The sequence below is a fragment of the Nicotiana sylvestris genome, chromosome 3 (assembly GCF_000393655.2).
Source record: "Nicotiana sylvestris chromosome 3, ASM39365v2, whole genome shotgun sequence".
NCBI classification, from domain to species: domain Eukaryota; kingdom Viridiplantae; phylum Streptophyta; class Magnoliopsida; order Solanales; family Solanaceae; genus Nicotiana; species Nicotiana sylvestris.
The window spans coordinates 182896374-182968462 of NC_091059.1; the positions used below are offsets into that span (position 1 = coordinate 182896374).

At 38.4% G+C, this 72089-nt stretch overlaps 1 protein-coding gene and 1 long non-coding RNA gene across 4 annotated transcripts; one reads left to right on the forward strand and one right to left on the reverse strand.

The window, feature by feature from the left end:
* The first annotated feature begins 28932 nt into the window (after positions 1 to 28932).
* On the forward strand, positions 28933 to 43900 carry LOC104230229 (transcription termination factor MTERF2, chloroplastic). Of its 3 annotated transcripts, XR_011406274.1 has the most exons (9): positions 28933 to 29814; positions 30444 to 30581; positions 30999 to 31244; positions 31796 to 31909; positions 32334 to 32516; positions 40795 to 41012; positions 41625 to 41958; positions 42685 to 42754; positions 43600 to 43805. XR_011406274.1 is itself a non-coding variant. In XM_070171251.1 (8 exons), exons 1-7 carry the CDS (start codon positions 29212 to 29214, stop codon positions 41947 to 41949), a joined length of 1827 nt encoding a protein of 608 aa, XP_070027352.1. In that variant the 5' UTR covers positions 28933 to 29211; the 3' UTR covers positions 41950 to 41958; positions 43600 to 43817. The 3 variants fall into 3 exon arrangements, 2 of the variants coding, with proteins under 2 accessions (XP_070027352.1, XP_009781280.1); XM_070171251.1 differs by lacking the exon at positions 42685 to 42754 and having other exon boundaries at positions 43600 to 43817; XM_009782978.2 differs by lacking the exons at positions 41625 to 41958; positions 42685 to 42754 and having other exon boundaries at positions 28935 to 29814; positions 43600 to 43900.
* Positions 43901 to 52409: 8509 nt separating this feature from the next.
* On the reverse strand, positions 52410 to 53004 carry LOC138886953 (uncharacterized). Its single transcript, XR_011405914.1, has 2 exons — positions 52756 to 53004; positions 52410 to 52613 (listed from the first exon to the last, which is right to left on the reverse strand). It is a non-coding gene; the product is annotated as an uncharacterized lncRNA (long non-coding RNA).
* Between the last annotated feature and the right edge of the window lie 19085 nt (positions 53005 to 72089).

Below are 72089 nucleotides of genomic sequence, written 5' to 3' on the forward strand. Positions count from 1 at the left end.
CAGAAAATTTATGGTTCTCAATAACCATCAGTCTCTCATAATACTGTGGATCCTGAGCTCTGACAAAGAACTTATTCATCTGTTCTTCTTCTAGTGTTGGCCTTACTTTCACAGCTTCAGACCTCCGTTGAGTAGCATACTCACGGAAAGTTTCTATTGGCTTCTTCTTAAGATTCTAATTGTAGAAGACATCTGGCGCATTTTCTGTATTAAAACCTGAACCGATCTATAAAATCTGATGTCATGCTTACCCAATTAACCCATTTCTTTGGGTTTTGACTGATGTACTAGGACAGGGCGTCTCCAGTGAGACTCCTCATGAACAACTTCATGCAGATTCTTTCATCTTTACCAACCCCTACGAGCTTATCACAATATGTCCTCAAATATACCTTCGAATCACCTGTCTCGTCGAACATTTTGAACTTAGGAGGTTTGTAACCCTGTGGCAGTTCTACGTCTGGCTGAATACACAAATCCTCATAATTCAAACCCTCGACACCTTTACCACCTTCGACACCTTAGATTCAACTAGTAAGTTTCTTAAGTTCCTCTGCTATGTTCTTGATGAGCAGGTCCTTCTCGGCAGACTCCGTTGTGTACAAGTTCTGTTGTGGAGTATGGGGTAAGGTTTCCATGTATATGGGGCTGCTCTGATGGACTCCAGGAATTTGGGCATAGTGGTGGTCGTTGGTTGAGTTTTGGGTATCAAGTGTAGGTTGAGGTGCATTTTAAGGAGTGTGGTAGGTGGTGGTTTACGGATACTGGGTTGGGTGGTGATGGTGTCGTAGAGGAGTTGGCACTGGTAAAGGATTAGGATTTTGAGGAGGCGTGGCATATTGATGAGGCGCGGGAGGATTTTGCGGGTGCTGGTTTTGTGTAATCTAAGGAGGTGCCGGGTTTTGGGCATTTTGTTTATTGATGTCGGGAACATTCAAGGTAAAGGAAAGGTTTTCCAAGTTCTGGACCAGCTCAAGTTCCCCTTGTAACTCAAGTATCTTCTATTCTAACTGCAAGGCCAAGTCATTCTGTGCTGGAGTACTCCGACCATCCAAAGTCTCAACATTCTCTACATGCATAGCGTTGTCTTTCCTGATACAACTCATATCGTCCATTTTAGTTTTTCCCTTGCTTTTAGGATCACTTGGAGGAGGAGGTGGTGGAGGACCTCTAGATCTGGTATGATATGCTAATAATGCTAGTATGCACGAACCAACCTTAGGGGATGGGAATAAACAAAGAAAAGAAGAAAACAAAAAGGTAAACAAGTCAGTAAGGAGTATTAAAGGGATATTTGTGGTATTTAAACACATATTGCAGAATTATAAATTCGCGTCCTAATTTGGGGACCTCATTGTGCCCGAGGTAGGCCTAAGCGACATATAGATTTGAAGAAAATCGATGCCAATAATTGTGTCATTTCATTAATATGATAAATGGACCACATCTTTACTAAACCGACAATAATTATAAAAAGTTACTAATAGCATTTGCCTTATTACAACTAGAGTCTAAAACGAGTCTAGAAAGCAAGTAAAATATCATTCCTAATCTTTTTGGTCCCAGAGAGACCTTCTTAATGCTTGGCCTTCTTTTCTCCATTGATCAGATTCCCCAGGTTGCACGTGTCCAACAATAAATATGCCCTTGCTAGATACCCTCCTTCGTTGCCATCTACATTCTGACAGTCCTAGATCTTTTTCCTCATATTTCCTTCAAGATCCATTAACCCTTGCTCCAAATATTCCAACCTCTCTGTTGATTTAGTAGCGATACTTTTCCACTCGTTGATTGCTTCCATATCCACTTTATGTTGCTCCAAATGCCTGGCCTTAGACTCGAAAACCCTTTTGCGCAACATCCTGTATTTGACTTGTGCTTCAGCAGCATCGTCTATGACCCTATTCCTCAAATTAATCCCCGACTGGACATCCCCCGCTATATTATCTACCAACCATGATGGGTAGAAGTACACATAGTCGGCGTGATACCGATCTGGCTTGATGGTATCTTTCTCTACAATGATCTTTTAATGCCACAAATGTTGTGCCTCGAACTTGAATGGAATGGTGTTCCCTTTGAAGTCTGCTTTGTACTAAATATGTTGGAAACTCGATGTATAACCTGCTTCCTCCCAGCTTGCCTCATAACTCTTATAGGAGCATAAGGATAGATCCCCCTCAATCCTATTAGCACTAAATGAGAAGCCTCTCTCGCCCTGATGATGAACTTGCTACTAGGGAACTGTTCGACCATCCAATGCACTTTTTCATCAGTCAGATTACTGAAGAAATGTACCCAGCTCACACCATTTTTCAGTAGCTCAAATCTGTTTGGGATGAAAGTCATTCTCTTGGGATGGTGATAGGCTATATGGTCATTCCATGGTCGTCGTGGAAGTTCTTGACGGTATTCGCCTCTCTGAAAGTGTTCTAACAACCATATTTGCAGCAACAGATTGCAACCTTCGAATTGCCCATACCCCTTTTTGCAACGGTCTAAGGCCTGGTGCATCTTAGCCAAAATCATAGGGATAATAGTGTAGGTTTTCCCCTAAATTCCCTCCATTAAAGTCTTATCTAGGCGGGTGTGGATCCTTTCTCCATTTATTGGAAATATCAGCATCCCTAGAAAACAGACAATGAAAACAAAAATACGGTGGTGTCCAACCCAGAGAAGTGATGGCAAGCTCATCATGGTAAAGGCTAACGCTCATAAAGGAACTCAAATGGTATGTATGATTTCTTCAGACAGACTAACCCATCATTTTTCTTGAAATGCATCATTTTCAGGAAACCTCGAGAAGTGCGATTTTCCGGTACCAACAAACCAGGGCTATCCTATGGGAATCCAGTGAAGCCTCTTATTTCTTCTAAAAGGAGAGTCATTTCTATGTCACCAAAATGGAAGACGGCTCTCTCCTCATCCCAGAACATGGTAGCGGCCTCAATTAATGCATTGTTTGGCTGAATGTCTAATAAAGAGGGGAAATTCCTGAGGACTCTTTTCACGTGGTTTTTGTCACTTGGTGAGAGATTTTTCCACCAATCCAGTAGTAAAGGTGGGATATTTTGAATCATGCCGAACCTGGGGACTTCGTACCTCATTTCTGCAAAACAAATAAAGTTAGCTCTTTCCCCTCCGGATTTGGCTATTTACACACTAATGATCAACATATTGGCGTGTTTTCTCCAAATAATGCACAGATCGTGATTGTGTCCATTGGGATTATGGAAATCCCGGAGGACTTTGGACAAGGCACGGAACCATCGAATGTACCACCGATCGACTAGTTTACCGCAAATAAGCCTTTCCAAATTTAAAGGGTGATTTAGGAAGAGCGCGGACACTCATTAAGTGTCGATGTGGTATTAATTAGGCATGAGTGAAATATGATGTGGAGCATGTTTTATGCAAAGATAAAACAACACGTTGTCAAATATTTTGCATGATGAAATAGTAAATGCAGTATTAAATGAAACGTAAAGACATAAAAAGAAAGAAAAAAAAGAAAAAGTTAGTCCGTGCCATGTGGAAGTTGTAATAAAGTAAGCGAGGGAGTTAGGGTGGGGAGAGACATGATGTAGCAATTCTTAAAAAAAGTGACTTGGAGCAAGCAAGCATGACTAGAAATAAAAGGAAAACGTATGTTATAACCAAGTTGAGCAGGGATTTGCATATTAATGCGAATTCAAATAAAGGGAAAATAGGGGAAAGGGTGTGCATGCAGCAATAAAAGGGAAACGGGAGTGGGATATTCATGTAACAGCAAAAAAATAAAAGACACGTTTGTCAGATAAGACTAATTCATACAAATTAAATTTGCTATGGTAAGAGCCTAAAAATATTCCCAGCAGAGTAGTCATGCTGTCGCGCCCCTTTTTCTCGTGAAATCGGGTTTCGACATGTGACAACTCTTTTAAGGAGGTGTTAAAGAGAAGAGTCACCACCTAACGGGTTTAAGGTGCGTTAGGACACCTATTTGCATATGACTCGGGTTTAACTAGTTTGCATCACCAAAGATCGGGTGATGGCTCTAATTACCTCGAAGAGAAGGTGTTAGGCACTCTTCGAGGTCCACAATGGTGGGTCCCGACCGAACTTGAATTATATGAATTAGTCAGATAAACATAGATAAAAATAAAAAGTTGAGGCAGTTTATTATACAAACACTTGATTCAATGATAAAATGGGGGTCCTAAGTTTTTTAGCCTAAAGGATCACCCGTGTAACATAAATAATACTTCGTAACTCCCTCGAGATGGGGTATTACTCATATTATTCAGCGGGCACAGACTATCATCTCTTGCTACCTGATTACTATCTTTAAGTTTTTTACCTAAAGCGCACTAGTTGATTCTAAATCGTGCCTTATGCATGCACTATCCGCCCCATGCCTATGGTCCAGGAGGCTTTGGACCTACTATTTGGATGGTTCTAGATTTTACTCAGGATGCTCAAAATGATAAATCTAAGCGACATTCAAAACATGTAGGACTACACATAAAGACAATAAATGGCTCAAGTTGGCCTACACATGTAAGCAACAAATACACGCAAACAGGTGAGGCTGTAGACAAATTTCAGAATTAAGACGAACTGGAGTCCCTAAATCCTATAGCCATGGCTTCTATGTGATTCTGAGTTTTAAGTGTACATGCAGTGTTGCTTTCTTAGGACAACGAATTCGCAGATCGTAGGTATTACAATCCTATAGGCATGCTTTCTAAATTGTTTGTGCAATAAGACAGTGAAATAGTTGATAGTTCAAAATTGCTAGCATTAACTTTATCAGCATACTTTCTGGGCGAGCAACAGGATCCTATAGGCAGGATTTCTAGGAATTGGCCATTGAGACTGATTCTCTATTCTTTTATCCTTATAGGCACACTTTCTAGGGGAGCAATATGATGGGAATAACAGTAATAGTAGCTAATTTGGTTATATTTCTATAGGCATGATATCTACGTGAATATTGTAAAGAGCATGTATTTATTACTTAACATAGTCCTATATGCATGACATCTAATATAGAGCAAATTAAACATACAATCACTGTGTTGCAGTATAGTAGGAAGATAATAACGTGTGAACAGGTGAGATTATTCATGTCCTATAGGTATGTTATCTAACAAACACATAGAAACAGAGCATGTTGAACAAAATTAAACACACAGGTCCTATAAGCAGGATTTCTATCCTTTCATGCAAATATTAGAATAGACCCATTTTTCCAATTTTCACTAATACCCCAATTGTTATTACAGAATTATTACAAGCCCAATAATGAAAAAAAAATACAAAGTGGTACAAATAACTATAGTAGGCCTAAGACAGGTCCAAAATGTACCCAGCTCAGATAGGCCTTCAACTTTGTCTCCACACAGACTTCAACATAGCCAAGGAACCATAAGAGAACTTGGACCAAACCCAATAGCCATAGTTTGATCATAGGATCCAAGAAAAAAAATCAATTTGCACATTCAGTAGGTAGAAAGAGGGGCAGAATTGAGTAATCAGGAAAAATGGCCAAAGAGCCTCAGACCCTAGTGTGTCAGAGTTTACGAGGGTCTCAAAGTGGATCCTGAGCAGTGCTCATATTAGGGAGGTTAATAGAGAAATTTTTAGGGGCCTTGGCTTTCAGTCGGCCAGGAATTATAGGCTCAGAATTAGGGAAGCAACCAATGAAAATAGTAGTAAAGTAACAGGGTTTGGAAGAGTGCATTTGCATTTTTTAGAAACAAACATTACAAAGTGATCACATGATGAACATATCAACACAAAGGCTGCATGAACTCAAGAAACAAGTTAATGCTATAAGTTTTCACTTAACACATTGGGGCAGGGTATATTTGTAAGAAGCAAGGAGTCTTAAACCTCTGGGATTACAAAGTTAATAGGCAAAGGAGCATTAGGCTAGTAAGACAAACAGTTATCACTAAATCAACAAGTTCAAATCTAAAGGATCAAATTATGCTAAACACAGAGATTAAACAGTACAACTTGTATCAGCAAGGCAAATAAAATTACATATTATAGGGGAAACAAGTCAAGAAAGACTAGTCTAAGATGATTGACTTTTAGGGGTGCAGAATTGGTAGGGTAAGAACATACTATGCGACAAACATAGTCATAGGAGCAAATTACAGCTAGAGTGAAGGTTTTAACAGATTAGGGCATACTAATGATATAAATTAATCACTATAGAAATTCAGAATGAGGCAGGAAACAGGATGACGCCATATAGCCAATGCAAACACTCAAATTACCAATACATTAAGCTAAACATGCTTCAAACTGTCCAAATTGCCTAAGTCAAATACAAATACATTTGTAGGACTAATGGTTTAGGCGTGAGTCAATGCTAGAGAGGTTTATATCATAACAGAATCACACATAAAGTGAGCCTAGAAATTACATCAAGTCATGCAATTTCATAAATATGGATATGCTAATTAGAACATAAGGGAATGAATATTGCGAAGGTTAAGAACTAACTAGTTATTGCTCAATAGGTAGACGAACAAGAAAAGAGCAGCAATATGACCCAGAATATTAGATGCGTCAAGTTCCCAAGGGCTTCAAAGAACCCAGTGCAGTGCTCACACCCAAGGAAGGTTAGAAAATAAGAAATTTGGTGGTCTTGGCTTTCAGCTGGCCAAGAGGCAAAATAGAATAAGAGAATAAACGAACATAGAGGGAAAAGCCTTAGTTTTTTCAGTGGAAAATTTAGCGATTCGACTGTCTAAAAGGGAATTGGGGAGGGGTTCATATAATAGTAAAAATCGAGCAATAATCAAGGAAAACAGAGTAATTTAAGCAACAAATAAGGTAACTAAACATGCAAAATGATGTGAAAATTAATTTAAGAGAGATATTTGTAAACCCTAGCTTTTAAGGAAAGTGTAAATCAACAGAATCTAAACAAAAATTGAACTCACACAGTAATATGAACTTATATAGACATAATAGCATTCAAAATCACAGATTTGAACCATTTTGGTTCGATTTCGGAAGAGATTCAATTGTCATATTTAGGCAAGCACCTAAGTAACAACATAAGAGAACAACCAGTACCAAAAGGGGGTCGGATATGGCAAAAAAGGGCAATCGAATCCCATATTCAGTGGAATTAGGAGAAGGTTTTAAGGGGGAGGGGCGATTAGAGTTTAGTTGAAGAAGAAGAAGAAGAAGAAGAAGAAGAAGAAGAAAGGGGAGTGGAGAGTTTTTAGGGGTGGCGGGTTAGAGGGAATGGTTAGGGTTTGGGGGTGATGGGTTAATTAAAGAGGCGAATCAGATGTGGGTCGTTGATCTTAGAGATCAACAGCCAGGATTTAAAAGTGGTTGGGTCGGGTCGTTTAAATGGGTTACTTGTGGGGTTTAGTGGGTTGGGCTAATCTGGTTTGGACTGTGGTATTTGGGCTAGGTTTTTGAGGGTTTTGGGCCATTTATTTGGTATGAGATTGGTTTAAAAGTGGGGATGCTATTTAAATACCCAATATTTAACAAAAATAATTTATAAAAGTAATTAATAAATAACAAAAATATTATTTATGCATTAAAATGATTAAAAAAATAACTTAACATTACAAAAATATAAAAGGTTATTTGGCACAAATAATGTAATTAAACATGATATAGGCTATCATTGCAAAAATATGCAAAATGCAAATGTAACTATGAAAAATAAAGTAAAATATTTAAAAGCATACATGTTGGTGTAAATAATAAGTTTAGATGATTAAATCATCATAAAAAATAATTTGAAGGATAATTATTGGATATTTATATAATAAAATGCAGAAAGAAATTAATTAGGGCTTCTAAAAATTATGAAAAATGCTTGTATAGGTTTGTAACCTAAATGATGATACAAATATGCTATTTTGAAAGTATATATATATACTTTTAAAATATGAGGGAAAATTGGGTATCAACACTAAGACATGTATTCATGAACTGATTTTGAGAACTGAAGCTTCAACTGTTTATGACATGTTGAGTAATCTAGACTGAAACTCATGGGCATCAAATACAAGTCTATATTGATTACACAATGAGATCACAACGTTCGGAATGAAAGTGGTGAATGAATTACGAAGCTAGAGAATAGAAGTTCTGCAATTATTCAAGGAACTAAGCTTAACTATATTTCTTAAGCAATTAGTAACGTTGTAAAAGAAACGTAGTGTAGGGAGAATCATTAACATTCCCAAACATAGAGATTTAGTCTCACATACCTTGACTTTGGCCTTTTTAAACTTATCACAATGTTCGTCGCCTCTTTCAATGATAATCTATGGCAATACATATCAAGAGGAACTAATATTAGCACTACTGCTCATGTTTTGGTCATATAGGGCATTTTATCAAAATGCTCATGTTTTGGTTACTTAGGATATTTTATCAAACACTTGATGGCATAAAGCTTCATAGCCCTTAGTAATGGTATTTCTACACCAAACAACCCATTATCTTGCTCCTAGATAATTCTAAAATCTCAAATTGTTATAATCACTATCATTCTTTATCACCCATAAGATAAACAATACCTTTAATTAATAATCAACAATCAACAACCCAAACCTATAACCGTTCATACTTTTCTATCAAACCCATCAACTCATATCTCATGAACCTAGAGTCTATAGTCATTAATCCAATGCTATAATCAATTAGAGGGTGCAAATATTACCCTTTTGGCGTTCAATCCTCTTGAATTCGAGTTCTAGGGTTTCTTTTCTCAACAATGATGTCTCAATCGAATATCTAATGATTTAAAGGGTTTACTCATATTAATAAAGTATTGAAGAATTGAAATTAACTTAGAATCATCATTAAAACTTACCTTGGATGATGGAGGGACCTTGGAGGAAGTTGGGCTCTTAAGAGCTTCCCTTTCTAGAGCAATTTTTCGTATTTTGGGGTGTAGGGAATGAGGTAGGGCTTTTAAAACGACCCTATAGGTGTGCATCCATGCAGCTGAAGGCCCAACCGTGCACCTGAATGCGCAGCAGGGCAATGGCATTGCCACAACTGTGCTTCCGCGCACGTTATATCTGGGCGCACAGACTGCACATTATTCAGTAAAATATGCATCACCTTTTGCAAAGAGATCTATTTGAGCTGCATAATATATCATTAAAAAGGTATTTCAAAGGGATACAACTTTTATGTTTTAAGTTTTCTCAAATTCCTAACATATTTTCATGAAATTAGGTTTAACGACAGACCTTCCATAAACTTAGTCGATTTTATCGAATCTTATGCACCTCACTCTTCATCTTGATTTCAAAACAATTATTTTCACCCATAGTCATCCTGATAGGACTTCGCATGTCTAAGATATTACATTAATACTCATTTAACACATTTATACCTAATCCGAATTTACGAAGTGTTGCAAATTCAATTGCATTTAATCACAGCCACGCTCACATCATTAGCGGTTTTCTTTTACTTTTCATATGTACACTCGATTCTCGATCCCGAACTTGATCTCGACTTTAATTCTCAAACTTTTAATCAGACTTCAAAGTTCTCTTTTAAACTTTTTAGCTCCAAAAATATGTTTTAGCTTGAAATCACAACCTACACAACATAACATATATAATGATTATAAACTACTCACAATTTAGCAAATAATAGGCGCAATGTAGCCAAAAATTGGTACTTCTAGACTACCATCAGAACAATAATAGCATTCTCTCGAAGTACTACTCGCCTATTCAAGCTAATATAATGCATATATCCCCATGGAATTAGAACTGACAAGAACATATTAATAATTTCTGTATAGAAACCACACGCGATTAGGTATATTCATATCCTAGCAGCGAATCTGTTCCCCGATGTCCATGTTCAAGAACTTGTTCTACTTAATTATATGTGCAATCTAGAATTCTCACTTGCAAGTTCAATCCTAGATTCGTAGATACTATTCAATTGGGGATCAAACAATCAAATAATTAAGCGCATGATTGAATAAAAAAACTAATATGATAAAATTATAAGAAAAATTCAAGCTGGTCTATTCATCCCGAATAACGTATAGCCAGAAATTACTAGAACAGTATTTAAATGCAATTCATGTGGAGACTATACATAAACTATGTTATATTTGGCTAGCGAGCTTTAGATTTTATACGCCGATTTTGCCCTCCTCAAAACTGAATTCGTATGGGATAATTATCATCTAATTGTTGACTAACACGAGCTCTTGTTTTATACACTGTTAAAATACTTGTCAATTATTGGTGTCGGTGCTGCAATGAGGCAAAACCTATATGCTATTTGTAGTTTTTTTCTTCTTTTTTTTCTCGTGGTTATTACTAACTTGATCTATCTTCTCCTTTTTCTTTTGTTGTGTGCTAAAACTTTTGGTTAGTGATGGCCCAAATTTATTTTTATCGAAGAACATTACACTAGTTATGGAGAGAAGTGGAGAAACGAGTTAGAAGGTAAATGCTCAACCATCAACATTTTGGGCCAATTATGATGCTATGTCATTAGTTAGAAGTTCCAATATTATTTTGTAAAGTCGGTTAGTTTAGGAACAATCTCAAGAAAAAATAGGAAAGATGCTCATTTGACTAAAAAGTTGACTCAGAGGGCTGTCTGAAGAAACTCCTTACTTTAGTTGGCATATTTTTACGAAAAAGAGGATAAAAAGAGAATGGTATTAATTTACAAAATCATAAAATAAATTCAAATGGGTTAAAGGTTGATTTGGCTCTTTTTTGTTAAACAATTGAAAACTACTTATAAGTTCTTAAGGGAAAAGGTCCAAACTTACATCTGAACTATGCAAAATGGTTGAACTTTACCCACCGTTAATAGTTGAGATAATATATCCATGCCATTACAAACCAATGTTTTAAAAGGCGGGGTGTAAAACGAGGCGTTTTGCCTCTAACAGGCGAGGCGTAAGAACTGAGATATGAGGCGTAAGTCCCACAGATTCTTAAATTTTATTAATTTCAAGAATTTTAAGATAGTATAAATAAAAAATAATTATAAAAATTACATTAAAATCACAAAATTATAACAAATAATCTATTTAAAATATTTTTAAATTATAATTCAACTATGAATAATACGAAAAGTATGATTAGCTGCAACGTCGTTACAACTCAAACATCAAAAGTAATGTATTCGATACGAAATCTAATACGTATCTCTTAAGGAGTAATGAATCTTGAAAAAAAATTGATATTACAATTTGATATTATTCTTAAAATACTCTTTTTATTTAATATGCTTTCTATTTGAAAGAGAATTTATATAAAAATATAATTTACAATTTGTCACACCTCCTTTTTGCGCGCCCGCCCCGAAGGATAAATGCGCGAGGGGAGTTTGTCCAATTTAAGTGACAATATTCGAAATGGGATTATTTATTTAATTCAGAGTCGCCACTTGGGAAAGGTTTGGCTTTTGGTGTCCCAAGTCACCGATTTATCTTGAATCCCAAATCGAGGAAATTTTCGACTTTTCCAAATGAAGTCTGCGAACCAGAAATTCTAAGTAAGGAATTCTGTTGACCCGAGGGAAGGTGTTAGGCACCCTCGAATCCCGTGGTTCTAGCACGGTCGCTTAAATTGTTATAATGGCTAAATATCGGATTTAAATACATGTTGTGACTTATGTGCTTTTATTAAGTTTAAAACCGCTTTTATTATTATCATTTATTTTTATAGAATTGCAACGTCATGAAAATGCATCTCGAACCACGTCACAATCAATGCACCCGTAGTTGTTAACACATTTCGACTCCGTTGAGATTTGGATTCGGGTCACATCAATGTGCACCCGAGTTTAAGAAGGTTAAATTATTAAAGGTACGCCTAAAGCAACTAGCGTATTGTTATTTTAGGAAGAGGCCGTGAAGGTTCATTAAACGACCAAATCCAAAGTCTAGTCAATGGTTATGTATTTTATTGAGGGCCCCGGCGGTTTGTGATTTATTTGGCGAGGCTCGTCTCATTTTTATTTTAAAGGATAAACCTATAGTGACTATATTTTCTATTAAGTTTGTCTCTAAAAATAAAAGAAAATCTCTTAATTATTTACATGCTGAAAACGTAACCTATTAGTTATTAGTTTACGGCTAATGCGATTGGAAAATTGCGATCGAGTTTGTACAAAGAAAAACTGCTTTCATTTTTATACTCTATTATTTACTAATGCTGGAACATGAGAGGGATACACAATAATATCAAAGCCGATTAACTATTCTTCAAGTAATTTAAACTAGCATTATTAGATGAAGAAATCATACATATGCAGCCTCATTACTCATTAATTAATCGACTACATTTTTATACAAAGAGAGGAAAATTAATATTCAAACACAGATCCAAACAAAAGAATTCAACAGGAACAGGAGCCTGATTAATATTTCATTTTTTCGCTTCAAGCCAAGAGTGTACAAATGTGTACCTGGAAACAGCAGTACAAGAACAAAAGAAGTAGGAGTCAGCAACAGTAATAACGCGGCAACAGCAGGTTCAGCAACACCGCAAAACCAGTAACAACCAGTAGAATAACCCAGTAACAGATTGAAAACTCAGCAGTGCAAAAGTACAATCGCAGTCAAAGCAGAAGAGAGAAAAGATACGAGATGCAGTAGTTTCTGACTTTTGAATAACACTCGAAGAAAAGCAAACAGAATTGTTCGAGTGAAAGTTCAAATTGTCTTTCTCTTTTACTATCACAAACTCTCTCAAGTATAAAAGTATGTCAACTCTCAAGTGTAAAAGAATCTGTCAACTCTCTCTAAAAATCCTCTCAATAATATTCAACTCTTTTTCTCTCCCCCAAAAATCCTTCTTAAAACTCTCTAGTCTTCTCCTCAATGTCAAGAAATGACTCTATATTTATAGCAAGACTTTGCCTTGAATTCCTAAACCCAAATTATTCCCCCAATGGCATGCTTTGTCCCACTATCAAATGTCTTCTTTATTTTAAAACTTTGTCCCCCATGCCTACATTAAATAAATGTCACATTACCAACCCATTACAATATGTCCCCCATGCCTACATTAAACAAGTGCAAGATTCCTCCCCATTATGTTTTGTCTTGTCCCCCATTATATTAAACAAGTACATCAAAAACCCCACCCCATTATATTTGTCCCCCATGCTTAACATAAAGAATCAAAATAATGTTCAATTACCAAACTACCCCTCCGACCTTATTGCAATTACAAATCTACCCCCGAATGCACTGCAATTTACCAAATTACCCCTCTGCTCTAAACAATCAATTAAATCATAACTTGACCAAAATATAGTCAAGATGACCAATTTCTCAACAAATCATATGAACATGATGAACAACACAAACTCCAAATTAATGGAAATAAATCAACCATATCGGGAACCAATCCTGGTTAATTTAGATCATTAATGGATGAACAAAGATACAACAATACCAACAACAATATGCATGATTCAAATTAAATCAACAAATCACAAACAAACATAAACTCACATTAAATCACTGGATTTAAACATGAACTTCAAACAAAGATGAACATGAATTAAATCTGTTTTTTAAGCAACAAACATGACGGATTCTAACGATTCAAACAACATTAACATTTTCTGGAAAATTCATAACAACATGAAACAAATTGAAGAAATAATTAATTAAATTTCAATTTGAATCTAACAAACATTAAACTAACAAATATTCACTTAAACAACAACAAATATTCACTTGAACAACAGTACGAACATGAAATAAACATGAAAAACAATTAATTAATCTTTCATTTGGAATCTGAAAAATTAATTTAACAAACAACACATGAACATGAACTAAAAATTAATTCAAACGATAAACAAAACAAACATTTGCCGATTTTAGATTCGAAAATATCAAAACAAAGTACGGACAAAATAAAACTCAAAAATCTACTAACCGAATCGAACAATCATACATACGGACTGTTTCGGCGACCCTCGACCAAAGCTCAACCAAACGACGACGAACAAATCTAAGAAGTCGACTGAAGCTGCGCCGGAGCAGCAGCAGCAGCTGTCGCGGCAGAAGTGAAGGAACGAGACAGCTGGGGTTCCATTTGGTTACGTGACTGAGTTTGGACGACTGGCTCGAGCTTGGAACGTGAAGAAACAGCAGCGGGGGGACTGGACGACGAAAGCTAAAAGCAGAAGGAGCAGCTACGGCAGCCATGGATGACGCGAAACAGGAGCAGCTGGGTGCGTTCGCTCGTGAAGAAACCATGGACGACGAGCTGGAACAGATGCAACTCGCGTCCAAGTAAACACATGCAACTCAGCCATGAACGATGAAGCTGGAACGAGGTCGGGGTCAAAGACTGCCATGGACGTCGAGCTTCACACCCGAGCTTGACGTCGACGCAGCAGTCGCGGGGTTTTCTTGGACTCGAGGGAGGTGGAGCTTGTGTGGTGCGGGTGTTGTTGATAGGGAGGCAGCCATGGGAGCTGCTCGTGCGGAAGGGGAGGTAGCCATGGATGGCTTGGGGTGTTTGGTGTTTTGGAGAAGAAGAAACCCAAAAATGGGAGCAGATGGTTTAGGTCCCTTTTTTAGGGTTTTTTGTTCTTTCTTTTTTTTTCTTTTGTTTTGTGTCTTTGAAATGTAAGATAGGAGTATTGGGTTATGGATTTGGTTAATGGGGCGGACCGGATCGACCCATGTTGAGATGGACTGGGTCATGGAGAAGGTTGGACAAATGTTTGGGCCTGGGGTTGAATTTTGAAGAAGTGGCTCAATCCGATTTTTCTTTGTATTTTTGTTCTCTTTTCTTCTTTTATTTTCTAAAACTAAATTATAATAATACTTAAATTATTATTAAGAACTAAATTAAGTTATAAAAGCGCAAATTAACTCCCAATAACAATTAACGCACAATTAAGTAATAATTAAGCATAAAATTGTTCATTTGGACATTAAATGCTAAAAATGCAAAAGATGCCTATTTTTGTAATTTTTAATTTTTGTAAAACTAATTTAATTACTAACAATTGTAGAATGAAATCCTACATGCAAAATGCGACATATTTTTATATTTTTATTAATTTAACAAATAAGCAAACACAGACAAATACAAATAATTATCCAAAAATATCACAAAAATACTCAAAATTGCACACCAAGGAAAATTATTTTATTTTGCATTTTCTGGGAGTATTTCTCATATAGGGCAAAAATCACGTGCTTACAGCTGCCCCTCTTTGCCCGAAGACACGAAGGGTTTTCGTGCAAAGATAAAGTGAGCGATTTTTGCCTATCCGAGTACTCCGTGTGAAGCATTTTTTTTTAAAAAGATTTAACCGAACCTCTGCTTCAAAGGTTTCCTACATATCCCTGGCTAAAGGGGAATCAGGTTAATGTAGTTCGGGAAGTTTTGGTAGCTGGGACTACCATGGGATTGCAATGCTTGCTGTTACTGCTGTTACTGCTGTTACCGTTGTCACCGCTGCTTTACTGACCGCCTTATTACAACCAAAGAAAAATTGAAACTGAACTAAACACTTATATGCATGTCAACTGCTAGTTACAAGATTCCTATCTATGATTCTTTTGCGACTTGATCTTGGGTCTTAGCTGATTCTGCTTGTAGACTCCGATCTGAATCTTGATGCTTGCAAGTTGTAGGCGCCTATTTATTTCTGCGATACTGAATAGGACGGGGTTGGTAGAACTCGGGACCTTGATCAAATCTTGGAGCGATCCGCCTTCCATTTTCTCCGGTGTCTCGGGACATCTTTTTTCTTTTTCTTCTTAGATTCTGAGTTGAGACTCATCTTGTGGGTCGTTTCGATCCGTGTGGCTCGAGGTTAGACCTGCGGGAAAAACAAATGAACGAAATTTTCTGCCCCAGTTTCACTAGGAAAATTTCGTGAATTATTCGCCAGGAAGTTCATAAAATTGATGAAAGAGAATATGCATGCTCAGTTCAGGGTTGGAGCCCTAATATCGACTAGCTGGGGAAAGGTTCAGTTTAGGGTTTAAAACCCTAATGCTGACCAAAGGAAAAATTCAGTTTAGGGTTTAAAACCTTAATGCTGACTAAAGGAAAAGTTCAGTTTAGGGTTTAAAACCCTAATGCTGACCAAAGGAAAAATTCAGTTTAGGGTTTAAAACCCTAATGCTGACTAAAGGAAAAATTCAGTTTAGGGTTTAAAACCCTAATTATTAAAGGAAAAAGTTCAGTCTAGAGTTTAAAACCCTAATGTTGATTAAAGGAAAAAGTTCAGTTTAGGGTTTAAAACCCTAATGCTGACTGAAAGGGAAAGGTTCAGTTTAGGGTTTAAAACCCTAATGCTGACTGAAAGGGAAAAGTTCAGTTTAGGGTTTAAGACCCTAATGCTGACTGAAAGGAAAAGTTCAGTTTAGAGTTTAAAACCCTAATGCTGACTGGAAGGAAAAGCTCAGTTTAGGGTTTAAAACCCTAATGCTAGCTGAATAGAAAAAGTTCAGTTTAGGGTTTAAAACCATAAGGCTGATTAAAGGAAAAAGTTCAGTTCAGGGTTTAAAACGCTAATACTGACTAAAGGAAAGAGTTCAGTTTAGGGTTTAAAACCCTAATGCTGACATGCATGGAAAAAGCTCAGTTTAGGGTTTAAAACCCTAATGCTGGCTAAATGGAAAGAGTTCAGTTTAGGGTTTAAAACCCTAATGCTGACTAAATGGAAAAGTTCAGTCCAGGGTTTAAAACCCTGATGCTGATCAAAGGAAAAAGTTCAGATCAGGGTTTAAAACCCTAATGCTGACTGAAAGGAAAAATTTAGTTTAGGGTTTAAAACTCTAATGCTGACTGGAAGGAAAAGCTCAGTTTAGGGTTTAAAACCCTAATGCTGGCTGAATGGAAAAAGTTCAGTTTAGGGTTTAAAACCCTAAGGCTGATTAAAGGAAAAAGTTCAGTTCAGGGTTTAAAACCCTAATGCTGACTAAAGGAAAGAGTTCAGTTTAGGGTTTAAAACCCTAATGCTGGCTGAATGGAAAAAAGTTCAGTTTAGGGTTTAAAACCCTAATGCTGACTAAAGGAAAAATTCAGTTTAGAGTTTAAAACCCTAATGTTGATTGCATGGAAAAGCTCAGTTTAGGGTTTAAAACCCTAATGCTGGCTGAATGGAAAAAAGTTCAGTTTAGGGTTTAAAACCCTAATGCTGACTAAAGGAAAAATTCAGTTTAGGGTTTAAAACCCTAATGCTGATTACATGGAAAAGCTCAGTTTAGGGTTTAAAACCCTAATGCTGGCTGAATGGAAAAAAGTTCAGTTTAGGGTTTAAAACCCTAATGCTGACTAAAGGAAAAATTCAGTTTAGGGTTTAAAACCCTAATGCTGGCTGAATGGAAAAAAGTTCAGTTTAGGGTTTAAAACCCTAATGCTGACTAAAGGAAAAATTCAGTTTAGGGTTTAAAACCCTAATGCTGATTGCATGGAAAAGCTCAGTTTAGGGTTTAAAACCCTAATGCTGGCTGAATGGAAAAAAGTTCAGTTTAGGGTTTAAAACCCTAATGCTGACTAAAGGAAAAATTCAGTTTAGGGTTTAAAACCCTAATGCTGATTGCATGGAAAAGCTCAGTTTAGGGTTTAAAACCTAATGCTGGCTGAATGGAAAAAAGTTCAGTTTAGGGTTTAAAACCCTAATGCTGACTAAAGGAAAAATTCAGTTTAGGGTTTAAAACCCTAATGCTGATTGCATGGAAAAGCTCAGTTTAGGGTTTAAAACCCTAATGCTGGCTGAATGGAAAAAAGTTCAGTTTAGGGTTTAAAACCCTAATGCTGACTGAATGGAAAAAAATTCAGTTTAGGGTTTAAAACCCTAATGCTGACTAAAGGAAAAATTCAGTTTAGGGTTTAAAACCCTAATGCTGATTGCATGGAAAAGCTCAGTTTAGGGTTTAAAACCCTAATGCTGGCTGAATGGGAAAAAAGTTCAGTTTAGGGTTTAAAACCCTAATGCCGACTAAAGGAAAAATTCAGTTTAGGGTTTAAAACCCTAATGTTGATTGCATGGAAAAGCTCAGTTTAGGGTTTAAAACCCTATTGCTGGCTGAATGGAAAAAAGTTCGAGAATACTAAGCGACCTCTTTTTTTGAATTTTCTTGTTTTAGTAGAAGATAAAAGGGGGTTTCGTGGAAACTTACCTTTCGAGTGAATTCATCATTGCCAAAGTATTTCTTGTACCCGTGTACCTTCCTCTTTGGGCGACACCTGCTTCTTGCACGGTTGTCTTGGATTATACCTGTTTCAATTTTTCAGACAAAGAACAATTGTTAGTTCGGAAATGACGGTCGGTTCGGTGACCTTGATCGTTCCCAGTTGCTTTGTTGCGTCTCTATTTCTGTTGCGAAGTCCCGCCATTGATTTGATTCGAATGGCGAAACCCTTTAGACTGCTCAGGCTTGTATTTCCAGATTCTGTGATGACTTGCTTCGTAAGGCTCTCCTTTTTTTCTTTTCCTTTTTTTCTCTTTTTTTTGTCCCGTTTTGCTTGGAGGTTCTCAACGGGGATTTTATTGGAGGTATTCTGTGGGGATTTGTACAAAAGGAAACTCTGTGGGGGAATATTTACAAAGTGGATTCTTTGTGTGGATTTTTGTACAATGGGGCATGCTGGGGATTTATTTCAAAGCGGGCTTTCTAGGATTTGTTGGGGTAAGCTTGTTGGGGAATTTTTACAAAGGGACTCGCTGGGATGTGCTGGGGAGATTCCATTTTTTTTTTGATTGGGGAGACTCTGTGGGGATTGTACAAGGGGAGACTCTGTGGGGATTTGTACAGAACGGACTTGCTGGGGATTTGTTGGGGCAAGCTTGCTGGAGAATTTTTACAAGGGGAGGCTTTGTGGGGATTTCTTTCTTTTTTTTTTTTTAAACTTCGTGGAGGCGATTAACCATGTGAAACCCAAACCTTTCAACTTCAATTGCCTTTATAGGCTGCCATGACCAGTCGAGGTCGTCTTGATGCCCCCTGCTGAGGCTGGGTGCCCTTTGCACATTAGCGTGTATCCAACGAAAGCCCTGTAAATTAGTCTTGCCATCCTTTCTTTATCTTGGTTTTGGAACAGTGTTAGACCAAAAGGAATTCAAAGAGAAACAAATAATTGAATGGAGAATGAGTTTAAAACTAGAAGTGTCCCTTTCGGGGAAAGGAGAGAAAGACTTATCCGAAGTACATGCGGACTTCAATGAACATGACATGTCTTTTGGACTGGATGCCTGATCTGTGTAAACCGTCTGACTCCCAAAAATTTATTACAACTTTGCCTTGAATACCGAGGAACCTTGCTAGGACTCTGTTGATGACGGGGGTTGTGAGGATCTCATTTTCGGTCATGGGCGCCCTTTGTGGGTTTTCACGAGCTGGCATTTCCATTTCATTTCTTACCATCTCCTTATAGTGCCTGTGTGGGTGTTCACTAAACAAGACTTCTCATTTTGATTTTCTCTGCTTAGCATCGCCTTACGGTGCCCGTGTGGGTTTTCACCAGCAAGACTCTCTCATTTTATTTCCTCTGCTTACCGTCGCCTTATAGTGCCCGTGTGGGTTTTCACCAATAAGGCTCTCTCATTTTATTCCTCTCATTTTGTTGTATCAGACCCAAATAAATCCATCCTCCCATTTTGAACCGCTTTGCCGATTGATCAGAAGGACTTGAACAAGGTTTGGGGTGAAAAGGATTTGGATTGAACTACAACTTTGGAACCTTTTGGGCGGGATCATTGCCGAACCATTATAACTTCTGCCCCGGTTTCACTTTTGGGGGACTTCTTGGATTTTCGTTTTGGTGTGACTGAACCCCAAGGAGAGGTTGCCTACGTATCCTTTCGGAATCAAGTCAAACGTAGTTCAGGCAACTTTTGTTTTTGGATTTTTTTTCCTGATTTGCTTTTTTGTATATATATTTTCTTATTTTTCCAATTCTTTCTTCTTCTTTTTTCATTTTTCTTTTTCATTTCAATTTTTTTTTCATTTTATTTTCAATAATATTTTTAGGTTCCAAAGAGGGTAATCAAAGAAGAGTAACCAGCTCAAATGGGTTTTGCAAAGGGTTGATAGTGTTTGGGTAGCGAGAATGAAAGCCTTCGTCATCTCAACCGGAAAAGATTTTATTATATAAAGGATCCAACATAGTACCTTTTGACTGCATTTGCATTGACAGTTATTTCAAGGACATTTCCTTCGATGTGTCCCAAGTACAACGCACTCTTTTTGGCAGTACTCTTGTTGTAATGTATGGACCTTTCCAATTTCGGGAATCAATTTTCCTTCAGTTGTTCCAACTCTTTGTCTTGTTTCCTTAAGCTATTCTTCATTGCGACCCAATTCTTGATTCATTATTTCGAGGTCTGACAGAGTTTTAAGATCCGGGCATGAAGTCCGCAAGCATGTCATATTATTGAAATCTGCATTTAACAGAACTAAAAAAGAATGAGAAAATTGACAAGATTTTAAGAAAAGAGACATTCTGGGAAAATGAAATATCGATTCATTTGATTTTTTTTTTTGATTTTTTGATTTTTTTTTTAATTTTTGAAGGTAGAAGGGTTTACATCAGAAAGTAAGAAAATAAAGTAAAACATATGGATCACACCCTGAGATAATCCAGATGCAGAAAGGATAGCAAGACTGGCTACCGAGACTCCCGTCTGATGAGGAACTTTCAGGCTTGACAATCATTTTTTCTTCTGTCTCGGCAATGGCTGCAATAGCCTTCAGTGCCGGATCAAATTCCTCAGCTTCACAGATCATTCCATCTATTGGCCCATTTGTGAGAGTAGGCAGGGGAATGTTCATCATATCAGGAACCTTTTCGTCCCGGTGAACGATTCTTTCAGCTTCAATCAAGTGCTCAACTGCTATTTTGAGGGTCCAATGACCAACAGTCCTTTGTACCGTGCCCCACTTCTCCAGAGTGGCATTCACATCTAGTATCAGCTCGATGCGGGGAGGGGGGACTCGGTGTTTGGCCGATTTGGGGCCACTGGCTGCAGCAGACTTCGCCTGACTAGCTTTTGGAACAAGCCTGAGTATGATTCACCAATAGAGGTGAACTGATTCCTTTTGAAAGACTCTCTTGGGTGAGGATTGTACTGATGAACATTTGATTGGGGGATTATATGGAGCTTGGTAAGGATGGGCGTTTCTGGGAGGTGGAGCTCAGTTTTGTGTATAATGTTGTGGCCGCGTGCAAGGCTGCTCATCACTGCATACCAACAAAACCAATCACCTGAACAGAACCTGGCTAATTTACTCACACACACAACCTTGTTAGTTTTGAAGCATTTAACATATAGGAAATCGCACGATGGGATGCAATGCACCTAAACAGTTAAACGTTTTTACCATGTGTTTGAACGGGTTGCATGTTTCATCCCGACCCTAAACTAGCCCTCTTCACCATGTACATCTTTTCTTTTATTCTTGCCTCTCTTTAGTCACTCTTGATCTTGTTTTTGCCGCTCTTTTATTTTTTGCACTCTTTTTTTTCTTTTTTCCTTTTTTTTCTATTTTCTTTTTCACTCGATTTTCTTTTTCCTTTTCTTTCAGTTTGTTTTTTTTCTCAATTTATTTTGTAGCTATGATCGAATCCGATGGAGATTGCCTATGTATCATGACCCCGCATGAATCAGATCTTGCGTAGTTCGGGCCAAATGAAAGGTAAAAGTAATGAAACATTTTTTTTCTTCATAATAAAAAATTGGGTTTCAACACTCACAAAATGCAACCGAACGGTTATTTTTTGCAAACGTGGCCCCTTCCAAATTTCACATGAATTTTGAGGCCGGGGAGGATCATTTTACAAACTTGTCCGTTCTTTTACGAAAATAACCTTTCGACAACTGAAAGATACTCTAAGGCTACTTCGGCAAGAACGGTTTAAGACGCGACCGAAGCTGGCTCGGCTTATTATGACAAAATTCAAACAATATTCACCCGACCGCTGACTCTTTGTTTTTTTTTTTGGGTTTTTTTTCTTCAAATTACAATAAAAACCTGGTGTTGCAAACACGGCCCTTCAGCGCCTCGGGGCGAAGGTTTTTAAGGCTGTGTGGGTCAACTGGATAAAAAATACTAAACAAGACCCAAAGGTGGCTGTTTATGCAAAGTCAGCCTTCCGGCGTCCCTTTCGGGAACATTCGGCTATTTATGATAAACAGCATCACCTGACTTATTTATGACTCTTTTTATCGTTTTCCAAATTAGAAAACTCAATATTGCCAACACGGCCTTTCAACGCCTCGGTGACGAAGATTTTAAGGCTGTGTGGGTCAACTGGACCAAACCTTAAAAAATGACCCAAATGTGGCTGTTTATGCAAAGTCAGCCTTCCGGTGTCCCTTTCGGGAACATTCAGCTATTTATGACAAAACAGCATCACCTGACTTATTTATGACAGATTTAAAATTTGACATATATTTTTGGCTATTTTTAGCAAAAGGGAAGGTTGGACACCACCCAACTTATTTATGGCAAAATTTAAAATTTGACACGTTTTATTTATTTATTGATTTTTGGCTATTTTAGCGAAAGGTGGGATTGGACCCGATGAGGGTTGCCTACGTATCTCACATCTGGTGAGAATCAAACCGGCGTAGTTCTCGCCTCGAAAATGGAGTAACTAAACTAACCCTTTTTTTTGAATTTTTGAAAGGAATGCTTTTAAAAGAAGAAAGAATTATTTTTTCTGATTTTTGTTTTATTTTTTAAAGAAAGACTTCTAAAAGATTTATTTGCTTTTGACTTGAACTTTGGGAATTTATATATATATATATATATATATATATATATATATATATATATTTAAACGAAAAAGAAAATGTATTTGGTTGATTTTTTTTTCATTTGTTTCACCTTTTCTACGGAAGAGAGAATGTATATTTTTTATTTATGATGTCGCCTCTTAAATTTTGAAAGAGGGACTTTTAAGAAAATGATGTGGAATTTCTGAGTTTTATTTATTTACAAAAGCACTTCTAAAGAAAAGTCCTAATATTTTGGAATTCAATTTTTCAACTATTTTTTTTTGAACATTTTACAAAAGAGAGACTAAAAAGCAAAGAGTATTTTTTTTGGATTTTTATTGTTGATTTTTAATTCTTATTTCATTATTTCACATGAAAGACTTCAGAAAGAAGGAGACTATTTTTATTTGAGTTTAAAGAAAATTTCTATATTAATTTTTATTTCTTTTTTTTTTTGTATTTTCTAAGGAAAAATTTATAAAGAAAGAACTAAAGGGAAATATATTTTTTTTGGATTTTTGAAAATTGGGGCCGGAACCGATGAGGTTTGCCTACGTATCTCACATCCGGTGAGAATCAGACCCGCGTAGTTCGGTCAAATTAACCGAATTATTTTAGAACAAAATTCTTTCCTTTTATTTTTCAACAAACAACTTCCCAAAAATAAAAGACTATTTTTCTATCTTTTTGTTTTTCTTTTTCTTAGTAAATAAAACATTTTCCCCTTTTATTATCGCAAAATTTCGGCAGAGTTTTGACAGTAATTGGGCATTGCTATTTTTCAAAGTAGAAAATTAGCCCTATACACTGTTATTTTTTATTATTTTTTTTGTTGATATTTTTCAAATACTCCAAAGTCAGGCAGCATGCATGTCCGAGACAAATAAATGCACGGAAACAAATAGGATGCAACAGGATGGTCTTTTCATTTCAGGTTGCTAGCCCTAGACGGACTCAACCCCTGTGTTGAGTCCCCTAAGTCAAATGCAACATGATGCAAATAAGCGTTCCTACTAGGGATCCGGCATGAAGTCAAGTTATTCTAGGTTCGTAACCTGGGTATTTGTTCTAGACTGTGTACCCGAGCGGACAACTCGAGTCGAGGAGGGGGCTACGTACCGGGGACCCGCGAGATCGTCCGGCTTTGTAACTTGTCCGACCTCTTTCTTATTTCAGGTATTGACACTAACAGAATAGGGAGTCTCGACCAGCGAGCTTCTCCCCGGAGGTAAGAAGAGAAGGGTTTCAGCACAGTTTATATACAGTTCAGATAATATCAAAGCGGTAAAAGACAACATTTAGCACGTTATGCAAAAACATGTAATAAAGATCAGATAATAAAGCCAAATATAACAATTATTCTAAGCTCGAATTCTTGAACCCTGAACCAGTGGTTCTGGGTAAATTTCCCCAGCGGAGTCGCCAGAGCTGTCACACCTCCTTTTTGCGCGCCCGCCCCGAAGGATAAATGCGCGAGGGGAGTTTTTCCAATTTAAGTGACAATATTCGAAATGGGATTATTTATTTAATTCAGAGTCGCCACTTGGGAAAGGTTTGGCTTTTGGTGTCCCAAGTCACCGGTTTATCTTGAATCCCAAATCGAGGAAATTTTCGACTTTTCCAAATGAAGTCTGCGAACCAGAAATTCTAAGTAAGGAATTCTGTTGACCCGAGGGAAGGTGTTAGGCACCCTCGAATCCCGTGGTTCTAGCACGGTCGCTTAAATTGTTATAATGGCTAAATATCGGATTTAAATACATGTTGTGACTTATGTGCTTTTATTAAGTTTAAAACCGCTTTTATTATTATCATTTATTTTTATAGAATTGCAACGTCATGAAAATGCATCTCGAACCACGTCACAATCAATGCACCCGTAGTTGTTAACACATTTCGACTCCGTTGAGATTTGGATTCGGGTCACATCAATGTGCACCCGAGTTTAAGAAGGTTAAATTATTAAAGGTACGCCTAAAGCAACTAGCGTATTGTTATTTTAGGAAGAGGCCGTGAAGGTTCATTAAACGACCAAATCCAAAGTCTAGTCAATGGTTATGTATTTTATTGAGGGCCCCGGCGGTTTGTGATTTATTTGGCGAAGGCTCGTCTCATTTTTATTTTAAAGGATAAACCTATAGTGACTATATTTTCTATTAAGTTTGTCTCTAAAAATAAAAGAAAATCTCTTAATTATTTACATGCTGAAAACGTAACCTATTAGTTATTAGTTTACGGCTAATGCGATTGGAAAATTGCGATCGAGTTTGTACAAAGAAAAACTGCTTTCATTTTTATACTCTATTATTTACTAATGCTGGAACATGAGAGGGATACACAATAATATCAAAGTCGATTAACTATTCTTCAAGTAATTTAAAATAGCATTATTATATGAAGAAATCATACATATGCAGCCTCATTACTCATTAATTAATCGACTATATTTTTATACAAAGAGAGGAAAATTAATATTCAAACACAGATCCAAACAAAAGAATTCAACAGGAATAGGAGCCTGATTAATATTTCATTTTTTCGCTTCAAGCCAAGAGTGTACAAATGTGTACCTGGAAACAGCAGTACAAGAACAAAAGAAGTAGGAGTCAGCAACAGTAATAACGCGGCAACAGCAGGTTCAGCAACACCGCAAAACCAGTAACAACCAGTAGAATAACCCAGTAACAGATTGAAAACTCAGCAGTGCAAAAGTACAATCGCAGTCAAAGCAGAAGAGAGAAAAGATACGAGATGCAGTAGTTTCTGACTTTTGAATAACACTCGAAGAAAAGCAAACAGAATTGTTCGAGTGAAAGTTCAAATTGTCTTTCTCTTTTACTATCACAAACTCTCTCAAGTATAAAAGTATGTCAACTCTCAAGTGTAAAAGAATCTGTCAACTCTCTCTAAAAATCCTCTCAATAATATTCAACTCTTTTTCTCTCCCCCAAAAATCCTTCTTAAAACTCTCTAGTCTTCTCCTCAATGTCAAGAAATGACTCTATATTTATAGCAAGACTTTGCCTTGAATTCCTAAACCCAAATTATTCCCCCAATGGCATGCTTTGTCCCACTATCAAATGTCTTCTTTATTTTAAAACTTTGTCCCCCATGCCTACATTAAATAAATGTCACATTACCAACCCATTACAATATGTCCCTCATGCCTACATTAAACAAGTGCAAGATTCCTCCCCATTATATTTTGTCTTGTCCCCCATTATATTAAACAAATACATCAAAAACCCCACCCCATTATATTTGTCCCCCATGCTTAACATAAAGAATCAAAATAATGTTCAATTACCAAACTACCCCTCCGACCTTATTGCAATTACAAATCTACCCCCGAATGCACTGCAATTTACCAAATTACCCCTCTGCTCTAAACAATCAATTAAATCATAACTTGACCAAAATATAGTCAAGATGACCAATTTCTCAACAAATCATATGAACATGATGAACAACACAAACTCCAAATTAATGGAAATAAATCAACCATATCGGGAACCAATCCTGGTTAATTTAGATCATTAATGGATGAACAAAGATACAACAATACCAACAACAATATGCATGATTCAAATTAAATCAACAAATCACAAACAAACATAAACTCACATTAAATCACTGGATTTAAACATGAACTTCAAACAAAGATGAACATGAATTAAATCTGTTTTTTAAGCAACAAACATGACGGATTCTAACGATTCAAACAACATTAACATTTTCTGGAAAATTCATAACAACATGAAACAAATTGAAGAAATAATTAATTAAATTTCAATTTGAATCTAACAAACATTAAACTAACAAATATTCACTTAAACAACAACAAATATTCACTTGAACAACAGTACGAACATGAAATAAACATGAAAAATAATTAATTAATCTTTCATTTGGAATCTGAAAAATTAATTTAACAAACAACACATGAACATGAACTAAAAATTAATTCAAACGATAAACAAAACAAACATTTGCCGATTTTAGATTCGAAAATATCAAAACAAAGTACGGACAAAATAAAACTCAAAAATCTACTAACCGAATCGAACAATCATACATACGGACTGTTTCGGCGACCCTCGACCAAAGCTCAACCAAACGACGACGAACAAATCTAAGAAGTCGACTGAAGCCGCGCCGGAGCAGCAGCAGCAGCTGTCGCGGCAGAAGTGAAGGAACGAGGCAGCTGGGGTTCCATTTGGTTACGTGACTGAGTTTGGACGACTGGCTCGAGCTTGGAACGTGAAGAAACAGCAACGGGGGGGACTGGACGACGAAAGCTAAAAGCAGAAGGAGCAGCTACGGCAGCCATGGATGACGCGAAACAGGAGCAGCTGGGTGCGTTCGCTCGTGAAGAAACCATGGACGACGAGCTGGAACAGATGCAACTCGCATCCAAGTAAACACATGCAACTCAGCCATGAACGATGAAGCTGGAACGAGGTCGGGGGCAAAGACTGCCATGGACGTCGAGCTTCACACCCGAGCTTGACGTCAACGCAGCAGTCGCGGGGTTTGCTTGGACTCGAGGGAGGTGGAGCTTGTGTGGTGCGGGTGTTGTTGATAGGGAGGCAGCCATGGGAGCTGCTCGTGCGTAAGGGGAGGTAGCCATGGATGGCTTGGGGTGTTTGGTGTTTTGGAGAAGAAGAAACCCAAAAATGGGGGCGGATGGTTTAGGTCCCTTTTTTAGGGTTTTTTGTTCTTTCTTTTTTTCTTTTGTTTTGTGTCTTTGAAATGTAAGATAGGGGTATTGGGTTATGGATTGGGTTAATGGGGCGGACCGGGTCGACCCATGTTGAGATGGACTGGGTCATGGAGAAGGTTGGACAAATGTTTGGGCCTGGGGTTGAATTTTGAAGAAGTGGCCCAATCCGATTTTTCTTTGTATTTTTGTTCTCTTTTCTTCTTTTATTTTCTAAAACTAAATTATAATAATACTTAAATTATTATTAAGAACTAAATTAAGTTATAAAAGCGCAAATTAACTCCCAATAACAATTAACGCACAATTAAGTAATAATTAAGCATAAAATTGTTCATTTGGACATTAAATGCTAAAAATGCAAAAGATGCCTATTTTTGTAATTTTTAATTTTTGTAAAACTAATTTAATTACTAACAATTGTAGAATGAAATCCTACATGCAAAATGCGACATATTTTTATATTTTTTTATTAATTTAACAAATAAGCAAACACAGACAAATACAAATAATTATCCAAAAATATCACAAAAATACTCAAAATTGCACACCAAGGAAAATTATTTTATTTTGCATTTTCTGGGAGTATTTCTCATATAGGGCAAAAATCACGTGCTTACAGCTGCCCCTCTTTGCCCAACATCATTTATTTTTAAGTTTCAACAGGTTAATAAAGTGACACATTAGTCTTACAATACCATGATAATTAATTATTTGTAAATAGTTAACAGCTAATATTGAGCTATTAAATTAATAAGTATTATATCTCGTAAACATGAAAAAAATTATATTTAGGAAAATAATTATAAAAAAGATTATGGACTATTATATAATAAAAACATAACAAAAGTTAATAAATAAATACTTTTTAAATGAAAGATTTATTTAAAATTTACTATCAAAGCAGTCTTAGTGGATAACGTGCAATAATTTTTTATTTTAATTATGACATAAAATACTCTCAACTTAATGATTTATGATTAAGAAAAAAGTAATTTTGAATAGTTAACGATTTATTAAGAAAAATTGTGGATTTACAAGGTTAGTTTCACACAATTGTATAAAGTTCTATTACGAGCCCAGTACGCTAAGCGTTGGGCGTGTCCGGAGCGTAAGCCCGACGGCCGAGGCGTAAGTCTCACGGAACTAAGCCTTACACATAAGCCCAGGGCGTTTTACGAGTGCTTTGCCCCGGGGCGAGTCCTGGGCGAATTCCAATTCTGCCTTTTAAAACAGATAGCATATATATACCCCTATGACCCATGTGGCAAAAATTTAACCCATCTCCCCTTTTTAGTAGCTCCCCTCCCTCCCCTTAGAGACGACGACACCATCAAAAAACCCACTAGAAAATTTCTTCCATGGTAGTAAAGAAATTTCATTCTTCTTATTTATATTTTCTTATTCTCTTTATATATTTGATTCTAATTATATTAATAGAGGACAAAGTTAAACCATTTCGGCCAAGGTAAATTTGGACCTTTTACCTTTCTTGAAAGAGAAAATTGCTTTATCCAATTATATCTGTACAAACAAGGAAAAACCCAAAAATTGACACAAGCGGAAATGGGCTTAAACACATCGCAGCAAATGAAAGAAGAAAAACAGAGAACTGGGGCGTGTAGCATAGGAGGGAGGAGCTGCTTTACTCCTGGTGGGTCGAGACAATGATAAGACGAGTGCAAGGAGGAATTTTGTCGGAAGGGTTTACAGATTAGGATGCAAGTTGCGCCTGTCTTCCACCAAAAATGTCTTCAAATTGCCTTGGAAATTATTTGGCGTTCGCCGTCCCCAACTCAAATTCTCACCCTTTTCCTTGCCATTGCAATACCTATTTCTTCTATTCTAAATTTATTATACGCCCAGAGCAAGTCTGTCATCTCCACTGCCGCAAGTTGAGTTTTGCGCCAGCACTTGTACCGCTGGCAGCTGCTAGGTCTTCCTCTTCTAACGGTAACGGAACCGAAGACGGGGAAGAATGTGAAGGACGAGGAGTCGCTGAAGCTAGGGAGGCAGTCAGCTATTATCTTGAAGAACTTGGCGTTTCTAAGGAGGAATCCGTGGAAATAGCCCTTAACTCACCTAAGTACGTTAGCATGTTGGTAGATAGCGTGCGTGACCTGGATGAGTTTTCCTTATGGAATTCCTGGAGCACTGCTGACGCTGATGAAGAAAAACCATATCTTACACGCCCACTGTCATCTTTCAAGAGGAAGGTCTACATGATGGCAAAGCAAAAGGGTGATAAGGGCATGCTTCCCTTCTTGGAGAGCATTGGCCTCACTCTCTCTTCGGCGACCCACTTAGCTCGCTATCTTTCCTCTAATTCTCTACCTAGCCTTATCAATAAAGTTAGTAATACAACTACTGTAGAGTGCATATATGTGGAATTATTGGTTTATTTCTATGATGGAAGTGCTTTGTATTTCTTTCTTCATTAATTTTTTTTTCAAAATCTTGGTTGACAGTTGCTTGGTGCGAATTTCCATTTTAGTTCACTTGATTTTGTTTTCCTTACTATCCTGCACTGCTCTGTCCTGTTTTTCTTTTGTTTAATCGGAATAGTACATGTAATATTAATTAGCAGAAGCCTTTTTAATAATGTAAAAAGTTGATATGCTATTCATCTTTCCTAGTGTTGTGTCATTCTATGACAATCCCTTGAGCTCAGTGGGAAAATCATGGATCATGGTCATCTCTGTACATTGAACATATCACAGGAGAATGAAAACTCTTGATTTTATTTGATAGATAAGAAAGTGATATACTCGATGGAATGCTTTCAAAAATTGCTAAGATTGGCATGTAGTTATTGATGAAAATATTTAAATTGCCTTTATAAGTTCCATTCAAGCCATGGTTAAGTCAGTTAAAAAGGCTAGCGAGTGGGGATAAATTCGTCTCTTTCTTCAGATAAGATGTTTGGACCCTTTTTTAGTTCTTTCTTACCTGTCCTGATCCCTCTTCCACTTGCTCACAGGTTAAGTATGTGAAGGAAATATTCTTCGCAAACAGTGATGATGGAGGACTTATTGCTAGAAATGCCCGGCAAATGATGATGCACTTGTCCATCAGTATTGATGAGGATGTCCAGCAGACTTTGTCATTTTTTGAGAAGGTCAGTTGCCTCCTTGAATCAGGATGATTGATGAAGCTTATTTTACTGTGCCTGTCCTGACATTTGTGGTACTGATTTCTGTTCACTTTATTGAGCTGCACCTACCCTAAAGTTTGTGGCACTAAAATCTATTACATCTATATCATCCCTCATATTATCCCTTTTAATTACTATTTTTCCTAAATGGCAAAGTTTCTCATCGGCAGGTCCTTCAAGTAACTTATGGTCAACCCCTACTTTATATAATCGTAGCGTTTATATGACTGCTTCTCTACAACAAGTTCCAACTAATCTTAACATATTACTCTAACATCCAATCATTCTCTCACTCTCCACCATAGTCATTTAAGTCAACTAAAACGAGTCAGAATAATAATTCCTGCTAGAAACTGCATAATGGTATTGTATTTTTTGTAGATTCAAGCAAGGCGCGGAGGTTTGCATTTGTTAGGTTCTCAAGATGCATCTTTCCGACATCTTATTGAATCATTTCCACGACTTCTATTGCTACCTAAGGAGAGTCATATGAAGCGTCTGATGGAATTTCTTGATGATATTGGAGTGGCGGAAGGATGTAAGAGACAAATTTTCCTTTTGTTTCCGCCTATTATTTTCTATGACATTGAAAAGGATGTTAGACCAAGATTGCAGGCAATCCTTAAGGTATCAGCTTATTCATTAATATTTGATCTTATTAGTTTTCCCTTCTGTACATGTCTCCAACTCATGTGCAAGTTTGATGACTCAGTTATCACATAAATGTGATTGCAATAGTTTCGATGGACTGCTCTTAATATTACTAGTATGACAGACAAAGGTCATTTAGATCTCTCTCTCTCTCTCTCTCTCTCTGTGGAAGTTCTGCACCGAAGCGTGTTGGTAAAGATGTACTTGTAGATGATTTTGAAAGCATATTATCAATTTGCCTAGATATTTTGCGACAGTTTTCAGTCTGAACTGATATGGGCAAACATGAACATAACTCTGCTGAGGAGAACTGAATCATAGTCTTGGAGTTTAGTAGAAATGTTACTGTAGGACTGAAATAATTTGCGTTCTCTCTCTCTCTCTCTCTCTCTCTCTCTCTTTCCTTTTTTTTTTTTTGATAAGTAATCTACATACTTTCTAAGTCCATTTGTTTACTTGTGAATAAGTTGGACAATCTAGGAGTATTCATTTCTAGGCTGGTGTGATTGTTATCTATTCATTTCTAGGATGGTATGGAGGGCAAAGATTTTGGGCAGATGTTGCTGAAATATCCGTGGATTCTTTCAAAGAGCATTCTGCAAAACCACGAGGACATCCTGATTTTCTTTGATGATGAAAAGGTATTAATCCTAATTATACTATTTCGCACATGATGCCAAGTTTCTCATTTGAGCACTTAGTTTTTGCTATGAAATGTCTCTGGTTGATTCTAGTGGGTTTTATGTGTAAAGTCATTGCAATATTCTAGGAGTCCCTTGTATATCTGCATTTAATTGCCTAGAGCTGTGGTCTCTAATTCAGTGGCGGATCATGGTACGAGCAGTGGGTTTGATAAAACCCACAATTTCCGATCCGACCCTGTGTTTATAAGCGAAAGACCGCTATATATAGACTGCATATCAGTTTTGCGACCCACATTTTCAACCAAGTAGCAGGTTCGACCCTATTTTGGGCTGCTCCTGCTGCTGCATCACTGTATGCCTTGTATGCCAGTAAGTTAAAGCGTAATATAGTTGTCACTTTGCTATTATTGGTTTTGCGCAGGTGCCAAAAACTAGTGTAGCTCAGGCAATCAAAAGCTGCCCGCTGCTTTTGGGATTGTCAGTTAACAAGCTGAAATTGGTGGTGGAACAGTTCCGTAACTTTGGCATTAGAAATCAGAAGTTGGGTAAGGTAATTGCTACAAGTCCACAGCTACTACTGCAAAAGCCTCAGGAATTCCATCAGGTGAGAGTCAAAATTATGGTGTTTGCCTAACAAATTACTTACATAAGTACAAATGTATGCAAGATTGTACTGATTGACATGGGAGCTTCAACATGATATTTTCAAATTATTTGGCGACGGTAGTTGTACAACCTCATCAGCATCTTCATTTTAGTAAATCTTCATAATACAAGATTTGTAAAGACTTCTTTTCCCTTTCAAAAATAATCTTCACAAATCTTGTATTGAATAATAGATGATTAAACAGTTTGGCCCGCATGGCTTAGTTCAAGTGGTAAAGGTTGAGGGACCTCTAACTTAGGTCACAGGTAAGCCCTGCCCTGTGCAAACTGAGCCTGGTATTTAAGTGGAGAAGGGTAAAGGGCCAGGCCCATTGTCCCCAAGTTTCGAAGGCTATGGTTGATCTTAAGGGTTAGCCCTAGACAGATTTCTCGGTGATCCAAAAAAAAGATGATAACACAATTATTTGGTTTTAAAAGCATCACATTCCTGATTGAAGGTCCATCATAAGTGATATTGATCTTGGAATTGACTTCAAATTTGTTAGGTCTGTAAGTTAGTCATTAGTTTAAACATGTGGAGATGAGAAAATTTCCCATATATGGAAAAGGCCACATCAATTTGCTCCTTTTTGTTTCTCATCAATTTTTTTGGGCTCCTTTTTTTTATTTCTGAAGTGAAAAGATATCCCTACTTATATAGATGATTAGAGGCTCTCTATACAGGGGAACTTTAGATTCTTGTGGTATTGCTTGTCTTTAAGGTATGAGGCATCCCACTTTATGTCAGCAAAATATATTTCTTTTGAAACAAAAGCAGCAACAACAACAACAAACCAGTGTAATTCCACAAGTGGACCCCGGGGAGGATAGAGTGTATGCAAACCTTACCCCTACCTTGTAAGGGTAGATATACTGTTTTCGATAGACCCTCGGCTAAAGGAAAATGAGAAAGAATTAATAGCAATAACAACAAGCTAATAGATAGTAACACGATCATAGACCAGCCGAAGCGAAAGGAACAAGAAGGAAAAACCGAAACACCAGGTAATAAAAGAGAACGAAGCATAAGAAAATACAGAGCAATATTAATACAAGTATGGAAAGAAATTAGCTCCACTACCAACTATACTTCTACCCTAATCTTCGATCTCCACACCCTCCTATTAAGGGTCATGTCCTCGGTAAGCTGAAGCTGCACCATATCCTGCTTAATCACCTCCGCCCAATACCTTTTCGGTCTATCTGTCCCTCTCCTCCTATCCTTCAGGGCTGGCCTCTCATCTCCTTACTGGGCAGTTGCATCCCTCCCTTTCACATGCCCGAACCATCTTAACCTCATTTTCCGCATCTTATCCTCCACGAGAGCCATTCTCACTTATCCCGAATAACTTCATTCCTGATCTCACCTTTCCTGGTATGTCCATACATCCATCTCAGTATTCTTATTTCTGCCACTTTCATCTTCTGGACCTGGGATTTCTTGACTTCCCAACAGTCTGCTTCATACAACATAGTCGGTATAACCACCACTCTATAGTACTTACAAGTCTTGGCTGTACATTCTTGTCGTATAAAACAGCCTCTGTTTCATCCATCCCACTCCAATTTGATGCATGACATCATCATCAATCTCCCCATTATCTTGGATTATTGACCCAAGGTACTTGAAACTCGCTCTCATCGGGATGATTTATGAATCAAGCCGCATCCGCTTCTTGAGACACACCTGAACTTGCACTCCAAGTACTCTATTTTGGTTCTGCTCAACTTAAAACCTTTTGACTCCAAGGTGTCTCCAAACCTCCTGTCTCGCGTTAACATTACCTCGCGTCTCCTCAATCAGTACTATGTCATCAGCAAATAACATGCACCACAACACCTCCCCTTGAATGTGACACGTCAAAATGTCCATCGCCAAGGCAAATAAAAAACCTTGGTGCAACCCCATCACAACTGGGAAGTGTTCTGAGTCCTCGCTTACCATCCTAACCCTAGACTTAGCTCCATCATATATGTCTTTAATCACTCTAGTGTATGCTACCGAAACACTTTTAGTCTCCAAACACCTCCATAGGACCTCCCTCGGGACTCTATCATTTGCTTTTTTCTAGGTCAATGAACACCATATGTAGGTCCCTCTTCTCCTCTCTATATCGCTTCACCAATCTCCTAATAAGGTGAATGGCTTCCGTAGTCGATCAACTCCGGCGTTAATCCAAACTAGTTCTCGAAAAGAGACACTCCTCCTCACCTTTGTTTTCACCATATTTCCCCAAACTTTCATGGTATGGCTTAGCAGCTTAATACCCCTCTAGTTGTTGTAGTCAGTGTTTTAAAAAGCATTTTCGGGGCGAGCTCCGGAGCAAACCTTGGGGCGAGGCGCACCAAAAATGCCCCGAGGCGATGGTGTGGGGTGAAAGTCTCAAGAGGCATACGCCCAGCAATTCGGGACGTACGCCCGGGCATTCTGGGCGTTTTGTAGTGAGGCGTAAGCCCCAGAAATTTTTTCAAATTAAAACAAAATTTGTTGAATAAGTCCTTTCATATAATACCCAAATTCTCAAAAGTCAGCTTGTAATTACTCAAAAGTTTTAAAAAGGAACTGAAATATTAAATTTAAAAGTCAAGACCTTTTTTATTGATAGAAGCTCTAATTTATGTTATTATTCCCAATTCTTTATCTTGTCCGCTAGTCTGTTACTATCTCTTAAAAGCAATAAATAGTCAATTTTTTTTTGGCAAATACAAAGAGAACTTCATTCTCGTTCATAGCACCAAGTTCAAAGTTCAAATTGCAGGTTAGTAATTTTTTTTATTCCTTCACGTAAAATACTTTATTCTTTTCAATTCAAGTCACTTGTGCTTGTAAGTAGCATATAATGGATTGTTTTGACTAGCTTTTTGTGGGGATGGAGAACATCTATATATATTGTTCACATATTTATAGTTTTCTTCAATTTTTATGCAATTTTACCTATTTATAAATACTTACTGTAATTATATTATTTTATAAAATATTAAAAATTAAATACCCATGGGGCTTACGCCCCGTGTCTCAAGGCTTACGTCTCACTGAGGCATATGTAAAACGCTTTGCATTACGCCCACGCCTTTTAAAACAGTTGCAGTTTTGAATGTCACCTTTGTTCTTGTACAACAGAATCATCGTACTCCACCTACACTCCTCGGGCATTTTCTTTGTCTTAAAAATGACATTAGACAACCCAGTGAGCCACTCCAAGCCTTCCCTACTCGCCTAGCACAATGTCCCTATCCCCTCCTTCGTTCAAGAGTTTATGAAATAAGTCTTGCCATCTTCTTCTAATAAGTGCCTCAGTCACCAATACATTGTTGTCCTCATCTTTGATGCACTTCACTTGGTCCAAGTTGTTGGTCTTCCTTTCTCTCACCTTGACAAACCTTTACAGCTTTATATCCCTGCCTTTGATCCCCAGTTCTTCATACAAACGTTCAAAGCTACAGTCTTTGCCGTTGTAACCGCTAACTTCGCCCCCTTCTTTGCCTTCTTATACCCCTCCCTATTAGTCCTCTTCTCCTCCTCGTCGTTGCTCTCCATCAGTTTCACATACGCTACTTTCTTGGCTTTCACCTTACCTTGGACCTCTCCATTTTACCACCAGTCCCCTTCATGACCTCCCGAGTAGCCTTTTGAGACCCCTAACACCTCTTTAGCAGCTTCTTGAATGCAGCTTGCCGTTGTAGACCACATACCTCTCGTATCCCCATGACTCCTCCAGGCCCCTATTGCCAGCAACCTCTCCTTAACTCCTGAGCTTTGACCTTAGTCAAGGCTCCCCAATTGATCTTAGGTTGACCATACGCCGCTCTCTTCTTCCTCTTGCCTTTGATCTCTAAGTCCATAACCAAGAGCCTATATTATTCTCGCTCGGGATAACCTTGCAATCTGTGCATAAACCTCTATCACACTTCCTGAAGAGTAGGTAATTAATTTGGGTTTTGGCCACCATACTCTAGGACCAAGTGTTCCTCCTTCTGAAAATTCGAGTTTGCTATCACCAATTCAAATGCTTTAGTGAAATCCAACATCGAAGTTCCTCCTTCGTTTCTATCCCCGAAATCGAAGCCGCCATGCACGTCGTCATATCCCTTAGCTGCCATCTCGATGTGGCAATTGAAATCTCCTCCTATGAACAACTTTCAATGTGTGGAATACCACACACAACCTCGTCAAGGTCCTCCCAAAAGTGACTCTTGGTCTCCTTGTCCAAGCCCGCTTGAGGTACGTAGGTCGTAGGCACTAACAACGTTAACAGTAAGCCCTCTAACAACTAGCTTAATAGTCATCATTACGTCGTTCACCCTCCTAACCTCTACCACTTGCACTCTGAGATCTTTATCAACCAAAATACCTACCACGTTCTTGCCCTTCACGCTTCCTGAATACCATAGTCTCCTGAACACAAGGTAAATAGGACAACAGAAGCAAATGACACAGTATGTAATAACAAAGATCTAGGAATACGAAAAGATAAGAATTGTGCCAATACTACCTGAAAGAATGACACACCGTGTGATAACAAGAAACTTGGAATAGGAAAATATAGGACTAGTACTAATACTGCTGGTGACACTAGGAGAAACTCTCGACTACATGTCACCCGCAACCCTAATTCTCGATCTCCACACCTTCCCATCAAGGGTCATGTCCTCGGTAAGCTAAAGTAGTGTCATATCCTGCCTCTTTCCCCAGCTCTTCTTTGGCCTCCCTCTACACCTCTTAACCTCTCATACCTCCTAGTAGTGGCATAAGTGTCTTTCCTCTTCACATGCTCGAGCTATCTCAGCCCCGATTGCCGCAATTTGTCTTCCACAAGAGCCGCACCCATCTTGTCCCTAATAACTTCATTCCTAATCTTATCTTTCCTGGTATGCCCACACATTCATCTCAACATCCTCATTTCTGCTACTTTCATCTTTTGAACATGAGACTTCTTGACTGACTAACAGTCGGCTCCATATAGCATAGTCGGTCTAACTATCACATTGTAGAACTTGCGCTTGAGTCTTGGTGGTACATTCCTATCACACAAAACACCATATGCGAGCCTCCATTTCATCCATCCCACCCTGATACGATGAGTAACATCCTCGTCAATCTCCCCATTACCTTGTATTACAGTCCCAAGATATTAAATATCTCTCTTGGGGATGATTTGTGTATCAAGCTTCACGTCCGCTAATGTTTCTTGCTCCATAACACGGATCTTGCACTCCAAGTATTCTGTTTTCATCCGACTCAACTTGAAACTTTTAGACTCCTGGGTCTGTCTCCACACCAATGTTGTGAAAAGCACTCGCTTCAGCGCTTAAAGCGCGAACCGAAGCGAGGCGTGCACATGGTCGCTTCTGTGTTGTGAAGCGTAGCAGGTGATATGAAGCGCGCGCTTCTGCCGAAAAAGCGAGAAGCGTGACTGAAGCAAGAAGCGACAGTAGCGAGCGCTTCACTATATTAAGTGACTGCCAACGTTAATTAAATAAAAAAACTGTCTTTTATTTAAATGTCATTTAGCAGCAGAGAAAAACAGCGACGAGGGTTCCTATTTTCAGCACTTTTCAAGTTCAAGTTCATTAAGTTCAAGCCCGGGTATGTGATTTCTTCTTCCTCCTTCTCCTCCTCCTCCTTTTTTATTTTCTTTCAAATGTTTCAGTCTCAAAATAGCAGCGAAATGCTACCAATTTTTTTTTCCTTCAGTTCTTCTTCTTCTTTCACTGTTTCAGTCTTAAAATGCAGTGAAATGCTGCCCCATTTTTTTCTTACTGCCTTCTTTTTCGTTTCAGTTCTTCTTAGTTCTTACTGCCTTTTTTTGTTTCAATATTTATTTTAATATCTTAAAAAAAATTCCGCTTCACTTCAAAAAAAAAGCGAGCACTTTGCTTCTCACTTCACGCTTTAAGTGAAAAGGGGCTTGTTGCTTTTCCTCGCTTCACGCTCTTTACAATACTGCTCCACACCTCCTGCCTAGAATTAACCCTGCAACACGTGTCGTCAATCAACACTATGTTATCTGCAAATAACATATACCATGGCACCTCCCCTTGGATGTGTCGCGTCAGCACATCCATCGCAAGAGCAAATAAAAATGGGCTAAGAGCTGATCCTTGGTGCAATCCCATCATCACTAGAAAATAATCCGAGTCTCCTCCTATAGTCCTCACCCTAGTCTTAGCTTCGTCATACATATCACTCTAATCTATGCTACCTGAACTCCGCTAACCTCCAAACATCTCCATAGAACCTCCCTTGAGACTTTGTCGTAGGCTTTTTTTAGGTCAATTAACACCGTATGCAAGTAGAAATAAACTAAAATAGGCAGAGAGTAGAAATAAACTAAATAGACTAAAACACAAGGATAGTCTAATACTCAAAGGCACTAATACAAGTACACTAAATAGACTAAAACACAGGTATTGTCTAATACTCAAACGCACTAATACAAGTACACGTAAAAAAGTGTTGCGCTAAAACTAGAGGTCAAACAGGTAAATCAGCCAGACAAAAGCAAAGGCAAGGTACAGATAAGGGATTGCCTATGCTATAACTACAACTAATATAAAGGTGACAGCAGAGGTATGCAAATCGGGTAGACTACATGAATCGATAATAATGATCAGGCAAGCAAGTATGCACAAACGAAACAACAAATACTAAAGCCGGAAGGATAAAACCTGGTGGAGACGGAGGTGCCAAGACGCTGCAGCCACACCTTGAGGAGGAAGTGAAAATAACCCGACTGGCCAGAGGGACTGTTCCGCGTCAAAACTGACTGAAAGAGGGGTTGTTCAGGTCGCTCTGAAGCTACAACCATCAGAGGGAAACCCACACACTGGAAAACTGTATGAACAACACGTGCCGGAGCGTGACTGGATCTCCGCCGGGAAATTGTCAAGTTCGCCGGGACTCCTCCGCTGTTAACTCACACACACATATGCAGAGAGCGAGGGAGAGAGAGAAATAGAGAAGAGACGGGAGCAGAGGTACCGGCAGCGACGCAGTCGGAGCTACTTTGCCGGACCCCGACCAGCAAGGGGGGAAGAACAGAACGGGAAAGAGAGAAATGGAGGAGAGAGAGAAAGAAAAGAAAGAGAAAGGTAGAAAGAAGAGGAAAGAATGAGAAGGAGGGGATTTTACCGGTGCTCGCCGTTGCCAACGGTGAGGTGCAGCGGTGAAGAAGAGTTGAAGAGTCGAAGGAGAAGGAGCGCCCGTTAGCAATAGAGAGAGAGAGAGAGAGAGAGAGAGAGAGAGAGTCAACTAATTACACGAGACGAAAGCATTTCAATAAAATATGTTTACCTATTTTATTGATGATTGAAGGGTCTTTATACGGGGGATCTTGAGATTACAGGGGTATTTGTCTTTGTGGTATCCCCACTTTATGTCACTAAAATATTTCTTTTGAAGCAAAAGTGTTTCCGTAAAATATGTTTATTTCTAAGAAGAAGAAAAGGATATAGTAATCTTTCCATACCCAAGGACCATTGCAGCTTCATTACAGCAGCACCATCACTGTGGAAGATGAACTTAGGTAACCTTCTAGTAGTAACTGATTAGTCGAGCTCACACCTTAATTGGAGGCAACTTGAGAATATGACTACCCAACCTTTATCAGATTTTTTGATAAAATAACTAATTCTACTAATGAGGAAAGTTCTCGCATACAAGATGGGATACAAAAGGTAGAGGTGAGAACATGACTCTTTATGAAGACCGCCCAATTCTCTCTACTAATCTCATACAAAAGCTTGATTTCCACATACAAGATTTGGGATAAAACTAATATCTCTTGAAGGTTAAGCATTTACTGATATCCAGGTAAACCAGGTGTTGCATGTTTTAATCTTGATACGTGGTGATTCTTTGCTTGGGTTTTTACCAATTGTTTGAAAGTTTATCTATATGACATGGCTGTAAATGAATCTTTACTGAATCCTTTGTCCTGGCTATACGCATTGCTTGTTCTAGTTTGATACTTCAAATAAGTGAGTATTTCAGATATGCATTCTCTCCCTCTACATCTTGATTTTGGCATGCTTTCAGCTTCATGGAGAAAGTGAGTGAAATCGCTTGTTAATAGTTTGATAAACCTGTCAAAGTAAAAGTTTATGATGGTGCTTGAGCATCTTCTTTTGCTGATTACCGAAGAATTTACTTTGTTTTGAGTGAATGCAAGTAGTATAATTATCTCAACACCTATAATTTTCTGTTTATCGTGGGAATAATAATTCTTTATCTCCAGGTAGTGTGCTTCTTAAGGGATCTAGGTCTGGATGATGATATTATTGGTAGGATACTTGGTCGTTGTCCTGAAATTTTTGCATCGAGCATAGGGAAAACTCTTAAAAGAAAACTCAACTTCCTAATGGGTATTGGAGTTTCCAGACGTCATCTTCCCAGGATTATCAGGAAATATCCTGAGCTTTTTGTATGTGACATTGACAGAGCTTTACTTCCAAGGTAAAAGATCATATTCTCTGGTATATAATTAGGTTGTTCAAGATGCAGGTATTTGTGAAAACATAAGTAACACTTGACTGTCTGAAAATAGCCGATTTATGTCAGTTTCCAAGACTTAAAATATAATCTTTGAGAACTATTTCGTCCTCCATATGAATACTTAAATGCATTTCAAAAGGTAAGTTATAGTAACTTTTGTAGTTCATGAATATTTAAATTCTTTTATACTTCATATTGCTGATCCCGACTTGTTTGGGAATTGGGATGTAGTTGATTGATTGATTGATCCATATGAATTTTTAAATTCATTTTAGATAGAGAACTTATTCCAAGTCCAAATTAAATCTGGCACTGGGTCAAATTTACCCTCAGCGAGCAGAATAGTACTATCAATTTGGAACATTTGAAGTAGATAACAGCATCTTGCGATGCTGCAATTTCAATCTAGTTTTACATTTTGCAATCCGTATAAAAAGACAAACAGTTATTAGATAACATAGATAATATAGGCTTTTACAGCTTTTCCTGGTTTGCTAAACACAAACAAAATTCCCAGAGCAAGAATAGTACCTTGTGTTGTGACAATGCTTTTCTGATTTTCATTTTGAGCAGAGTGACGTACTTGATGCATGTTGGGCTTTCGAAGAGGGAAGTAGCACTAATGGTCTGCAGGTTTTCACCATTGCTCGGCTACAGCATAGACAAAGTTCTCAAGCCTAAGCTAGAATTTCTGATGAAATCAATGGAAAAACCAATAAGTGATGTAGTTGAATACCCGAGATATTTCAGCTACTCGTTAGAGAAGAAGATAAAACCTAGATTTTGGGTGCTCAGGGGCAGAAACATGGAATGCAGCTTGAAAAGTATGTTGGGGAAAAATGATGAAGAATTTGCTGCAGAGTTTGGAGAGAGGAATATGCTTGTTCCCCCTATTTAGCTCTGATTGGTACTTTTCTAGTGTTGTTTTAATAGTTAAGTACATGCACGAATGGGTAGATAGCTGGTGGTGCATGTGCACGAGTTACTCAGTTGATTTTTCTTGTGAATAATATCATATCACATCAGTTCAATCTCACTAGGCCTGCAGCTGGTGTTTGGGGTTCGTGTTGTAGAAGAAATCCTTTTTTGGTAATGTTGTCCCTTATGGTTTTTACAAAACAATTTTTACAAACTGGTTCATGATATTGAGGCAGCTGGTGTTTGGGGGATCACAGAAGCGAAAATCACTAGGCAGAAATATGAAATTTCGAGGGTTTGAAGCTCATATCACCAAATTTGATTTTTAGCTCGGGAGAAGGCGATTTTGGGAGGATTTTGAAGAGGAAATCAGTGGATAACGATTCCTTATCCCTTTCTAGTTGTATTCCATCAATCTAATCTTAGTTTTGTCATTTAGTTTCGAATTTGGGGTGAAAAATTGGAAGAATTGAGGAAAAGTTCCCCAACCAAGTTTTTGGGTTTTGATTGGTTTAGTTGTCGGAATTGAGTGATTTTTGGACAAGTGTTCTCGTTAGTGAATGGGTGTTCTAAATTGGTAATTTTTACCCGATTTCGAGACGTGGGCCCGGAAAGGATTTTTGGGCGTTTTTCTATTTTCTTATCTTAGCTTCGATTACTTTAGCTAAATTCATTGTTTGTAGTTATATTTACATTATGAAATTTATTTGATTAGATTTAGGCCACTCGGAGTTGGATACTCGTGGCAAGAGCGTGATTTCAAGTTGATTTTGAGCTGGTTCGAGGTAAGTGGCTTGCCTAACCTTGTGTGGGAACTCCCCTTAGGATTTTGGTACTAATTTTATATGAGTGTCGTGTACGTTAGATGACGAGTGCGTACACGTGCTAATTGGTGAAAAAACTCATTTTCCTTAAGTAAATATCTATGTTTTCTTGTAATTGAGCACTACTTGTACTTGAAGCCTCTTGTTTAGTTTAGGAAAAGCATACTTATGTGATTTAATTGTCGTACTCGCTTTAACTGCTTACTTATATTCTGTGCAGCATGTTTAGAGTAAGATTCCTGTTTATTCTCGAATAGAACTGTAGATTCTTTCTTGAGACTGTTGTGTGTTTACTTTGGGACTACGAGACGATTTCTCGGGAGATCCCCCTACATGTTTACTTTGGGACTACGGATCGGTATTCCGGGAGATCCCACTGCACGTTTACATTTGAGACTACGGGAAACACCCGAGAGATTCCCCTGTACTGGATATTTGCTTGGGGACTACCGATTGGTATTCCGGGAGTTTTCTCTGCATATTTATGATTCGGACTACGGGACGATATTTGGGGAGATCCTCTGTACATTTATGTTTGGGACGACGGGATGCTATCCTGGGAGATCCCCTATTGCTATCTCTGTGTACTGAGTATATTCTGTCTGTGATTTTACTCTTTATCGAGTGTTAGTGTTTTTAATTATACTGTCGCACTTCATACTGTTTTACCTGGTTTTATATATATATATATAACTAGTAGGGCCGTGACCTTCCTCGTCACTACCTGACCGGGATTAGGCTTGGCACTTACTAGGTACTGATGTGGTGTACTCATGTCCTTTCCTGCACATATTTTTCGTGTGTAGATCCAGGTTCTTCGGCTCAGCCATACTATCAGTGAGGCGAGGCGATTTTCAGAGATTTTGAGGTATATATGCCGTGTCCGTAGACCGAGGAATCCCTCTCTATTCTCTCTTTTAGCTATAGACCTTCTGTAATTACTTTGTTTAGACTTCTGGAGTTAGAACATTATGTATTTCCTCTAGTTTGTGATTCATGAGATTCCGGATTTTGGGAGTGTTAATATTGGTCGAGCTATTATTGTATATGCCGCTCGGTATTTTAAACTTTTCTATTATATTACATATAAATTTCTAGTTTCGTATCTATATTTCTTTTATCCGCAAATGGTTAGGCTTATCTAGTCGTAGAGACTAAGTGCCATCACGATAATTCACGGAGGGAGAACTTGGGTCGTGACATTTTCTCATTTAAAAGTACTCTTTTTTCTCACTTTATAACACCTAACTACGCTTAGAGAAAATAATATTTTCTCAATAGGACGTTATTTACTTTCTCCATAGAAAAATATTTAATTGTATTTTGATATTTTTTCAAATTTTATAAAACAAAACTAATTTTTCATGAATCACCAAAACATTACTTTTCCAGTCAAATCACTTTAATTTGAAATGAGTGAATAGCTAATTTTCAACTCTACATGTTAAGATTATTACAATGATATACAATAAATTGTATGATTTATACAGTATAGGTCTTTAGTGAAAAAGTTAAGGTTCTAATTGTAGAAGTTGGCAGAAAAAGTTTGGAGGACTATACTATAGTTAATTCCTACGGGAGAAGATATGGGACCTCACCTACGGTCCCGCACCTGCACCTTGGGCTCCGCATCTGCGGAAACTCATTAACTCTCCAGGAACCGCACCTGCGCTCCCTTCACCGCAGATGCGGTCCGCATCTGCGGTCACTAGCTATTAGTGCCCAAACCGCACCTGCGACCTCCTTCATCGCTTATGCGGGCTGCACCTGCGGGATCTTCACCACAGGTGCGAAAATACCAGAAGCAGCAACTTCAGAAAATAGCCTAAGTCCAATTCAACTTCCGTTAAGCATCCGAAACTCACCCGAGGCCCCCGGGACTTCATCCAAACATGCCAACCAATCCTAAAATATTATACGAACTTAGTCCAACCCTCAAATCACATCAAACAACGCTAAAACCATGAATCCCCTCCAATCCAAGCCTAAATAACTTGAAATTTCAAGAATCCTACAACCGATGCCGAAACCAACCAAACCAAGTCCGATTGACCCCAAATTTTGCACACAAGTCACATTCAACACTAGGAAGCTATTCCAACTTTCAGAATCGGATTCCGACCTCGATATCAAAATTTCACTATCGATCCGGAAACTTTAAAAATTTAACTTTCGGCATTTCAAGCCTAAATAAGCTACGGACCTCCAAAATATAATCCGAACATGCCCCTAAGCCCAAAATCACCCAACGGATCTAACGAAATTTATGGAATTTGCATTCCGAGGTCGTCTTCACACTACTCCAACTACGGTCCAAATTCTAAAGCTTAAGCTCTCATTGAGGGACTAAGTGTCCCAAAACACTCCGAAACTCAAAACGAATCTTCCCGATAACTCACAATAGCAACAACAAAAATGGGAAAAGCAGTTAATAGGGGATGAATGCGTTAATTCTTAAAACGACTGGTCATGTCGTTACATCCTCCCCCTCTTAAAACATTCGTTCGTCCTCGAACGAGCATAGAGATATACCTGAAGTAGTGAAAAGATGAGGGTAACGACTGCGCATATCCTGCTCGGTCTCCTAGGTCGCCTCCTCGACCGACTGACCCCGCCACTGAACCTTCACTGATGCAATGTTCTTTGACCTCAACTTTCAATTGAAATCCAACACGTGCGACGGATCACCATGATACTTCTGGAGCATCGAAACATGAAATACCGAATGAACCCCTACCAAGATGGGAGGTAAGGCAAGCTCATAGGCAACCTCGCCAACACGTCTCAATACATCAAAAGGACCAATAAACCTCGGACTCAATTTCCCCTTCTTCCCAAATCTCATAACGTCCTTCATAAACCTGAAGTAAGACCGGCTCTCCAACCATATAGAAAACATCACAAACCTTCCGGTCCACATAACTTTTCTGTCTTGAGTCTATCGTGAATCACCTTAACCTTCTTCAAGGTGTCCTGAACCAAGTGTGTGCCCAATAATCTAGCCTCACCTAGCCCAAACCAACCTACAAGGGATCTACACCGCTTACCATATAAAGCCTCATACGGTGCCATCTGAATGCTGGACTGATAACTGTTGTTGTAGGCAAACTTCGCCAGTGGCAAGAACTGATCCCAAGAACCTCCAAACTCCATCACACACGCACAGAGCATATCCTCAAGAATCTGAATAATGAACTTGGATTGTCGGTCCGTCTACAGGTGAAATATTGTGCTCAACTCCACCCGAGTACCTAACTCATGATGTATGGCCCTCCAAATCCACGATATGAACGGAGTACCTCTGTCTAAAATGATGGAAACTGGAATACTATGTAGACGAACAATCTTCCGGATATAAATTTCCGGCAACCGCTCCGAAGAATAGGTAGTACACACAGGAATGAAGTGTGCAGACTTGCTCAGCCGATCCACAATCACCCGAATAGCATCAAACTTCCTCAAAGTCGGTGGGAGTCCAACTACGAAGTCCATGGTAATCCGCTCTCACTTCCACTCTGGAATTTCTATCTGCTGAAGCAAACCACTCGGCCTCTGGTGCTCATACTTTACCTACTGACAATTAAGGCACTGAGCTACAAACCCAACTATATCTTTCTTCATTTGCCTCCACTAATAGTGCTGTCTCAAATCCCGGTACATCTTCGCGGCACCCGGGTGGATGGAATACCACGAACTGTGGGCCTCTTCTAGAATCAACTCCCGAAGCCTATCAACATTGGGTACACATATCCAACCATGCATCATCAATACCCCATCATCACCAATGGTCACATCTCTAGCATCACCATGCAGAACCTTGTCCTTGAGGACAAGCAAATGAGGGTCATCAAACTGACACTCCTTGATACGATCCAACAAGGAAGACCGAGAAATCACACAAGCTAGAACCTGACTGGGCTCCGAAAGGTCCAATCTCACAAACTGGCTAGCTAAGGCCTGAACATCCATCTCCATGGGCCTCTCCATTGTTGGTAGATAAGCCAAACTCCCCAAACTCTTTGCCCGTCGACTCAAAGCATCAGCCACTACATTGGCCTTTCCCGGATTATACAAGATAGTGATATCATAGTCCTTCAGCAGCTCTAACCACCTCCTCTGGCGCAAATTAAGGTCCTTCTGCTTGAACAGATGTTGCAAACTCCGGTGATCAGTATAAATCTCACAAGGAACACCGTACAAGTAATGAGGCCAGATCTTCAAGGCGTGAACAATAGCAGCTAACTCGAGATCATGGACAAGATAATTCTTCTCATGTACCTTCAACTGTCTGGATGCGTAGGCAATCACCCTACCGTCCTGCATCAATACTGCTATAAGGCCAATCCTCGAGGCGTCATAATAGACTGTATAAGACCCCGAACCTATAGGTAATATCAAAACTGGGGTTGTAGTCAAAGCTGTCTTGAGCTTCTGGAAGCTCTCCTCACACTTTTCTGTCCACTGGAACGGATCACCCTTTTGGGTCATCCTAGTCATAAGTGTTGCAATAGATGAAAATCCGTCAAAAAATCGACGGTAATAACCTGCCAAGCCAAGAAAACTATGGATCTCTGCAGCTGAGGATGGTCTGGGCCAACTCTGCACTGCTTCCACTTTCTTCAGATCCATCTTGATACCTTCACTCGATACCACGTGACCCAAGAATGCCACTGAATCCAACCAAAACTCATATTTCGAGAACTTTGCATATAATTTCTTTTCTCTCAAAGTCTGAAGCACTGTCCTCAGGTGCTGCTCATGATCTTCCCAACTCCGGGAGTATACCAGAATATCATCAATAAAGACAATAACGAATGAGTCAAGATATGTTCGGAACACACTATGCATCAAATACATGAAGGCTGTTGGGGCATTGGTTAGCCCAAATGACATAACAAGGAACTCGTAATGACCATACTGAGTCTTGAAAGTAGTCTTCGAGATATCTAGCTCCCGAATTTTCGACTGATGGTAACCTGAACGCAAGGCAATCTTAGAAAACACTCGTGCACCCTATAACTGGTCAAACAAATCATCAATACGAGGCAAAGGATACCAGTTCTTCACTGTGACTCTGTTCAACTGGCGATAATCAATGCACATACGCATAGAACCATCCTTTTTCTTCAGAAACAAGACAGGATCACCCCAAGGTGATACACTAGGCTGAATAAAACCCTTATCAAGAAATTTCTGTAACTAATCATTCAACTCCTTCAACTCAGGAGGGGCCGTACGATAAGGAGAAATGGAAATGGGTTGAGTGCCTAGCAACAAATCAATGCTAAAATCAATATCTCTGTCGGGTGGTATACCCGGAAGATTAGCTGTAAACACATTAGGGAAATCCTGTATTACTGTGACTGAATCAACTCTAGGGGGATCAATACTGACATCTCTCGCATAAGCTAGATACGCGTCACACCTCTTCTCAACCATTCGCTGAGCTTTAAGAAATGAAATAACTATACTAGGAGTGTGATCTAAGGTACCCCTACACTTTACTTGCGGTACACCTGGCATAGCCAGCATCATAGTTTTGGCGTGACAATCAAGAATAGCAAAATGGGGTGACAACCAGTCCATGCCCAAGATAACATCAAAATCTACCATGCTGAGCAATAATAAATTGGCTCTGGTCTCAAAACCACTAAGAGCAATCAAACACGACCGATAAACGCGGTCCACAACAAGAGAATCTCCTTCAAGAGTAGAAACATAAATAGGGGAACTCAAAGAATCCCGAGATACGCCCAAATGCGGGGCAAAATAAGAGGATACATAAGAATAAGTGGAGCCTGGATCGAATAAAATCGATGCATCTCTATGAAAACCAGGACAATACCTGTGATGGCAAAATCAGATGCGACAACCTTAGTACGGGTAGGAAGGGCATAATATCTGGACTGGCCTCCCCCTCTAGGGCGACCTCTACCTCCCCGACCTCCACCCCTAGCTGGCTGGGCAGGTGGGGCAGCAACTGGTGCTGTAATCATAGCCTGGAAACTCTGCAGAGCCCGCTGTGGCTGAGAAGTCTGTGTAGGTGCAACCCTCCTAAGTCTGGGGCAATCCCTCACCATATGACATGTGTTGCCACACTCAAAACAAGCTCTGGGAGGACGTGATGGTTGTGACTGGCTTGGGCCAGGTCTGCTGGACTGACCACTGAAAGCACCCCGTGTAGGAGGCGCACTAGATACTAGAGGTACATAATAATGCTCCTGAGGTCTAGGAGGAACTGGAATACCACTGGCTGTTGGAAGAGCTGAATGAACAGGGTGACTTATGTAACCCCTACCATGACGAACTGCAGCTAGGGCACGAGCACTAGAATAATGGCCCGACTCTCGAGACCTCTTGGCCTCCCTCTCCTCTCTATACCGAGCATCCATACCCTCTACTCTCCTAGCAATGCTCACCACCTGCTGATAAGAAATATCCATCTCCAACTCTCGAGCCATGCCAGACGTGATGCTGGAAATGAGCCCCTCAATAAACTAGCGAACTCTCTCACAAACTGTAGAAACCAAGGTCGGTGCATGCCTAGCCAAGTCACTGAAATGGACAACATATTCTGACATAGTCATAGTTGTCACGCCCCAAACTTGGGAGGCGTGGATGGCACCCGGTGCCGCACTAGCCCAAGCGAACCACTTTGTAACTCATTCATTCCTTTTGTAACTATCATGGACCAATATAGCCACAACTCATAATGTATAATTGTAAGTGAAAAACAATGTTTCGCTGAACCATTTTTCTTAAAACATGAATACATATGGGCCAGCAAGGCCTCTCACACACTATACAAAATGAACATTTGTCTACAAAGCCTCCAAGATTATTCAACATCAAATAGGATAGGGTACCGGCCTACCCATAAGTCTGTAGAAAAACTCTGACATGATGACTCATAGACTCGGTTGCACTCCGAATGAGGTGGAGTCTTACCGATCCTTCGCTGAATGCAGACCTCGTCTATTGTGAGGGTTCGTCAATCTGATTATCTATACCTACAGGCATGAATGCAGCGTCCCCAATAAAAGGACATTAGTACGAATAATGTACTGAGTATGTAAGGCAGAACTGAAATATGACAGTAAGTCAATATTAATTAAGGACATAGAAGAAATATAGAGTAAATGACTCAACCTGTAAATCTTAATAACTCTGTAAATCATGAAATATTTATAGTATCATGCATGTGCGTGTAAATGTCATGTAATGCATAGGTCTGTATGTACATAATATCATAAAGCCTCTGAGGGCTCCCATCATATCATCTCGGCCACTGTGGGCAAACCATCAACGTATACCAGCTTATCAGGTGGTGGTGCGTATATAACGCCGTAACCTTTTTCTCATATCTCATATACATATATTTACATATATACGTGTATATAACGCCATCTGGTGCCACTGTGGGCAAAATCATCAACGTATACCATCTTATCAGGTGGTGGTGCGTATATAACGCCATAACCTTTTTCCATATCCCATATACATATATATACGTATATACACGTATATAAGACCATCTGGTCATGAGTCGATGTTCATGAATGCAATGCATGAGAAGTACGTCATTAAAATTTCTTGGAATGTCATAAAACCATTATGCCCTTGAGTAATATCATGAAGTAAACTTTTTTCAACTTATGTATTTTTTTGAGATTCATGAACATATGATAAAATAATAGGACACGTGGGAATTCAAGATCATAGACTCCTCTAGTACTTCTATGAATAGAGTCATTTATGAAAGTTGTACATTTTTCTCATTTTGTTTTTGAAGAATATATCATGCCAAAATAAAAAAAATATAGCCTTAACATACCTGAGTGGATTCTCTTGAGAAAGATTACACCATACTCCAAGAAACACTTATAAAATCTTAGGAGACAAACTCAAAAATAATATTTGTCCAATCTCTTTGACAGCAGAAAATGCAAAAGACCACGCGCTAAACTTTTTCTTTAAACCACAAAAAAAACGAGTGGAAGCTTGTACAAGCCATCTCAATTATTAGTAGCAATACTAACTACTAACGCAAATACAGGTCTTAGAACACAAAATCTGTACAATCAACCGATACCATCTCAATGTCTAGTCCTTTTCTTTCTTTAATAGATATGATATACATCTGTTATTATCACCATAACATTCTAAGAAAGACAACAGCTTTGGCCCCTTGAATCTTCATCATTATTAGTGCATAACTGAGAAACATGAGTGCAACAGAAACCTTCTTATGGAAGAAAACTCCGAGAAGAGAACACTACCAAAATAAAATGGAAGGGTGAAGATGTAGAAATGTCTAGAGCAAAAGCAAGAACTAACTACTCATTACATCTGCAGATTACACCATAGTTGGAATTTTTTTTATTCTTTTTAAATTGTTGAAAGATACATGTATATGTATATGTTTTAATAAAAAGGCCCTATGTTGGATTGATTCCACATATTCTCATATGACTCAAGAGTCATACATATTCTTTAAAGGGGGTGTTGCCACGTGGGGGTGGGAGAATTTTAATTTTTATCTACTTATTAGGTAATTAGGTAGTGTTTCGCTACCCGATAATTAATCAATTACCCGCATAATTAAGAATTATCCCAAATTACTTAAAATGCTACTCACTTTTTATATAATTTATGTACCCTACTATCATGATCATGTGGTACTATATAAAATAAAGACATACACTATTGTTTCATTAAAACATTCATATAAATATACATATATTTTCTCAACTTCTAATTTTCTAATCTCATATAAAGAGTACAAATTTTCGTACGCTTAATTCTTAAATGGTAAAAATATAACCTCTTTTTCTTGTGAAAAATAATTTCTATCTTTACAATAAAGAAAAAATCTCATATTAGGTGTATAATTTATCATATCCGAAAATAGTAATAATGGTAACTATCCAAAATTATACTTATAAAACTTTTACTAAAATACTCCACCACTACTAGAAATACAGACTTTTCCCACGAAAGAATCAGTGGAAAATCTGTGTGAAATTTCAATATTCCCACGACATTCCCAGGGGAGACGCTCAGTGGGAATTTGGCTGGTAGGAAAATAGTTTCCCAGGACCATTTGTGGGTAATTCCCAGGGAGTTTCCCACTGAGGGTTTCACGAGAACTTGGTGGGATCACATAGTGTATTTTCCATGAACGTCGTGGGAAATGTAAGATAATATAATATTTTAATTTTCTTAGGTTTCCCACCGAATCTGTGGGATTTATTAAAAATAATTTAAATATTTGTTTATTTTACACATGGAAGCATGTATTATTTTTTTATTTTACACATCAACTCAAATAATTTGTGAAGAAAATCTGTAAATACATAGCACCAACCCATATAAAAACAGATCTGAAAAATAGACCAAACTAACAAGAATAAACCAACTCAATATTGTCTTTTAACAAATTCATTATTTCTAAGACGAAACAAATAAAAAGTTAGGTTTTATTAGACTATACATGCACAAGAAAACAACAATACATTTTTACTATTTTTTCATTAATTCAAAATTTAATATTATACTAATTGGAAATAACATAATAAAACATACAAGCTAACAACAAAAAATTGCACCATAATCATAAAATCAAGAACTATACTATTGTAAAATAATATTTCATTACAAACTCCTTAAATTAAAACACATAAATAAATTAAAATTTATCTAACCCAAAGTCCAATTGAAATACATGAATATTGATTTTAACAAAAGAATAAAATATGTTGTTTCCCCAAATGCTAGTGCTAATAACTTCACTCTTGAATAAATTTCCATCTTTATGTACCTGAAAAAAAGAAAAAAAATTGTAATTTTAGTACTTATTTTTTTATCAAATGAATTAGAAAACATATATTTTAAATGTTAATAATATATTAAGTATTAATAAAACAATAAAAAGAGAAATAAGTAGTGATTGAGATACTTACTCCAATTCTTCTTTGGCTACAACCACAAGAATTCAGACCAAGAAATATAAAATTCTGAGTAGTTAACCTCTCAAAAATCAAAGAAGAGTAGATAAGAAATTTCATACCAGTACCGGAAAATTAAAAATAAATAGGAACATACTAATACATACACGTCATATAGCACCTGGAGAAATCCAAATTTGTAATGTCCTAAATACATATTGAAAGTAAAGTAGATTATATACATTGTCTTAAGATGTCTATCATCCTAGATTTGATCTTCTATGGTATTAAATCAACAAATTGTTTTTTTGAAGAAGACACATACACACACGGAGGGGGAGAGAGAGAAAGAGAGAGATGAAAATATAGAAGATTTTACTTGGGCAGGGGTTTGATTGGGGTATCAAGTGCATATAATAAGATATGAGGAGGGAAAATAGGGGAAAACTAAATATAGGTGGCAATAAAAAGAGGGATTTCGAAAAAAAAGAGGGAATCTTGCCGCTACTTTTTCGTGAAACTTTGAAAAAAATAGAAACGTAGCCATGTTTCCAGCAACTTTATAGCCCCACCATGTGTTGTGAATAATAATACTCTTTTCCAATACTTTCGTGGGAAATATCTGTGGGAAAACTTTTTCATAAAGTACAAAAATTTAAAATTCAAAATTTTTCGTCCATACAGGAATCTGTAGGAATATTTTCCACTGTTTTCCCTCGAAAATAATTTTTTGTTTTATATAATAATTTTTTCCACCGAATCAGAGGGAACTAAATTATGCGCATTTTTTGCGCAAAAATGTTCCCACGGATAGTCAATGGGAAATGTTATTGTTTATTCCTGAAAAAGAAATTTCACTTTTCCCATTGAATTTCGGTGGGAATTGCCACTAACAATTTATCCGTGGGAAATTTCTGTGGGAAAATATTGTATTTCTAGTAGTGCACTTAAAAGAAAATACCACACTAACATAATATCTAACGATATTAAGGTTGTAAACTTACAGGGTCTCATAATAATAATGTCTTAAGCCCTATATAATCTCCTAATAGATATATTTCCTTTGAAATCATGTGAATTTACATCCTCATCCTAAGGTACAAGATGTAACAATTGTACCTTGGCGCAAATGCTCAAACTCTGCGCGCCATGCGTCCCTAAGGCTCTGAGGAACATAATCCCTCAAAAACATATCTGAAAACTGGGTCCATGTAAGGGAAGCTGCCTCAGCTGGGCTGTCCAACTCATAAGCACGCCACCACTAGTAGGCTGCTCCTCGAAGCTGGAAGGCAATGAAAGAAATCACTCTATCCTGATATAACCATAGTGCGGAGGATACGGTAGAACTCCTCCAAAAATCCCAGAGCATCATCTGATGCTAGACCACTGAATACATGAGGCTTGTACTTTTTGAACCTCTCAAGCCTTTGCTTCTCATCATCGGAAGCTGTTGCCCTGTCCTCGGGCGGAACTGGGGCCACAGGCGGTACCGATATTGTTAGTTTCATTGTATAAATAGTAGTAAATAACCCTAATCCCATATGTATTAGGAGTAGGACTTGTATTATATATATAGGGCTCATTGTACCATTGTCATTTTTAATCAATAATATATTTTTTCCCGTGCTTTCTCACATGGTATCAGAGCATCAGTGAGAAGATATTGTTGTGCGTCATTCCAGTGATATCCGGGAAGAAAGAACTCAGTCACCGTGCAATTTTCCGGTGGCCTAAGTGACTAATTGCGTCAAGGTCACTAATTATCAGTGTTGTGCAAAATCCAACACCACCACAAGGTTCCCAAGAGAGATCCGACCAAACCCCAGAAAAAATCACCGGAAAATAGTTAGCCACACGCTGTCACGAGCCTGTCGGAGAACTATTTCCGGCGGTGCATCTGTCACACGCGCCGGCGCGTGTGACCCCTTCCGGTCAGATTTTGAAAAAATTTCTTTAGGACAGCTTCATCTCCTTGCAATTCCGAGACCATTGATACTATTTTCGACAGATTCCGACAACTTTGGAATTTTTTGGCGAGCTAAAGTGATTTTTCTGGCGTGAACAATGATCCCCAGCAATTTTCTGCTTTTTTCGGCACAATATTATAATGGAATTCATATCTGAAGTCTTTAACTCACAATCCATTGGATTAAATGCAATAAATCCAATCTAGATGGTTTCTTTACCGGATTATATTGAGTTCCTTCAGTACAAAGCACGTAAACAGACATCTTTAGGATTAAGCTCCGTTGTTCCAACAAATAGTAGCATGACTGGTGTCTCCCAATCTTCACCTTCTGAGTCTTGGGTAATTGATTCAGGTGCATCTGATCATATTTCTAGTAACAAATCTCTTTTCACTAGTATCTCATATTCTCAATCTCTTCCAACAGTCACAATAGACAATGGGTCTCAAGCCATGGCAACTGCAATAGGTCAAGCAAGTCCACTTCCTTCATTACCTTTGGACTCAGTTCTTTATGTTTCTGGTAGTCCTTTTAATCTCATAGCCGTTAGTCGCTTAGCCAAATCACTTAAATCTGCTATTTTATTTCTTGATGACCTTGTTTTTATACAGGAACGCAGTACAGGGCGGATCATTGGTACCGGACGTGAATTAGATGGACTTATTACCTTATCCTTGCAAAATCACACGGACTCACATCTTGTCTTCCTCCAATAACTTCTCTTGTTACTGATTCACCAGATTTATTACATAAATGGTTAGGACATCCCAGTTTGTCAAAACTTCAGAAAATGGTACTTGGCTTATTTCACTTGTCCACTCTAGAGTGTGAGTCGTGTCAGCTCGGTAAGTATACCCGCTCCCATTTCCCGCGGCATCTTAACAATCGAGCAGAGTCACCTTTTACTTTAGTCCATTCAGATGTTTGGGGTCCTAGTCGGGTTAGTTCTACCTTAGGATTCCGCTACTTTGTCAATTTCATTGATGAATATTCCAGGTGCACTTGGATATTTTTGATGAAAAATCGATTCGAGTTATTTTCTATTTTCCAGACCTTCTATGCTGAAATTCAAAATCAATTTGGGGTTTCTATCCACATATTTCGTAGTGATAATGCCCTAGAGTATTTGTCTTCCCCATTTCAGCAGTTTATGAACTCCCATAGGATTATTCATCAAACATCTTGTCCGTACACATCCCAACAAAATGGGGTAGCTAAAAGAAAGAATAGACATCTTATTGAAACTGCGCGTACCCTACTCATACAATCTCATGTTCCGCTTCGTTTTTTTTTGGGGGGAGGGGTGCAGTTCTTACATCTGGTTATCTTATTAATCGTATGTCATCTGCAGCTATCCAAAATCAAGTTCCATTCTCTGTCCTGTTTCCCCACTTACCTTTGTTCTCTCTTCCACCCTGTGTCTTTAGGAGTACGTGCTTTGTTCATGACCTTACTCCAGGAAAAGATAAGTTAGCTCCTCGTGCTCTTAAGTGCATATTTTTGGGTTAATCGAGAATGCAAAAGGGATATCGATGTTATTCTCCTGACCTTCAGCGATTTCTTATGTCTGCTGATGTTACATTCTTTGAAACCCAATCATACTTCATAGGTCCAGTTAATCACTTAGATATTTCTGAGGTACTACCTATTCCTTCTTTTGGAGATTCAGTCCCTATCTCCCATTCATCTTCCTCCATAGCTCCACCGCCTATAGTTCCAGTTATAGCTCCACCACCTATAGCTCCAGTGTCACCACCGAGTCTAGTGCCACCACCTAGTCCAGTTCCACTAACTATAGCTCCAGTGCCACCACCTAGTCCAGTTCCACCAACTATAGCTCCAGTGCCACCACCTAGTCCAGTTCAACCTTCTACAGCTCCACCACTCCTAGCTTATCATCGTCGTCCGCCCCCAGCATCAGGCCCAGCTGATTCATGTCTTGCACCTGACCCTACTAATACTGCGGACTTGTCTCCTCTTAATCAACCGATTGCACTACGAAAAGGTATACGGTCCACACTTAATCCTAATCCTCATTATATCAGTTTAAGTTACCATCATCCCATTGTGCATTTGTGTCATCTTTGTCCTCTGTTTCCATCCCTAAGTCTATAGGTGAACCACTATCTCATCCCGGATGGCAACAGGCTATGATTGACGAGATGTCTACTTTACATACGAGTGGTACTTGGGAGCTTGTTCCTCTTCCTACAGGTAAATCGACTGTTGGTTGTCGTTGGGTGTATGCAGTCAAAGTTGGTCCAGATGGCCAGGTTGATCGACTTAAGGCTCGTCTTATTGCCAAAGGATACACTCAAATATTTGGACTCAATTACAGTGATACTTTTCTCTCTCGTGGCTAAAATTACATCAATCCGCCTTTTTCTATCCATGGCTGTTGTTCGCCATTGGCCTCTCTATCAGTTGGACATTAAGAATGCTTTTCTTCACAGTGACCTTGAAGATAAGGTTTATATGGAGCAACCACCTGGTTTTGTTGCTCAAGGGGAGTCTAGTGGCCTTGTATGTCGGTTGTGCCGGTCCCTCTATGGTCTAAACCAGTCTCCTCGAGTCTGGTTTGGTAAGTTCATCACAGTTATTTAGGAGTTTGGCATGAATCGTAGTGAAGCTGATCACTCTATTTTTTATCGACATTCTGCTTCAAATCTCTATATTTATCTGGTCGTTTATATTGACAATATTGTTATTACCGGCAATGATCATGATGGTATTAGTAAGTTGAAGCAACATCTCTTTTAGCACTTTCAGACTAAGGATCTGGGCAGATTAAAGTATTTTTTGGGTATTGAGGTCGCTCAGTCTAGCTCAGGTATTGTGATCTCACAACGGAAGTAAAACTTAGATATTCTTGAGGAGACAGGAATGACAGGTTGTAGACCTGTTGACACTCCGATGGATCCTAATTCTAAACTTCTGCCAGGATAGGGGGAGCCTCTTAGCGATCCTGCAAGATATAGGTAGTTGGTTGGTAAATTAAATTACCTCACAGTGACTAGACCCGACATTTCCTTTCCTGTGAGTGTTGTGAGTCAGTTTATGGATTCTCCCTGTGATAGTCATTGGGATGCAGTTGTCCACATTCTTCAGTATATAAATCAGCTCCAGGCAAAGGCTTATTGTTTGAAGATTGAGGCCATGAGCAGATCGTTGGATACTCAGATGCTGATTGGGTAGGATCACCTTCTGATAGACGTTCTACGTCTGGATATTGTGTCTTAGTAGGAAGAAATTTGATGTCTTGGAAGAGCAAGAAACAAATATGGTTGCTCGGTCTAGTGCAGAAGCAGAATATCGAACAATGGCTATGGCCACATGTGAGCTAATTTGGATCAAACAGTTGCTCAAGGAGATGAAATTTGGTGAGATTAGTCAGATGGGACTTGTGTGTGATAATCAAGCTACTCTTCATATTGCGTCAAATCCAATGTTCCATGAGAGAACTAAACACATCGAGATTGACTGTCACTTTGTTAGAGAAAAGATACTCCTGGGAGATATTGCTACAAAATTTGTGAAGTTGAATGATCAGCTTGCTGATATTTTCACCAAGTCCCCCACTGGTCCTCGTATTAGTTATATATATAACAAGCTCGGTACATATGATTTATATGCACCAGCTTGAGGGGGAGTGTTAGTTTTATTGTATAAATAGTAGTAAATAACACTAATCTCATATGTATTAGGATTAGGACATGTATTGTATATATAGGGCTCATTGTATCATTGTCATTTTTTAATCAATAATATATTTTTTTCCGTACTTTCTCACAGGTATAACCTCTGGGATCTGATCAACCTATACCCGTTGCTCAAGAGTGCGGGCGGCGGGAGTCTGTGCTCTTCCCCCGGCCTGGGATGTGGCTGCAGCAAGGGGAATCAACCCTGGCTGAGCTAGAGTAGTTTACATGCTCACAAACTAAGCAAGGGTCTCCTGAAGAGCTGGAATAGTAGTAGCAGTAGGTGTATCGGGTGCTTGGGCTCTGACTGGAACTGCTGGTGGCTCCTCGGTGGCAGCTCGTGCGGGTGCTCGGGCTAAACCACGCGTGCGCCCTCGGCCCCTACCCCGGCCCCGGCCTCTAACGGCTCTAGCAGGGGGCGCGGGTGCCTGGTAATCTCCGGTAGCACGTGTCCTCACCATCTGTGAGAGAATAGAAGATAGATGTTTAGAATTGTAATGTCAAAAATCACGCACGACAAGGAAACCAAATGAAGTGGAATTTTTTCCTAACAGTCACATAGCCTCTCGTAGATAAGCACAAACATCTCTGTAACGATCTGCAAGACTCTATTAAATCGGCTTGTGATTTATGACTCCTATGAACCTAGAGCTCTGATACCAACTTGTCACGACCCAAGTTCTCCCTCCGTAAACTGTCATGACAGCACCTAGTCTCTACGACTAGGTAAGTCTAACCATTTGCGGAAAAAGGAAATAGAGATACGAAACTAGCAATTTACAGGAAATATAATAGAAAAGTTTAAAATACCACTCGGCATATACAATAATAGCACTCTCGGCCAATATTAACACTCCCAAAACCCGGAATCTCATGCATCACAAACTAGAGGAAATACATAACGTTCTAACTCCAGAAGTCTAAAAAAAGTAATTACAGAAGGTCTATAGCTAGAAGAGAGAATAGAGAGGGACTCCTCGGTCTGCGAACATAGCAGATATACCTCGAAGTCTTTGAAAATCGCCTCGCCTCACTGATAGTATGGCTGAGCCGAAGAACCTGGATCTACACACGAAAAACATGTGCAGGAAAGGGCATGAGTACACCACAACGGTACCCAATAAGTGCCAAACCTAACCTCGGTCGGGTAGTGACGAGGAAGGTCAGGGACCTACTGGTTATATATATATATATATAACAAGGTAAAACAGTATGAAGTGCGACAATATAATTAAAAACACTAACAGTCAATAAAGAGTAAAATCACAGACAGAATATACTCAGTACACATTGATAGCAACAGGGGATCTCCAGGATATCGTCCCGTAGTCCCAAACGTAAATGTAAAGAGGATATCCCAGGATATAGTCACGTAGTCCGAATCATAAATATGCAGGGGAAACTCCCGGAATACTAATCCGTAGTCCCAAAGTAAAAATCCAGTACAGAGGAATCTCCCGGGTGTCGTCCCGTAGTCCCAAAGTAAACATGCAGGGGAATCTCCTAGGAAATCGTCTCGTAGTCCCAAAGTAAACACACAACAGTCTCAAGAACGAATATACAGTTCTATTCGAGAATAAACAGGAATCCTACTCTAAACATACTGCACAGAATACAAGTAAGCAGTTAAAGCAGGGTTGACAGTTAAATCACATAAGCATGCTTTTTCTAACATCAGTACCAAAATCCTAAGGGGAGTTCCCCCACACAAGGTTAGGCAAGCCACTTACCTCGAACTAGCTCAAAATCATCCCGAAACCACGCTCTTTCCATGAGTATCCCACTCTGAGTAGCCCAAATCTAATCAAATAAATTTCATAATGTAAATATAACTACAAATAATGAATTTAGCTAAAGGAATCAAAGCTAAGATAAGAAAATAGAAAAACGCCCAAAATCCTCTCTGGGTCCACATCTCTGAATCGGGTAAAAGTTATCAATTTAGAACACCCATTCACTCACAAGAACACTGGTTCAAAAATCACTCAATTCTGACAACTAAAATCCAATCAAAATCCAAAAACTTGGTTGGGGAACGTTTCCTCAATTCTCCCAATTTTTCACCCCAAATCCGAAATTAAATGATAAAACTAAGATTAGATTGATGGAGTACAACTAGAAATGGATAAGGAATCGTTACCCACAGATTTCCTCTTCAAAATCCTCCCAAAATCGCCTTCTCCCGAGCTAAAAATCAAATTTGGTTATATGAGCTTCAAACCCTCAAAATTTTATATTCTGCCCAGTGATTTCCGCCTCTACGATCATGGGACCGCACCTGTGGTCCCGCACCTGCGCCTTGGGCTCCGCATCTACGGAAACTGATTAACTCTCTAGGAACCGCACTTGCACTCCCTTCATCGCAGATGTGGTTTGCTTCTGTGGTTTTTTGCCGCATCTACGGTCTTTTAGCCGCATCTGCAGTTACTGGCTGTTAGTGCCCAAACCTCTCCTGCGACCTCCTTCATCGCTTCTGCGGGCCGCACCTGCGGGCTCCTCACCGCAGGTGCGAAACTACTAGAAGCAGCAACTTCAGAAAATAGCCTAACTCTAATTCAACTTCCGTTAAGCATCCGAAACTCATCCGAGGTCCCCGAGATCTCAACCAAACATTCCACCCATCCTAAAACATCATACAAACTTAGTCCAACCCTCAAATCACATCAAACAACGCTAAAATCACGAATCTCCCTCCAATCCAAGCATAAAGAACTTGAAATTTCAAGAATCCTATAATCGATGCCGAAATCAATCAAACCAAGTCCGATTGACCCCAAATTTTGCACACAAGTCACATTCAACACTACGGAACTATTCCAACTTTCGAAATCGGATTCCAATCCCGATATAAAAAAATTCACTATCGATCCAGAAACTTTAAAAATTTAACTTTCGGCATTTCAAGCCTAAATAAGTTATGGACCTCCAAAATACAATTCGAACACGCCCCTAAGCCTGAAATCATCCAACGTTGCTAGCGGAATAGAAAAAATTTCATTCTGAGGCCGTCTTCACACTGCTCCGACTACGGTCCAAATTCTAAAGCTTAAGCTCTCATTGAGGGACTAAGTGTCCCAAAACACTCCGAAACTCAAAACGAATCTTCCTGGCAACTCACAATAGCAACAACAAACACGAGGAAAACAGTTAATAGGGGATCGGGGCGTTAATCCGCCCGGCCGGGTCGTTATAGAAAAAAATGTAATAGAATATTTAACAATATTTATGAGTTTAACATAAATATCTCAAGGTTAGATTATATTTATTAGTAGCTTTTGTTCGTTTATGCTTGTATATGGAAAATGATTAATTAATGCGAATTTCGTTTAGACAGCATCAGAAATTCGAAAAAAAGTATTTGAAGTCAGAATTAAATAAAATTTTACTTTCGTTTTCTCACAAATTCACAAGTATCATGTCTTAGCTTATATTTTAGGCGCATGTACTCTCAAAATTATTCTTCTTAAACGTGAACTTCATAGTAAACAAAAAATAGAGTTTTTTTGTATTTGTTTTTTGTAAATTAAAAACATGCACGAATGGTTAGATAAGTACATGCACAAATGGGTAGATAGTTAAGTACATGCGTGAATGGGTAGATAGCTGGTGGTGCATGTGCACGAGTTACTCGGTTGATTTTTTTTGTGAATAATATTAGATCACATCACTTGTGGAGTTCAATCTCACTAGGCTTGTAGCTGTTGTTTGGGGTTCGTGTTGTAGAAGAAATCTTTTTTTTTTTTTTTGGAATGTTGTCCCCTATGGTTTTTACAAAGTAATTTTTACAAACTGGTTCATGATAGTGAGTTTTCCTACTTCGAATAAGAGGGAATAGCAGGCACCAGCCCGTCAACATGCCTGTTTACATTGAGGGTTTTTTGTGACATTTACATGGGTTAGCTTGCTTGAGAGAATTGTACTCAATGCTTTATTAGTTGGATGTTATCAATAACTACACATAGATGGCCACCTTTTTGTGCAGATCTTGTGCCATGTTGAAACATCCCAGCACAACTGTACTTTGAGGGCCCGTGATCATAGTTTTTTAATGGGACAATAATATCTTTTCATTGACACTTTAGCATCTTTCTTGCTCTGCTTACCCTTTTTGTGTTTTTATATACTTTGTACAACATATTTTCTTTCTTTTTTTGAATTTATGTATTCTTTATTTAAAACTTGAGAATTACATTCAATTACTTCAAATAACTGAGGTATGAAATTTGTAATCTCATGTAATTTTTTATTTATTTGAAATAAAATTTACATATTTAGAAACTAAGTAAAAAGTACTACAAGTTACAATAGTTAATATTTTCAAATATTTAAAAGTCTTATGAAGTAATTATTGTCAAAATATAATATGTTGGACTCTCGAAATTTGATCACTTTCACTTTAATTGAGAGGCAGGAGTAGTATTTAAGAACTTATAGATTCTATTAGATTAATTTATCAATCTTTTCCTCTAAGAACTAACTATAGTATAGTCCTCCAAACTTTTTCCGCCAATTTCTACAATTAGACCCTTAACTTTTTCAATAAGGGCCTATACTGTATAATCATATAATTTATTGTAGAAGATCATTGTTATAATCTTAACATATAGACTTGAAAATTAGCTATTAACTCATTTCAAATTAAAGTGATTTGACTGGAAAAGTAATGTTTTGGTGATTCATGAAGAATTAGTTTTGTTTTATAAAATTTTTAAAAAAATATCAAAATACAATTAAATATTTTTCTATGGAGAAAGTAAATAAAGTCCTATTGAGAAAATATTATTTTCTCTAAGCGTAGTTAGGTGATATAAAGTGAGAAAAAAGAGTACTTAAATGAGAAAAAAGGTAATAGAATATTTACCAATATTTATGAGTTTAACTTAAACATCTCAAGGTTAGATTATATTTGTTAGTAGCTTTTGTTCGTCTATGCTTCTATATGGAAAATGATTAATTAATACGAATTTCGTTTAGATAACATCAAAAATTCGAAAAAATTTATTTGAAGTCGGAATTACATAAAATTTTACTTTGGTCTTCTCACAAATTCATAAGTGTTATGTCTTGGCTTATATTTTAGGCGCATGTACTCTCAAAATTATTCTTCTTAAACGTGAACTTCATAGTAAACAAAAAATAGAGTTATTTTTTGTATTTGTTTTTTGTAAATTAAAAACATGCACGAATGGGTACATAGCTAATTACATGCACGAATGGATAGATAGCTGGTGGTGCATGTGCACGGGTTACTCCGTTGATTTTTCTTGTGAATAATTATATCAGATCACATCACTTATGGAGTTCAATCTCACTAGGCTTGCAGTTGTTGTTTGGGATTCGTGTTGTAGAAGAAATTCTTTTTTTTGGAATGTTGTCCCCTATGGTTTTTACAAAATAATTTTTACAAACTGGTTCATGATAGTGAGTTTTCTTACTTCGAATAAGAGGGAATAGCAGGCACCAGTCCGTCAACATGCCTGTTTACATTGAGGGGGTTTTTGTGACATTTACGTGGGTTAGCTTGATTGAGATAATTGTACTTAATGCTTTATTATTTGGACATTATCAACACCTACACAAAGATGGTCACCTTTTTGTGCAGATCTTGTGCCATGTTGAAACATCCCGCCACAACTGTACTTTGAGGGCCAATGATCATAGCTTTTTAATGGTGGGACAACAATATTTTTTCATTGACACGTTAGCACCTTTCTTGCTCTTCTTACCCTTTATGTGTTTTTATATACTTTGTACAACATGATTTCTTTCTCTTTTTGAATTTATGTATTCTTTATTTAAAACTTGAGAATTACATTCAATTAACTCAAACAACTGATATATGAAATTGGTAATCTCATATAATTTTTTCATTTATTTGAAATAAAATTTACATATTTAGAAACCAAGTAAAAAGTACTACAAGTTATAATAATTAATAATTTAAAATATTTAAAAGGCTTATGAAATAATTACAGTCAAAATATAATATGTTTGACTCTCGGAATTTGATCACTTTCACTTTAATTGAGAGGGAGGATTAATATTTGAGAACAGTTAGGTTCTATTAGATTAATTTATCAATCTTCTCCCGTAGGAACTAACTATAGTATAGTCATCCAAACTTTTCCTGCCAATTTCTACAATCAGACCCTTAACTTTTTCACAAAAGGCCTATACTGTATAAATCATACAATTTATTGTACACACATCATTGTTATAATCTTAATATGTAGACTTGAAAATTAGCTATTAACTCATTTCAAATTAAAGTGATTTGACTGGAAAAGTAATGTTTTGGTGATTAATGAAAAATTAGTTTTGTTTTATAAAATTTGAAGAAAACATCAAAATACAATTAAATATTTTTCTATGAAGAAAGTAATTAAATAAAGTCCTATTGAGAAAATATTATTTTCTCTAAGCGTAGTTAGGTGATACAAAGTGAGAAAAAAGAGTACTTAAATGAGAAAAGAGGTAATAGAATATTTAGCAATATTTATGAGTTTAACATAAATATCTCAAGGTTAGATTATATTTATTATTAGTTTTTGTTCGTCTATGCTTGTATATGAAAAATGATTAGTTAAGCGAATTTCATTTAGATAGCATCATAAATTTGAAAAAAAATTATTTGAAGTCGAAATTACATAAAAATTTACTTTTGTCTTCTCACAAATTCACACATGTCATGTCTTAGCTTATATTTTAGGCGCATGTGCTCTCAAAATTATTCTTCTTAAACGTGAACTTCATAGTAAACAAAAAATAGAGTTTTTTTTGTATTTGTGTTTTGTAAATTAAAAATAATATTTCTTTTTTTCACAATAAATTAAAATTGATATAACATCAGCATATTTATATCTAATTAAAATCTTATAAAAATAATACTGGAGTCCTTTTTGGTAAACAAGGGAAGCTCATGTTTTTAAATTAAAATTGATCTTTCATTGTTATGTCACGATCCGGATTTTTTATCCTCGAGAGTCGTGATAGCGCTTACTGGTGAAAGCTAGGCAAGCCAAATTATTCTAATTACTTAACCTTTGTTTTAAACCATTATCAGTGATGAGTAGATATTATACAAATAGCGGAAATAATTAAGCGGAAGACAAAATTTGATAATTTATCTTAATACAAACTGCGGAAGTCTAAATACAACTCTACCCACAATTTGGTGTCACAATTTCACAGGCTGTCTAAGAATACTACAAATAAGGTCTGAATAGAAATATACGAGTTTGTCTCTGAATACATAAAAATAGAAAAGAAATGATAGAAGGAGACGCCAAGGCCCGTAGATACTTGCAGGACTACCTCGGGTCGCCTGTTGGACTGAAAGCAGCAACCTCACTGCGGTCCAAACGCTTCAGTACCAGTATCTGCATACAGTGCAGAGTATAGTATCAGCACAACCGACCCAATGTGCTGGTAAGTGCCTGGCCTACCCTCGACGAAGTAGTGACGAGGCTAGGACCAGACTACCAAATAAACCTGTGCAGTTAAATCATATACAGCGAAAAAATAAAAGCAGATAATTACAGTTAAAGATGGGAGGGGGAAAACATGCTTCGGGGAGTAACAGATAACAACAGAATATCAAGAGGAATATAAAGAACCAAAATCCAATTACTAATAAGGATAAGGAAAACCAACGCAGAATTCACTTTCATTTCACATCTTCTTGCAGGCGTGCAACCCGATCCTATTTCAGACATCTCGTTACAGGCATGCAACCCGATCCCATTTCATATATCTCGTTGCAGTCGTGCAACCTGCTCCCATTTCATATATCTCGTTGCAGGCGTGCAACCTGCTCCCATTTCATATATCTCGTTGCAGGCGTGCAACCCGATCCTATTTCATATATCTCGTTGCAGGCGTGCAGACTGCTCTCATTTCATATATCTTGTTGCAGGCGTGCAACCCGATCCCATTTTATATATCTCATTGCATGCGTGCAACCCGCTCCCATTTCATATATCTTGTTGCAGACGTGCAACCCGCTCCCATTTCATATGTTTCCATGGCGGCGTGCCACCCAATCCTATTTACAAATCAAAAAGAATCCCGGCAAGGGAACAAGAGTATAATAACAACATCCCGACAAGGGAAACAATATCGTAAATAATAACATCCCGGCAAGGGAGACAATATCATAAATAATAACATCCCGGCAAGGGAACCAACAATGATAATCAACATATTAAGCATGAATAAATCTCAACGGAGTCATAACAATTACAACACTAGACCCACGGGCATGCTTGATACCGACATATAGATACTCGTCACCATGCCTATACGTCGTACTCCACAATTAACACATAGTAAATAAGACACAACTCTTAATCCCTCAAGCTAAGGTTAGACCAAACACTTACCTCGATGACACGAACACAATTCAAGCCTCAACTACCGATTTACCTCTTGTTTCCACCACCAACGCGCCTGTATCTAGCCACAAGTTACTTAATTATATCAATAAATTCTAAATGAATCAATTCTAATGCATGAAAATATATTTTTCAATGTTTCCCCAAAAAGTCAAAAATCGACCCCGGGCCTGCATGGTCAAAACCCGAGGTTCGAACCAAAACCCGATTACCCATTCACCCACGACCCAAATATATAATTTATTTTGAAATCGAACCTCAAATCGAGGTCCAAATTGTCAAAATTTAAAAAACCTAAACTCTACTCAAAACACCCAATTTCCCCCATGAAAACCCTTGATTTTGAGTTGAAATCATGTAAAAAGATGGTAAAGATCAATGAAAACGAGTTAGAAATGACTTACAATCGATTTGGAGAAGAACTTTTCTTTAGAAAATTGCCCAAGAGAGTTTAGGTTTTGAAAAGGTTGTAAAAATAGTTGAAATCTTGTCTGAAATTTATTTTAGCGGGTCTCTGATATCGCAATTGCGATCAGGGTTCGCAATTGTGAATCCTTAAGAAACATGTTTTCTTCGCATTTGCGAAGCTGTTGTCGCATTTGCGATATCACAATTGCGATAAAGGTGTCGCATTTGCGACTCCTGACACATAATGAAGATTTCGCATTTGCGAAGTCTACCTCGCATTTGCGAGGTAATGCTGGCCCTAGATTCTTCGCATTTGCAACAAAAACCTCGCATTTGCGAACCCTTCTTACATTGCAATTGCGATGCCTGATCTCGCAAATCCGAGATCAGAGGCCTGCTACAAACTGCAACACACCAGCAATCCTCCTAAGTTCAATTTCACTCTGTGGCCTATCCAAAACTCACTCGAGCCCTCGGGGCTCGAAACCAAACATGCATACAAGTCCAAAAATATCATACGGACTTGCTCGTGCGATCAAATCATCAAAATAACATAAATAACTATGAATTAAACCTCAAATTCATGAAATCATTCAAGAACACCAAAATTACAAATTTCTCAACTTTAAGTCCGCTTTATACCAAATCAATTCCGATCTTTACTAAATTTTACAGATTCAACCTAATTATTATTTCAAACCTGTACCGGGCTCCATAACCAAAATACGGGCCCGATACCATTAATTTCAAACACCTTTCTTTTCCAAAAACTCTTATATATTTCCAGAAAACAATTTTCTCTAAAAATTTATTTCTCGGGCTTGGGACCTTGGAATTCAATTCCGGGCATACGCTCAAGTCCCATATTTTCCTACGGACCCTCCGGGACCGTCAAATCACGGGTCCGGGTCCGTTTACCTAAAATGTTGACCAAAGTCAACCTAAATTCATTTTAAATATAAAATTCATCATTTTCCCCAGATTTTCATGTAATGACTTTTCGGATACACGCCCAGACTGTGCACGCAAATCGAGGTGAGATAAAAAGGAGGTTTTAAGGCCTCAAAATACAGAATTCATTTCTAAAACAAGTGATGACATTTTGGGTTATCACATTCTCCACCTCTAAACAACCGTTCGTCCTCGAACGGACATAAGAAGGAAGTACCTGAGTCGGTGAAAAGATGGGGATAACGACTCCGTATATCGGACTCGGACTCCCAGGTGGATGCCTCAGCAGGCTAACCTCTCCACTGAACACGAACAGAAGGGAAACTCTTCGATGAACCTGCCGGTCTAGAATAGCTACCGGCTACTCCTCATAGGACGAGTCCTTGTCCAACTGGACAGTGCTGAAATCTAACACATGGGATGGATCGTTGTGATACTTTCGAAGCATGGACACATGAAACACTGGATGCACAGCTGATAAACTCGGCGGTAACGCAAGTCTGTAAGCCACCTCTCCCACTCAATCAAGAATCTCAAACGGGTCAATGAACCTAGGGCTAAGCTTGCCCCTCTTCCCAAATCTCATCACGCCTTTTAAAGGCGACACCCGAAGCAACACCCGTTCACCAACCATGAATGCCACATCTCGAACCTTACGATCGACATAACTCTTTTGCATGGACTGAGCTGTACAAAACCTATCCTAAATAATCCTGACCTTGTCCTAGGCATCCTGTACTAGATCTGTACCCAACAACTGAGCCTTTCCCAGCTCAAAGCATCCAACCGGCGACCGACACCGCCTACCATATAAAGCCTCATAAGGAGCCATCTGGATACTCGACTGGTAGTTGTTATTGTAGGCAAACTCCGCTAAAGGCAAGAACTAATCCCACGATCCTACAAAGTCAATGACACAAGTTCGGAGCATATCCTCCAAAATCTAAATAATACGTTCGGACTGCCCATCCGTTTGAGGATGAAATGTTATGCTCAACTCGATCTGTGTGCCCAACTCACGATGAACTTCTCTCTAGAAATGTGAGGTAAACTACGTGCCTCGGTCCGAAATAATAGACATGGGCACACCATGAATACAAACAATCTCCCAAGTATAGATCTCAGCTAACCTCTTGAAAGAATAGAAGACTGCCACAGAAATGAAATATGCTGACTTGGTCAGCCTATCAACAATAACCCACACTGCATCGAACTTCCTCTAAATCCGTGGGAGTCCAACAACGAAGTCCATAGTGATAAGCTCCCACTTCCACTCAGGAATATCATTCTTCTGGAACAGACCACTGGGTCTCTGATGCTCGTACTTAACCTGCTGACAATTTAAACACCGAGCCACATATGCAACAATGTCCTTCTTCATTCTTATCAACCAATAATTCTCCCACAAATCCTGAAACATCTTAGCGGTGCCCGGATGAATAGGGTACCGGGAACTATGGGCCTCCTCTAGAATCAACTCTCGGATCCCATCTATATTAGGCACACAAACTCTACCCTGCAGTCTCAATACTCCATCATCTCCTAATGTAACCTGCTTGGCACCACTGTGCTACACCGTGTCCCTAAGGACACACAAATGAGGGTCATCATACTACTGAGCTTGGATACGCTCCAATAAAGAAGAATAAGCGACTGTTCAAGCTAACACGCGGTTGGCCTCAGAAACATCCAACCTCACGAACTGATTGGCCGTAGCCTGAACATCCAAGGCATGCGGTCTCTCACTGATCAGAATATACGCTAAACTACCCATACTGGCTAACTTTCTACTCGAAGCATCAACTACCACATTGGCCTTTCCCGGATAGTATAAGATAGTGATATCATAATCCTTTAATAGCTCTAACTACCTTCTCTGCCTCAAATTTAGCTCCTTCTTCTTGAATAGATATTGTAGACTCTTGTAATCTGTGAACACCTCGCATGACACGCCATATAGATAACGCCTCCAAATCTTCAACGTGTGAACAGTGGCTTCTAACTCCAAATCATGAACTAGATAATTCTTCTCGTGAATCTTCAACTAATGTGAAGCATCTGCAATCACCTTGCCATCCTGCATCAACACCACACCGAGTCCAATACGAGATGCATCATAATAAACCATATATGGCCCTAAACCTGTAGGCAAGACCAACATCGGCGCCGTAGTCAAAGCTATCTTAAGCTTCTGAAATCTCGCCTCACACTCATCCAACCACCTGAACTGGGCACCCTTCTAGGTCAACCTGGTCATCGGGGATGTAATAGATGAAAACCCCTCCACAAACCGACGATAATAGCCTACTAAACCCAAGAAACTCCGGATCTCTGTAGCTGATGCTGGTCTAGGACAGTTCTTGACTGCCTTTATCTTCTTCGGATCTACCTGAATACCCTCCGCTGATACCACATGACCCAAGAATGCAACTGAACTTAACCAGAACTCACATTTCAAAAACTTAGCATACAACTGACTACCTCTCAAGGTCTGAAGAACCACTCTCAGATGCTACTCATGTTCCTCCCGGCTGCGGGAATAGATCAAAATATCATCAATGAAGACTATCACGAACAAATCCAAGTAAGGCCTAAAATCTCGATTCATCAAATCCATAAAAGCTGCTGGGGAATTTATCAACCCGAATGACATCACCAAGAACTCATAATGCCCGTACCGAGTGCGAAAAGCTGTCTTAGGGACATCGAATGCCCTAATCCTCAACTGATGGTAGCCAGATCATAAGTCAATCTTTGAAAATACCTTGGCACCCTGAAGCTGATAAAATAAATCATCAATCTTCAGCAATGGATACTTATTCTTGATTTTAACCTTATTCAACTGTCGGTAATCTATACACATCCTTATCGATCTGTCCTTCTTCTTAACAAACAACACTGGCGCACCCCAAGGTGAGACACTAGGTCTAATGAAGTCTTTATCAAGCAAGTCTTGCAACTGCTCCTTCAATTCTTTCAACTCAGGCGGGGCGATACGATACGGCGAAATAGAAATGGGCTGAGTGCCCAGAGCCAAATCAATGTAGAAGTCAATATCCCTGTTGGGTGGTATACCCGACAGGTTTGAAGGAAATACCTAAGGAAACTCACGAATAACAGACACAGAATCAATAGAAGGAACCTCAGCACTAGAATCACGAACATATGACAAACAAGCCAAACACCCCTTCTCAACCATATGCCGAGCCTTCATATATGAGATAACACTATGGGTAGAGTGACCAGGAGTCCCTCTCCACTTTAAACGAGGCAACTTTGGCAAGGCTAAGGTCACAGTTTTGGCATGACCATCCAAGATAGTGTGGTAAGGTGATAACCAGTCCATCCCTAATATAACATCAAAATCAACCATATCTAACAGTAACAAATCTACTCGAGTCTCAAGACCCCCAATCACAACTATACACGAATGATGGACACGTTTACCACAATGGAATTACCCACCGGTGTAGACATATATACAGGAGCACTCAAAGGATCACTAGGCATGACCAGATACAGTGCAAAATAAATTAACACATAGGAGTATGTAGACCCTGGATTAAATAGAACTGAAGCATCTCTACTACAAATCAGAATATTACCTGTGATAACTACATCGGAAGCCTCAGCTTCAAGCCTAACTGGAAGAGCATAACATCAGGGCTGGGCCCTACCACTCTGAACTACATCTCTGGGATGACCTGCTGCTGGATGGCCTCCACCTCTAGTGGCCTGACCTCCACCTCTAATACCTCTACCTCCACCTCTAGCACCTCTACTATAACGATCCGGCTAGTCGTTTCATGAGTTACCACTCTGTTTTTCCCATTTCTACTTCTTATTGATTGGTTTGGTTGCAGTATATGTTATCGGGTTGATTGGTTTGGGTTCGGAGAGGTTTTGGTAATATTTGAGACACTTAGTCTCTT

Bases quoted from the DNA above. Each gene is read 5' to 3' on its own strand.
- LOC104230229 (XM_070171251.1), top strand. From the start codon at position 29,212: ATGTCTTCAAATTGCCTTGGAAATTATTTGGCGTTCGCCGTCCCCAAC. The intron at 29,815-30,443 runs GTTAGTAATACA...ACTTGCTCACAG, and splicing joins TACCTAGCCTTATCAATAAA to GTTAAGTATGTGAAGGAAAT. The intron at 32,517-40,794 runs GTGAGAGTCAAA...CTTTATCTCCAG, and splicing joins AGCCTCAGGAATTCCATCAG to GTAGTGTGCTTCTTAAGGGA.